We start from the raw sequence: 72089 nt of genomic DNA on the forward strand, positions 1-72089 counted from the left end.
ATAAAAATAAATTAATAAAGCTTAGGGCTGTCAAAAAACAGCAGCCCTGTGACCATGGTCCAGCTCCTACCGCACCAAACAAAAAACTGATTTGACTGAGTCGGTGGGCGGGATTATATGGATGAGCCCGTTGCATCCTGGGAGGCCAGAAAGCTTGTGATCGTTTGGTGCCAATCCGCTGTCGCTCCATCATATCCCAATGTTATCGTGTGTTTAGTGTGACACAAGTTTAAAAAGGTTGAAGATAACTGATATAGACTATGTAGCCTCTTTCCATGTATATTTATGTTATGTTCCTCTCTCATTTTAACTTGTATTATACGGATCCAAGATGTTTGCCAAGGTCAAGTCGAATATATGCTTTACCTACTCTATTGTCCCACCCCCCTCCCTTCACCTTCTGTCATCAGTTATTCGTGTATTGCATATTTTGTTTAGATCTACCGATTAACGTATCATATGCTTAAGCTATACCAGTATGTATGAATATATGCACATATACTGACAATGTTGAATGCATTTTTATGTGCAATGCACATTTTGTTGCTTAATGTAAGAATTACACAACTGTTGCTCTTTACTGTGTAATATATACCTAACTTGTATTATTGTGAAACTTCAATAAAATTTATAACGGAAAGTAGCATGTTGAAATGCCATGATATCTGGAAAGCTGATGCCCCCCCCCCCCTTCCCACTTCCCTATGGCTGACCCGGCCTCAATCTGTGGAAGTGAATTCAGGGTTTCTTCCCCTGCCATAAGAATGTTTACGAACAATGGGGGTAATTCAGAACTGATTGCTGGGCTACGTTTTCTGCTGTCCTGCATTAAGATAGTCACCGCCTACAGGTGCAGTGTATTTTCACCGTGCAAGTGTGCGATCGCATGTGTATGCTGAGCTGCTAAAATTCTGTGTGCAGTCTCTGCGCAGCCCAGGACTTACTCTTCCAGTGTGATAGAATCAGGCTGATCGGGGACGGAGCTGACGTCAAACACCCTCCCCGAAAACGCTTGTGCACGCCTGCGTTTTCCCGAACATTCCCAGTAAACGGTCAGTTACCACCCACAAACTGCCTCTTCTTGTCAATCACCTTACAAATGCCCGTGTGATTGGATTTTTCACACCATTCTGTCGCTGACCGGCAATGACCGTTGTTGTTGTCCAACGTGCGAAAACGCACAGCAGCGATCAGATCTGAATTACCCCCAATGTCATGCATTTACGTGCATAGTATTAGTGCTTCTAAGTTGTCATAATTTATTTTATAGTCTGCAAACTGATTAATTATCCTAAGAATAGCTGGTATGAATGTCCATTTCTGGATGAATGACTGTTTTCGTCCATTTTCCAGTGTTTTGGAGCAAATGGTCGATTGTCATTTGTTTCCATCCATTACCAGATTTTGATTCCAATCAGCCACATCTAGCAGATGATCCAACAGATAATTGTATAGTGTATGCCCAGCTTTAGATGTGAGAGGGGTGTCCAAACGCAAATCTAAATTGCAGTGTAAAAATTAATCTGCTGTGTGCAGCCGCTGTTTGAAAATATGCTGATGCCAGCAGAAGGAAAACGATGCCTCCTGCCAGCATCTCAGATCCAAGTGCTACGTCTAAAGATGCTGTATCGGATCACCATCGCAACCATAGGCACAGTGGCAGCAGCACCGACCATCTGAGTAAGCCTAAGCTTATGGAATAGACACAGACACTGCCCTCGCCAGAAAACAGCCGTGTTCTGGAAATACAGTACAGGCAGCGCTGTCCCGTCCAAAACTTCCGCAGCATGTCAATCATGGTGGGTCTTGGGGGCACTGAGAGCGATCTCGCAGAAGACCCACACATGCTCAGATCCGTAAACATCGGAGATGTATGTAAACTGTCAGACTTATGGACATCTCTGAATCGGATGGGGGTCATTAGTTCGACATGAGTTAGGTCGACATACATTGGGTCGACCACGTTTGGTCGACATGATCACTAGGTTGACATGTACTAGGTCAACATGGAAAAAGGTCGACATGAGTTTTTTACAATTTTTTTTATTTTTTGACCTTTTTCATACTTAACAATCCACGTGGACTACGATTGGGAACGGCAACCTGTGGCACCGTGCCCAAAGCTTGCGAGCCATGTGAGGGGACACGGTGCACTAATTGGGGTTCCATCACTTTTTCAAAGAAAACAACACCAAAAAAAGTGAAAAAAACTAATGTCGACCTTTTTTCATGTCGCCCTAGCACATACCGACCTAATCACCATGTGGACCTAGTGATCGACCTAATGTATGTCGACCTAACTCATGTCGACCTAATGAACCACACATCCCCTCTGAATCAGACCCGTAAATTTATACTGTTTGGGGTTCAATGTTTTGAATGGTGAAAATGTCCAAATCTAACCATTGCTTTTATTTATTTTTAATAATATTTTTATTGGAGTATCGATAAATGATACAATATGGTAACAAACAGGAGTGAGAATACAATGTAAGTGCGAGCATAAATCCGTCGAAGAAAGGAAATATATCAAAATGTATCATAGAAACCATTCCTTTTTAAAAGATTCCCTTACTTTAGTTTCAGATTGTTCCTCAATATCTGTTTCATGTTCTCAAACATTGTGTTCCATGGCTGTGAGGATGGCAGAGGAGCCCGCAATGTCAGACACAGCTTCCATGTACATGAGTGGTGGATGTGAATCGCCGGCAGTGGGCGTCTCTGTGCACAGGCTGAGTCATTAGCATATTTTTACAAGCACACTGCAAATGAAATCATAGCTGTACATGTAACTGCCTGCACCTCTGATCAAGCCCTCGTCTGAAATGTATCTAATAGTATAGAAATTGTTGTTAATATTCTTCTGATTAAATCTGGTCATGAACTGTTGGTATGTGAGGTTTAGGGTGCAAGTCAATTGTGGGTGAAGAGTGCAAATTGCTGTTGCATTTAAAGGCTGGCACGGCAGCCCAACTCGCACCCTTTGTCTGGCCGATTCACTAGAAAGTGCTCGCTACCCTACAGGGCAGCGGAAACGTTTGAGTGAGATCCCACCGCCATAAAGTGCGGCTGATGTCATGCGGATTTGGCTAGGCAAATCGCCCCCGGTATACTGTAGTTGATTGTCTATTGGATTAGATATATGTTGTTTAAATAAGGTGCCTTCCATGTGGCAGTGCTTTTTCAGATTCTCTTCTGTGGTTGTGAGTTGAGAATTGAGATTGGTATGTTTTATATCAAATATAAGATCTTGCTTTTTTGTGGTTATTATGCTTTCTTGTATACCATAGTTTTGTTTTTGTTTTTTTTTATTATTATTATTTGCCAAACTGATATTCTGAGTTTGCATTTTATAGGACTCCAGTGTTGTCCAGGGATATGTTCTCCTGGTCTGAATGATACAGGAAGGAATGTATCAAACCTTCTAACACGTCGGTCTGGCCATCTGGCACTTCTGACAAGTGGAGAAGTTTCCCATAGTAACCAATAAGCTACTAGCTAGCATTTAGGAAGTACATTCAGTAAAATGATAGGTAGAAGTTGATTGGTTACTATAGGCAACTTCTCCACTCTTAAGATGGTTTGATACATCTCACCCTAAGCCCGGTCTTTCTGATATGATTAGGATCAGGCCAAATTACCAAAACTCTAGTATGTTCTGTAATTTCCCAATAAATGTGTAATTATCTATGATGTCTTCTCTTAATTGAGGACAGCTGGATGGATGATGTGGTATCTAAACTGGAGATTACAGTACATATTTGACTTTACCTAAGATTGATAATAGTCCCATATTACTTGCTGTGTAATAGTCACATATGCGGTGTGGGTGTACTGGGTGCACTGAGCACAAATTGGAAGTACCTGGTTCTTGGCCAGCTTCTCACCTGTGATACTCTCTTGCTGTACCACACCCTGGCAGAGATGTAAGGAAAGTATCCAGAAAAGACACAAAGAGATGTGATTTAGGTGGTACTCAGAGGCAGAACTCTGGGAGGCAACGTTGATAGCTGCTACTCTCTTATCAGTAGCCAATTGCCTTACTGGTCCCTGTAACTTACAAATCTCACCCTTTTTATAATACTTTAGATACACATTTCACAAGTGTCATACCCGGGATTAGAAACCATGACCTATTACACTGGAAGCAGACACCTTACTGATGAAGCTGTTTGCTCCTGTATAGGAAATATGAGAATTCTAACTACATAAAGTTACTTCTCTGACAATTACACATAACTTCGTATAGAAAGAATTCTCCAGCTTCCGATACAGGAGCAAATATCTCCATTAGTAAAGTGCCTGCTGTCAGTGTAACAGGTCATGGGTTCTAATCCTGGGTATGACTGCTAAGAAATGTGTGATTTAAAATAAAAGACCATGAAATGTATATATACAGTATATACGGTTATTTTTTTCAGAACACCACACACACACACAGACACACACACACACTTATCTAAATATAGGGGGGGCACCAATATTTATCTTGCCTCCGGGCTACTGGGACGAACTTACGCCACTGGTGGTACTGTGATACCCTTTTTACACCACCAGCTTCTAACACGAGTTATTGCACATGAGTGTGCATAACTTGTGTTGCTGTGCGGGGTAAAAGGGCCCAGTTGGAATAATCAGGGTGGAGTGACCCGGTATTCCAACTTGGGTAGCTTGTAGAGTTGATTTCCGGTGGAGGACTGCGCTCACTAGTCTAATTGGGGAAGGTATCGGTGCAGCTGTACCCGGAAGTGTCCAACCCCCTGTATAAATGTAGACTCTGAGGTGGTAAACGCAACTCAGGGTAGGGTCAACTTGAGGGTGGGGGGAAGGGAAAGAGGGGGGAGGGTCAGTCTACGAAAGGGATAAGTGAGTTTGCGTATATGTTGGTAAGTGTCTTGATATCTAGTGTAGTGTCTTGTATGTCTATGTGTAATGTGTTATACAGATTATGATGAGTCATTGGTTAAAGGTTTGTGGGTGTTTATTAAATCAGAATGCTCAAAAGAAGTCAAAATAGGAAAAATCAATTGGTCAGAAGAATTAAGTTCAAAATTATCATTCAAAAGTTCAATGAAGGAATATGGGAAAAATTTTGAAAAAACATCAGGTTTGTCATGCAGACGGGTGGTCTTCAGTTTGCTGGCTGTCGGGGTCCCAGCGCACAGTATACCAGCACCGGAATTCCAACACCTTTTCTCCCTCTTGGGGGTCCACGACCCCCCTGGAGGGAGAATAGATAGAGTGGCGAGCGCAGCGAACCCACCAGGGGCTCATTTGCGCTCACCCAGCTGTCGGTATGTCGGCGCCGGTATGCTATGCGCCGGGACTCCAACAGCCGGCATACCATAATACACCCATGCAGACTACCCTTTTGCTGTATACTATCCTTATTCGTATACCATTGTTTAAAGGTTTTCCATTTATGTTGGGTTACGCCAGGTGTACTTTTAGGGCACACCTTTACCATAGGATCTGATCTCAGAACCTATGTCCCCTTTGTATGTTTCCTTGTAAATAATATGGGGTCTGTTTGTGACTTACAGCGGCGTCCCGCTGTGTCAGTTCCCCACAAAGAAAAGATGTGACTTGATGTGATATGCAGTGACAGGGTTGCGGTCTTGTATGTTACTTACCATCAGTGGCACACCCAGGGCACCTGTCCCAGCTCAACTTCCGCTCCTGTGACTGGTGGGCTCCCTTCTCTCAGGACACGGTGGCCGGCTTAAAGGCAGTCTATGGTGTATAGAGGCTGCTCGCTCCGTTCAGCTTAGATATTTATTTAAGGCTTCCGTGTACCGGTCACGTGACCCGCAGCTCCATGTCAGTGGTGTCTATGTGATTTGGTTCCTCTCCGGCCGGAGAGGGAGAGAGCTTAAGTCCGCTGTATGTTGGTGGGTGAATATCTCTGTTAGGTAGCGGCCTCCAACGCGTTTCAGCACTCGGTGCCTTTGTCAAGGATCATGAAAATATATACAAATGTCAGCCAATGTAAATAGTGATTTCCAATTTTTGGGGAATAAATTTGTCCTGTTAATCACGTATTGCATATGGCTATATTTTTGAACATAACATCAAAGTAGTGCTAGTAATTGTAGGTGAAAATATAGACTTAGGACAATAGTAAATCAATATAAATACATATAGGCAAAAATAAGAAAGAAATTGGAAATCACTATTTACATTGGCTGACATTTGTATATATGTTGTCTATGAATATACATCCACATGTGCTACTTACTGTATGTGCCTTACTAAACATAGCACACTTACCTGTACTGCTGTATGCTCACCAATCTTTGGACAGATCATTATTTCTTAAATACAGCCCTTTGGCTACTTGAAATGACTGATTGGGATTCCATTTTCTATGTCTAATTATTGTTAACTGTTTGTATTGTCTGTGAACTCAAAACGGACACCTAAATCCCCTTTTTTAATGCATATCAATAAAATGTAATATTTTTAATAAATCATAAATAGAGAGTGCCCCTAAAAAAGAGTCTTCTGTTCTGTCCTCTATTACCACTCGTGGGAGTACCACCACCTGAGCATCAGCATCAGCAGGCACCTTCATCCTGATCTGACAGGACTGCTGCTGTCTTTGCCATGGCTACACTTAGGGGATCCAGTCAGACATTACGGGTCACTGTGTATGTGCTGCGCAGAAGGGGAGGTCACTGTGTATGTGTGGGGGAGAGGAGCGGTGACAATGTGATTTGGGGGGGGTGAGCAGGTCACTGTATGTGCTGCCCGGGAGGGGAGGGAAGGGGAGCGGGTCACTGTGCATGTACGGGGGAGGGGAGCAGTGACTATGTGCTGCGGGGGGTGAGTACTGGTGATATTGGGGGCATATTATACATATGACACTGACTGCTATAATGTACATTGGGGGTATATCATCCAAATGGTACTGGCTGCTGTTATATACCATATCACACTAACTGCTATTGAAATGTGAATGGATACTATTCTGTGGTCACGCCCCTTCCCCATGAAGCCACTCCCCACTAAGGGGCACCAAAATATATATTCGCACACCAAAAAAAAATAGGCTCAGGCCAGCCCTGTCGGGACATATACATCATACTATACCTGTGTGACCCCTGAAAGCAGATCTGTGCGGAATCAACACCGTTCTCTTTGAGATTTATATGATTGACACCAGGTGACTCATTGTGAGTTTGGTACGCTTCTTTCACCAATTAGAAAAGGACTGATAGAGGGATATGCACAGTTATGAACTGTAATTTGTGAAATAACAATACTACACATTGCATCTTTGTTTATCTTTTATTCCATATTAACATGACGGAAATCGAGCAAAGCAAAGATTCTCATTGACCATCCACACTTTAGAAGAAAAGGAAATCATTGTATATCCAATTTATGTTGTATTATATATATTGTACTCATAACCTTTAAGCGCCCTGCCTTGTGCGATCCAGTCCAAATTTTTCTTGTTAGAAATAAAAAAATATCTAAAAAAAAGTTCTTAAACTGCAAGCATCATTTGATGTTACGTTGGAAACTTCACACATGTGCAATGGTGGTTTTCAAAAGTGACACCTGGGGGACAAACATGAGTATTGCACTTGCCGGATACTCAATTCTTCATACTGCTACTGCATATGCCACCCTGCGGCCACGCGCAGGCATACGTACAGTAATGTGACAGTAGGTTTTTCCCACTACATGCCATATGGAGGTAAGATGAGCGTGGCTACATCTGTATTTAACAGCTGGAACCCTCTCAATCAAATGCTTTGCTTCTCAGGGTCAGACTTGTACTTCAAATGCAGGCACAGCAGTGACGATGGGTGGAAGTGCTGATCTTCGAACTTGGTTTATTTTTAATCTCTGTCTTCATGCAGCCCTGACATCTCCACCTCACAAAATGGCTGCCACAGCTGTTCTTCTCCTCACACTTTCCTCAGACCAACTCCCCCTCCTCTTCCACCAACTGTTTCCAGCCATCCAGTTGACCTATTATGGGGCACCTGTCTTCTTGTGCATAGGTAGAGAAGCATATTGCTGTGAGTCAGCAGTAATACTTCATTTATTCGGGGATTTGCACATATTGCTTGCTGTCTAATAATCCCATATTGCTTGGTGTCTGATAGTTCTAATTGTACAGTTTACTCGCGCTGTCACTGGAAGATGGTGCAGAAGACTGAAATAACAAACAGATTAGACAGTAGGCTAAATATCAAGCTCTTATTCTGAGGTAGAGTCACACATATACTGACACCTGCAAAGGACTTGAGGTGTATAGAGCCTCAGGTAAGATGGGAAACTATTGGGTAATACCCAGAAGTCGTGACATGTTCTGTGTGTGATTGCTGTGTACGTGAATAGACATAAAGGGGAAGAAAAAGAGAAGCAAAGGAAAAGAAAATGAAATTGTATATTATAATCTGTGAGAGGCTGTTATTGTGTAGATATTCTGGGCTCACCACAATATTCAGAAAGGAATGTTGCTTAACTGGTAGGCATTGCCTGTTGATTAATGATAAAACAGAAGCACTGTATGATGAAATTACTATTACTAAATCTTTCACATACACTGAAGAGTTAGACAGACAGCACTATAATATCAGGGCAGTGGAACCCAAGTAGTCAGCAACCAGATAATGATGATAATTTTGATGCTTATTACCACTATGCTTAACATTGTTTATGTATTTGTACTTATTTAAACAGACTTGAGCTGGATAAAGACCCCACTTGACCCTAGGAAACATAGTGGTTTTGGCCTCCTACCCACCTCCGTAAAAAACAAAACAAAGAAAAAACTTGGGCCCTAGTCAGAAGTTTAGGTTGTCTAATTGATGATCCAGCTGTAAATCATACTAAACTTGCAATATTAAAAAAGGTGAGTGCTATTATATACCAGCATTTTCTCATTTAGCAATAATATTGTTAATTACAATCTGTGGGAGAAGGCATTTATTAAATAGCTCACAGTGGCCAATCATGTCAGTCTACTGTATGCCCTTTACTCTTCAAAGGCCCAAAATCTGTTTGTACTTTATAGGCCCTTCTGTACCGATTTTCTTGCATTTGAGTATCGGTGGGCCTGATTCAGAGATGGACTCAGTTTCTATAGCTGCTGTGCCGCTGTACACAGCAGCTGTGAGATAATATGCTAATGAGGCAGGAGGCATCCTGCCGGCTTCTTTGGTTACTCTGGATGGCCGGGAAATTCACGCAGTCACTGGCTTCAGCACACCCTCAAAACGGGACTGATGTGCCCATTTTCTGCTGCCTGATGCCACCCCCAAACACCAGAATGTCATTCATACTGTGGTGCTTGGAGCACTGCAAGTGACCCCACAGCCCCGAATCTGGATATTTAGGACCTGTGAAAGTTGTTATAAAATGCTATCACAATTTACATATTGCACGCACTTACCGCTCTAAATGTGGATTGGACCAACTATGTATACTGGACATTGAGGCTTATTCAGTAAGGTTAGCTGCTAATCAGCAGAATTTGCTATCCTTTTGGTCGCAGGCTGGGGGCCGCCCATCGTGCTGACCGGTGCCTTCCCCCCTTCAACAAGCAGAAATTGCGATTGCTTCGCAATTTCTGCTTGTCAGCAGAAACTAAGGATGGCTCCTGCTGGCACAGCTTAGCTGCGCCCGCAGTAGTCCTGGCGCCATCTTACCCATCACGGCGGCTGCGTGTGATGTCATGCAGCAACCGCAATTACGCCCCAGACATGCCCCCATTCACGGTTCACCACCCACCATATGCGTCGCCCCGCAATGCTCCATCTCCTTCCTGGAAATGGAGGACAGGCAGAGGTGATCGCTTTTTCTGCGGCCCCCCTGCAGAAGGTGCGGGTGCATGCGCAGGATGGGCGCTGCATATGTGCCCGTGGGGCCATCGTGAAAAAAAATTCTGGTTGGATCGTGATTTGCGATCCAACCTGAATTAGCCTCATTGTCCAATTCCCATGCTTGTAAAAACGGAAGGTGAACAATACACCTGCAAATATATCCATACACCAATCCTCAAATCGTGCACAATTTGTTAGCTAATGGGTAAACCACGTGCACCGCAAAGGGGGGCAGATATAACATGTGCAGAGAGTTAGATTTGGGTGGGTTATATTGTTTCTGTGCAGGGTAAATACTGGCTGCTTTATTTTTACACTGCAATTTAGATTTCAGTTTGAACACACCCCACCCAAATCTAACTCTCTCTGCACATGTTATATCTGCCCCACCTGCAGTGCGCATACCTTTGCCCGTTAGCTAACAAATTTGCTGCTGCGATCAGATCTGAATTAGGCCCTGTGAACTCTCTGCGATGTGCCCATCACCTTGAACTTGTGAGACAAATGCTCTGCCTGCCAAGCTGGTGTTGACATTGGCTTCGGATGATCACGTTGCCAGGGATTTCCCCACCAGCTTGTCTAAGGGGGTGTGACATGAAAAGCTGACACTCAGGATGCCAGCGATCACATGACCGTTTTTTAAAATGCCGACAGGGGACAGGGTAATTATTTTATCCCTCCCCTGCACCCTACCCTTACCGGCCTGGGTGGCAGCTATGGAGTGCTTATCACAGGGGTGGCAACTAGGGCTAAGACTCGGGAGGGTGGATTGGGTGGCTACAGCTAACCTCCCCGGCCCATAGTAGTAACATAGTAATTGAGGTTGAAAAGAGGCAAAATGCCCATCGCGTTCAACCTGTATTTTGTATTAAGTTGAGTTGATTTTACTGTACCTGCTGAAGAATGTTTTATGACTAGTTAACAACTACAAATTATGTTACACCCGGATTAACGACGTCAACATTTTAAATGTTGTAACCTTAATCCTAACCCTCACCCAAATACTTACCTTCGGGGTTCCGGCATCAGGTTTCCAAGTGGAGTCGGGATTCCGGCATCGGTCACCTGACCGCAAGCATCTACCCCATTAAGATGCTGACCGCATCCCATTTAAGGTGATACAGTAGTTTTGTATGCCTTTGTGTGCTCTATTCATTGCTGTCAAGGTACTTACTTGCCTTTTACGGTGTTATTCATAAGATGTAATGACCCCAGGTCACATTCAATCCAGTTCTCATTCTAGCTGCCCCTTAGTAGCACAGTGATATTTGTGTGGACGGGACATCTCTATCACCTGCCCACTCTCCTATACTTTTAAACATAGGATGCCCTTTGGAATCTATTGAACTATTAAGCATTATGCCATACACATTAGTAACAGTGGCATGCCCACCTTTCCTGACGTTGCTCAGTTTCTAGCTGGTGGATGCTGCTGTATTCTGGGGCCGAGGACTTCGGACAGTATTTGCTGCTCCATCCCTGGAGGAATGGGAACCATGGCTCCTACAAAGAGTTGGGTGGGAGGTGTGTGTAGATTCTGATGGTTGTTTCCCAGGCCTTGGCTCCCATTTCCCAATCTCTCACCATGGACTTGCCCTGTGCGTCGAGCAGGTGAACGTGGTGCATTATTCCCCTACAAAGACAGCACAAAAAATTTACAATTTAATTCCAAAAGTTGTACAGATTCACCAAAAAAATATCCATCATATGGCAAATCATTGGCACATTGTTATAACCATTCTTTTTACAGAGCAATGCAACATATGAAGCAGCAGTATAAAGACGGTATGCATAATTACACAATCTATAGTATAATACTAAAGAATAGTGCACATCAACATTACACAAGACCAATGAAGAGTAGATTTTGTTCATGGATGAAGGTGCTATGACCTAGGGATCATAGCAACAATGTTATTTTAAATGTTGGTAGTCTATTTATAGATTTATTTTGTGGCTGAAAGGCCATAATACGCCCAATAAAAAGTTCCAATAATGTATCTATAACTGTAAATATCTCAGTAAGTGGTGGTATTTTGTGTGTGAGCGTTTCATCTTAAACGAGCGATGGTGCAGCACCGCTGATGCATCATCGATGGCAGTGCACAGATGCTGAAGAATTTCAAAGGCACTGGTTCGATATTTGCGCGGAAATCACCCATATATGGCTAAAGTATTGATGGTTTCTCTGTCAATGGTTCAAGACCATAGACAATCGATGGTAGAACCATCATTGGCCATAATTAGCCTGTACTCACTGCATTGCTGTTGAGTTTGGATGTGGAGAGGATTGGAGGGCGGTCTAGCCCTTCAAAAACACTAGGCAGTGACACTTTCATTTACACCCACCCCCTCACTGAGCCACCTGTCCACTACATGAGATTTTATGGAATTTTCCCTCACCATGAAAATCGATGGTGGACACCATTGGACAGACAAGAACTACGTGGAGTATAAAAAAAACATTTAGGCAATAACAAATTAATGTAAATACAGATTGCATATAACATTTATACCAACTGGACAAAATGCCTCTTATTTGCTTTTCATGTGGAATGTGCTGGATAAGATTACAATACTGGCCACTACTGTTTCTCCTCTGCAATGTCAGCAGCCCGACCAGCAGATTTTACATATAATCTGCCACACAGTGCTTTCATGTGAATGTGTAGCAAGGGCCAGTATGCTAGTGTGGTCACTGGCCCTGCTACTATGCACCATCCTCCCCCTTGTCTGGGTCGGGCTCGGGTCAGGAGGGACCCTGGCACCGCCCTGTGCGGTGGGATACGGCTATGGGATCCGGAAGCCCCGGGGACCTGGACCTTGTCTGGTCAAGTCCCCACCTGCTCTCATAGCAGCAGAGTTTGGCAGCGGCCGTGGAGTGTAGTGATGGTGGACCTGCATCCGCAAGGATTCAGGTCCTGCCAATCACAGCGCCACATTTAAAATTTAGCGCCAACAGTGAGCCAACCATGGCTCACGAGCTGGTGGCCAATTAGTAGTGGTGGCAGCGAGCCAATCCTGGCTTTCCACGTCATAGCCCCGCCCCCTGGAACTGGCTCATATTAGCCTAGCCAGCGCCGGGAGCGGGAGCTCAGTTCATTGGCCAGGAAGGAACAGTAAAGAGCTTCTGGAGATAGAAGACGCCAAGGAAGGCTCCGGAAGTCCCGGAGGGCAGCGGCCATTGTAAAAGAGCTGAAAAAACTGACCGCCGCCTGGTGGGTGCAGAACCGACGCCTGTCAGTGAAGACAATGGAAGTCCTGGGGTGGCGGGGCTGGACAAGGCTTGGTTCAGTCACAGCCCTTAGGATAGGTAAGTCCAGCTGGTACCACCCTAGACCACCAGGGTTCAGGCACTAGGCCCGAGGGTATATCAGGCACTAGGCCTGTGGCACAGTAGGCGGGCACTAGGCCCGGGTGATATAAGGGGGCAGTAGGCCCAGGGAACAGGATGGGTGTTAGGACCTATAGAATTGTACAGTAGGCGGGCTCTAGGCCCGGAGAGCAGGACGGGCGTTAGGCCCTATAGGAAGGCGAGGGGGGGGGGGGAGTAAGCCCCAACATCAGTAGTAGATTGGGGTACAGTGGCATTGCATAGGAAGTCTGCGCTACGCCGCAGGTGTGGTTAGTCGGCGCTAAGCCGTGGTATCTCTTATTCCAGTGCTAGGCCGCAGGTTGGATAAGCCGGCACTATGCTGCAGGTCTGGTAAGTCGGCTTTAGGCTGTGGTGTCTCTTGATCCGGTACTAGGCCCCTACTTTAGGGTGTACTGTCAGAAGGTGTGCGCTGGTGAGTACCATAAAGTTTGAGCGGTATAATCACATTATGTCGTAACCTCTGCATGCTATTTCACCATTGTTTCACAATGGTGGGCTGCCTCTTTGTGCTCTATTACAGGAGTTTTAGAAGGGAGGGCCAGTCGTCTGGCAGGAAAGCCGAAGTTACATCCGGTGAGCATATTCGTGTTTCGTGTGTAATCTGTGTAAGTTGTCCCTTTTCCCATTTTCCCTTTGGGCGTTTTCGTTCAGGTTCGAACCTGGTGCTCTGCACCAAAACGGGGGCACCCTGTCTGATGCCAAAAGTGCCAATGATGACCATTCACTGATCCCAGTGGAGGTCGTCCCTGTGTAGCGTCCTTTCCAGGTTACCACAGGTGGTTCCTATCCGTGTCCAAGCCACATTCCAGTGCCGTCCGAGTCACCTTGACTGAACTTTGACTGAAAGTGGGAACGAGGGATTTGAGGTAAACACCTAACCTACACCCAAGGACTGTGGGTCAAGCAAATCCCCCACTGCCCCTCCCACAAATGTACGCTCCATTAGGTGCTGATCTTTTTACCTAATCAGTTACGTGGGTGGTATTCAGCATGCCGGCTGTTGGGATCCCGGCGCTCAGTATACCGGCGCCGGAATCCCAACACCTGGCATACCGACACCTATTCTCCCTCTTGGGGGTCCACGACCCCCTGGAGGGAGAATAAAAGCACCACCGTGCCCGCAGCGAGCCCACAAGGGGCTCATTTGTGCTCGCCCAGCTGTCGGTATGCCCGCGGTCAGTATTCCGGCGGCGGTATGCTGGCCGCTGGGATCCCGGCCACCGGCATACCATACTACACCCCAGTTACGTCAATAAGCAGGCTTACCTTGAATTAGACATTATGTGGCAGATTAAAACCAGGAGAAATTCATGCTTTTCTTTAAGTATGTATTCACCTTTTCTTTTTACTAAATATTCTAGACTAAAAACACAAGTACAGAAGAGGGAAGAAGACTATGGATAAGAGATACATTATTAAATCGTACCAGAGAACCAGAACAAGAAGCGTGGCAGTGGAAACACAGTAACTTACAGTATGCATTACATTTCAAAACATTGCAGCGTTTTTGAGTAACGTACGTTACATAAGGTTGTAGCCTGATGTGTGTATTTTGAGTTTTAACACAACTATAAGATTCCCCTTCTGTCTTGTAACGTGAGTGCGACGAGGCACTGATAAGGCATTTTGTGCACAGTATCATGGCACTGACCTACAACTGTATGGTGACTCGAATCACCCCCCCCCCCCACACACACGCACACACACACACACACACACACACACACAAAAGGAGAGTTATCGTAGACTTACCATTGTTAACTCTTTTTCTGCGAGGTACATTGGGTTCAACAGGGAAACATCGGGGTGTAGTGTGGATCTTGATCCAGAGGCACCAACAGGCTAAAGCTTTAGGCTGTCCCAGGATGCACTGGGGCCTCCTCTATAACCTTGCCTCCAGGCACTGTGAGCTCAGTTTTGTTAACCAGTCCAATGTAGGAGCAGGCAAGAGAGAGGGTAGATGTTAGTCACATAGAACTACATTCTCACGACAGGACCAGGGACCAGCGGCTAATGCCATACAAACCCATAGAAGCTAAGTGGGCCAGGGTGGGTGCCCTGTGGAAGCCAATGTACCTCGCAGAAAGAGAATTAACAATGGTAAGTCTACCATAACTCTCCTTTCTGCAGCAGGTAACATTGGTTTCCACAGGGAAACATCGGGGGTGTCCTAAAGCAGTTCCTCAAGGGAGGGGATGCACCTTAGTGGATATGAGAATCTGGCGACCAAAGGAAGCATCCTGGGAGGCGGAAGTATCAAAGGCATAGAACCTAATAAACGTGTTCACAGAGGACCACATAGCTGCCTTGTACAATTGTTCTGTTGAGCGCCACGGCGAGCCGCCCAAGAAGGTCCAACAGACCGAGTAGAATGGGCATTAATAGCAGCAGGAGCTGGGAGTCCAGTCTGCGCATAAGCTTGTGCAATCACTATTCTAATCCATCTGGCCAAGGTTTGCTTATTCGCAGGCCAGCCAAAGGCAAAAATGGTATCTGACCTCCTGATAGAGGCAGTCCTCTCCACATATATACGGAGACCCTAACCACATCCAAAGAACGTTCTTTGGGAGACAAATTCGAAGAGATAAAGGTCGAAACCACAATCTCTTGATTAAGGTGAAACGATGACACCACCTTACGTAACCAGATCGTGTTGATAGAACTGCCCGGTCACAATAAAATATCAGAAAGGGTGGATGACAGGACAATGCGCCTAACTTCGACACCCGTCTTGCAGAGGCAATAGCCAGCAAGAACCTACACCCAAGGACTGTGGGTAAAGCAAATCCCCCACTGCCCCTCCCACAAATGTACGCTCCATTAGGTGCTGATCTTTTTACCTAATCAGTTACGTGGGTGGTACTCAGCATGCCAGCTGTTGGGATCCCGGTGCTTAGTATACCGGCGCCGGAATCCCAAAACCTGGCATACCGATAGCTATTCTCCCTCTTGGGGGTCCACGACCCCCCTGGAGGGAGAATAAATAGCGTAGCGCGCGTAGTACGCCACCGTGCTTGCAGCGAGCCCGTAAGGGGCTCATTTGCGCTCGCCCAGCTGTCGGTATGCCGGCGGTAGGGATTCCGGCGCCGGTATGCTGGCCGTCAGGATCCTGGCAGCCGGCATACCATATTACACCCCAGTTACGTCTATAAGTAGACTTACCTTGAATTAGACATTATGTGGCAGATTAAAACCAGGAGAAATTCATGCTTGCAGGCAGCCAGCCACAAAACCTGTATAATTCAAGAGTGTCCCGGTTTAAAGGGATAGTATGGTAAGTCTATAAGTAATCATCATATATCCGTTGCCTAGCAAAGATAATTGGACAAACAGTAATAGAAATTAAGTAATGTAATGTGGATGCAGACTTAGGGCTTGATTCTGAGTCGGGCGCAGATGCTCCAGTTAGTGGTCGCCTGTCTGCGACTTTATGCCAATGCTGCTACAAATCATTGCTGCTCTTGTGTAGATACCTGCATCCGAATATGCAAGGACTGAGGCGCCCACTGTCAGCCTCCAAACACGCAATAATAGGGAATGGTGTGTCATTATACACCACCATTGCTCGCACCATTGAAACTTTCACCAGCCAGTTTCTCCATCCGACTATGGCCTCCAGTGCGTCTGTGTATGCAGCCCCTATCACTGACACGCCTCCCACCACTCCCATACCACGCCCATTAAATGGACCATTACTCCTTGCATTTCTAGCCAACTCCCCACATGAACGCCCGTTATTCTTCATATTTCTGATACCGTCACTCAACTACGTGAACACAGCCATTGCGTGAGGTATGTACTGCGCTACTCTAGGATATCAAATAAGATATATCAGAAATTATACAGGTATGCATCTGAGTATTCCATGGCAGCTCACGGTATTACTCACTGGTTCGTTCCAGTATTCAATGGCTTTATTCACAAGTGAAGGCTTTGTTCTTTCCTGGGGCAAGGCACCATTCTCTTCTAGGTACTTGAAGATGGAGGCACAATTAACCTTTCTCCGCTCCAACAAACCTTTGGCACTGTTGCTGTGCTTCACTATGCCGTTAATGAGTCCTGAAAATAAATAAAATATAATTTAAAGTTACTATGGGTATAATTCTCTATGATTTATATATATGCATAGTGATCTAACAGTCATTTTATTTACATGTTTTCTTTAAGTACGTATTCACCTTTTCTTTTTATGAAATATTCTAGACTAAAAAAACACAAGTACAGAAGAGGGAATAAGACTATGGATAAGAGATACATTATTACATCGTACCAGAGAACCAGAACAAGAAGCGTGGCAGTGGAAACACAGTAACTTACAGTATGCATTACATTTCAAAACATTGCAGCGTTGTTGAGTAACGTACGTTACATAAGATTGTAGCCTGATGTGTGTATTTTGAGTTTTAACACAACTATAATTTTCCCCTTCTGTCTTGTAACGTGAGTGCGACGAGGCACTGATGAGGCACTTTGTGTCACAGTATCATGGCACCGCCCTACAACTGTATGGAGACTCAAATCACGCCCCCTCCCACACACACACGCACACACACACACACACACACACACACACACAAAAGGAGAGTTATCGTAGACTTAACATTGTTAACTCTCTTTCTGCGAGGTACATTGGGTTCCATAGGGAAACATCAGGGTGTCGTGCGGATCTTGATCCAGAGGCACCAACAGGCTAAAGCTTTAGGCTATCCCAGAATGTATTGGGGCCTTCTCTTTAACTCCGCCTCCAGGCACTGTGAGCTCAGTTTTGTTAACCAGTCCAATGTAGGAGCAGGCAAGAGAGAGGGTAGATGTTAGTCACATAGAACTACATTCTCACGACAGGAGAAGGGACCAGCGGCTAATGCCATACAAACCCATAGAAGCTAAAAGCGTCAGGGTGGGCACCCTGTGGAAGCCAACGTAGTTTGCAGAAAGAGAGTTAACAATGGTAAGTCTACCATAACTCTCCTTTCTGCAGCAGATAACATTGGTTTCCACAGGGAAACATCGGGGATATCCTAAAGCAGTTCCTCATAGGAGGGGATGCTCCTTAGCGGGTATGAGAACCCGGCGTCCAAAGGAAGCATCCTGGGAGGCGGAAGTATCAAAGGCATAGAACCTAATAAACGTGTTCACAGAGGACCACATAGCTACCTTGCACAATTGTTCTGTGGAGCGCCACGGTGAGCCGCCCAAGAAGGTCCAACAGACCGAATAGAATGGGCTTTAATTGCAGCAGGAGCTGGGAGACTAGCCTGCGTATAAGCTTGTGCAATCACCATTCTAATCCATCTGGCCAAGGTTTGCTTATTCACAGGCCAGCCACGTTTGTGAAAACCAAACAAGACAAAAAGGGAGTCTGATCTCCTGATAGAGGCAGTCTTCTCCACATATATACGGAGAGCCCGTACCACATCCAAAGACAGCTCTTTGGAGGACAAATCAGAAGAGATAAAGGCCGGAACCACAATCTCTTAGGTAAATAACCAGGGTGAGTTCTAAGAACTGCCCGATCATGATGAAAAATTAGGCGCATTGTCCTGTCGTACACCCTTTCTAAGTCCTACTCCCTTCTAGCAGAAGCAATAGCCAGTAAAAACAAGACCTTGGCCGTGAACCATTTAAGGTCCACCGTCTGAAGAGGTTCAAATGAAGATTCTTGCAGTACATTCAGGACAACAGACAGATCCCATGGAGCCACATGAGGGACATAGGGAGGCTGAATCCATAAGACACCATGAGTGAATGTATGAACATCAGGTATAGATGCAATTTTTCTCTGAAACCACACCGACAAGCCAGATATGTGAACCTTGAGCGAGGCCAGGCGAAGGTCTAAGTCCAGGCCTCTTTGCAGAAAAGCCAGGATTCTGGAAGTTCTGAATCTGTATGCATCATAATTTTTATCAGCACACCAGGTGAAGTAAGAATTCCAGACCCTGTAGTAAATTCGAGCTGAAGCTGGTTTACGGACTTTTAACATAGTTTGGATGACAGCCTTAGAGAATCCTTTGGCTCTCAGGATTGATGCTTGAAGAGCCATGCAATCAAAGCCAGCCTGGTTAAAGACAAGTGACATGTATAAGGAGGTCTGGGCACTGAAAAAGTAGAATAGGATGCTCTGTCGATAGACCATGCAGGTCTAAGGACCAATGCCGTCTGGGCCACGCTGGAGCAACTTCTTGTTTGAACTTCCGCAGGACCCTGGGCAGGAGTGACACTGGAGGGAACACGTAGGGCAGCCGAAAGTTCCATGGAATTGACAGTGCATCGACAAACGCTGCTTGAGGATCCCTGGTTCTTGATCCGAAGACCGGAACCTTGTGATTGTGTCGAGACGCCATCAGCGCTTCGTCTGGTAGGCCCCACTTGTCCACTAGGAGTTGAAAGACTTCTGAATGAAGACTCCACTCTCCGGCATGTACGTCCTGGCAACTGAGGAAGTCCGCTTCCCAGTTTAGGATGCACGGAATGAACACTGCCGATATTGCTGGCAGATGGCGCTCCATCCAACAAAGGATTTTTGACACTTCTATCATAGCCATGCGGCTTCGAGTGCCGCCGTGATGGTTTATGTATGCCACCATAGTGGCATTGTCCGACCGTACTTGAACAGGCCTGTTCTGTACCAGAGGCAGGGCGAGAGTCAATGCATTGAACACTGCCCCCAACTCCAGAATGTTTATTGGAAGGAGTGACTCCTCCCTGGTCCAGTGACCCTGAAAAGAGTGTTGCTCCAACACCGCACCCCATCCCCTCAGACTGGCGTCCATTGCCAGCAGGACCTAGTCGGGGATCCAGAAGGGACAGCCCCTGCTGAATTGCTGGTCCTGTAGCCACCAGGTCAGTGACAGATGAACCTCCAGAGTCAAAGGGATCATGAGAGATCTGATCCGATGAGGTAGGCCGTCCCACTTGGAAAGGTTTAACCTCTGCAGAGGCGAGAATGAAACTCAGCGCACTCTGCCATGTTGAATGCCGACACCATCAGGCCAAGTACTTCATCGCCGAGTGTATCGACACTCTGGGGCAACAAAGGAAGCATCTTATCCTGTCTTAAAATCTCAGAACTTTTTCTGGAGACAGAAACAGTCGTTGTCTGTGTGTGTCAAGGAGTGCCCCCAGGTGCACCATGCTATGATCTGGGACCAGCGAGGATTTCTTCCAATTGATGAGCCACCCATGGGCTTGTAGGAAGCTTACCATCTGTTGCAGATGACTGAGGAGGACATTGTGGGAGTTTGCCAGAATCAGAAAGTCATCCAAATATGGCAGGATCCTGACTCCCGTATATGGACCGTCATTACGGCCATGACCTTGGTGAAGATCCGAGGAGCCGTAGCCAGGGGTGGTATTCAGTATGCCGGCTGTTGGGATGCCGGCGCTCAGTATACTGGCACCGGAATCCCGACACCCGGCATGCCGACAACTATTCTCCCTCTTGGGGGTCCACGACCCCCCTGGAGGGAGAATAAATAGCGTGGCACACGTAACGCGCCGCCATGCCCGCAAGGGGCTCACTTGCACTTGCCCAGCTGTCAGTATGCCGGCGGTCGGGATTCCGGCACCAGCATAGCATACTACACCCGTAGCCAGTCCAAATGGTGGAGCCTGGAACTGATAGTGGAGGTTGCCAAAAGCAAACCGCAGATACTGCTGATGCGACATGGCAATAGGTATATGCTGGTACGCATCCTGTGTTTCCATACGGAACTTGGACAATCTCACAAACTTGTTCAGTGATTTGAGGTTGAGTATAGGCCGGAAAGACCCATTGGGTTTCGGAACTAGAAACAGGGTCGAGTAGTAACCTCTGCCTCTCTGGGCCAGAAAAACCGGCACTACCACTCCTATATTCAGGAGGTAACCCACAACCTTTTGTAGAGCTTGCGCCTTTAACGGATCCAAAGGGATAACCGCGGTGCAAAACTGGCGAGGAGGATGTCTCTTGAAGGAGACTGCGTATCCGTGAGAGACAACTTTCCGCACCCATGCATCTGAAGTGGTCTTTATCCAGACCTGGGTGAACTCCAGAAGTCGGCCTTCCACTGTGGGGTCCCCCAGGGGGAGGCCCGCCCCGTCATGCGGCAGGCTTGTCTTGTTTAGAAGCAGGCTGATGGGCCGCCCAGGACTGCTTTGCTTTGGGTTTAGTGGTTTTGGGAGCACGAGATTATCTCGGGTATGCCTGACCTTTTGCTTACCCTTGAGGCTGAAAGGAACGAAAAGTGGTACCTTTAGCCTTCTGTGCAGAAGGATTAGTTTTTGGGAGAAAGGCAGTTTTAGCAGCCGCCAATTCAGACACAATTTTATTTAGGTCTTCCCCAAACAAAATGTCCCCCTTATAGGGGAGTACCTCCAAGGTCTTTTTGGAGTCTTGGTCCACCTTCTATGACCTCAACCACAGAACACGGCGAGCCATGACAGACGTAGTCGACACCTTGGCTTCCAACACACCTGCCTCAGAGGACGCCTCCTGAATGTAATAGGTGGCGGTGGTAATATGCGACAGGTATAGTCTGGCATTGTCAGATATATCCTCGGGCAGCTCTTCTTCTAATGCCTGAACCCATGCTTCAATTCCTTTTGCAGCCCAAGAGGCTGCAATAGTGGGTCTATGTACCGTACCTGTAAGGGAGTAAATAGACTTCAGGCATCCCTCTACGCGCTTATCTGTCGGTTCCTTCAGTGAAGTGATAGTGGTGGCAGGCAGAGTGGATGATACCACTAGGCTGGTGACCATGAGAATCCACTGGCGGTGAATTTTCCCACTTGTTACATAAATCTGCAGGGAGAGGATAGCAAGCCAAGGCTCGTTTAGACAGAGGGAATTTCTTCCCTGGATTAGACCTCCTGGATTAGGGCTCCTGACTGATGTCCACCAAATGGTCAGAATGGGGTAATAGATTTTTATCCACCTTCTGCCGTTTAAACATATCAGTTTTCATAGACACAGTAGTGGAATCCTCATCATCAGTGATTTGTAGGATTTGCTTAATAGCAACCACAAGGGCAGAGACATCAATTTGCAATGGAGAATCCTCGTCAGAAACACCTGATTCAGTGTCTGACAGGACAGTGTGCTCCCCTTCCTCTTCAGATCAAACATCTGAGAGATTAGTGGATTGTGAGGAGTAAGCAGCCCACTTAGATGACCCAGAGACACGAGAGTGACCTGGAGTACATTTTTGCCTGACCAAGGAATGATTTAATTGCTGCAACTGGTTAGATAAATTTTTCGCCCAAGGCGGATTAACCATAGGGATAATTTGTGGCTGTAGTGGCACAGGTGGTCCCATAGGGGGCGTAAAGCGTTCCACCAGAGTACTCAGTAGGTTTGTGTACGCAGCCCCGGGTGGCTCCTGGTTACAGGAGCTGCAGACTGACTGGGAGATGTATGACACATAGTACACCGCGCGGTCCTAGACCGGAGGTATATATCAGAATACTCAGACAATATATCCTGTAATAAGTACACTTTTTCTTAACTAACGCTGTCTGCATAAAGACATGTAGAATACTCAAGTGTTTGTAAAGTCACAGTGATGTATACAGGTGGCTTTACAAGGGAGACTTTGCCCTGCACTTCCAGAGACTAGCTGCAACTATGCTTATAAGATGTCGCCCAGCGTCTCAGTCAGGAAGTGAGGGAGTATGTGAGGCAGCTCCAGGGCAGGAAAAACTGCAGTAGATGTCGCCCTGGGCCAGGGAGAGGCTACAGGTCAAGCGCCAGCTCCCCTATGCTGGACTTCCACCCCAGGTACTAGCGAGCCTTATTAAATAAGGGCATTAGTACACCCGACCTGTGCTCTATTGCCCTGGTGGGTCCCTGCTTGGTGGCAGTGTCCATGCCAGCGCCGTGACCCGTCTCCCTAGGCTGCGAACAGAACACAATTTAATGGCGGGTCCCACCTAGGGAACCCTCTTACCTCCTCCCCGTAGCAGTAACGTGAACCAGGAGAGTGACTGCAACCGTGTGCCTAAAGCCGGAGCGTCTCCGCCGCAAGTACCCAGGAACAGGCCACGGGAGTATGCGACGCCTCTTGGGAGGTGATGGAGCTGCAGCGCTGAAGTGTCCCCATAACATACAGCGCTGACAGCCAAGTTTATAATAAATTTTCTGTCAGAAAAAGCTTTTTCAGGGCTGCGCAGTGCAGCCCACCTGTTAAGTGACCTGCTGCTGCAGACACCAACTGAAGCTGAGCTCACAGTGTCTGGAGGCGGGGTTATAGAGGCAGTAGTGGATCTTGCCACGGGCAAGCAGGACTTTTGCCCGGGGCGCCGCACCATGGCAAGATCCGCTACTGTGCCCCCCGCTGCTGCTGTGTCCCCCGCTGGTCCCCCCGCAGTGAAGGGAACTAGACGCTACCCGTCTAGTTTCCCTTCATGGAGAGGACCTTTGCTCTGCGGTGCGCGATTACGTCATTGCGCACCGCACAGCAATGTGGGACTGGCACAGACGGTAGGGGTCATGATTGACCTCTAGTGTCTATGCTGTGCTATGGGAGAGACGTCATGACGTCTCTCCCATAGATCCGAGGAGAGGAGCGGCGCCGGCAGAGGTCTGCAACGGTCGGGACTCAGGAGCGGGGATTGTAAGTATTCATTATTTTATTTTTTTTAAAGCGGCGCTACTGGGGGCACAAATGCGGGTGCTACTGGGGGCACAACTCTACAGGGGGCGTAACTGACCATGCCCCTGTATGAAGCCACGCCCCTATTTTTCACCCGGGGCGCCACAAGGGCTAGACCCGGCCCTGTATAGAGTAGGCCCCAATGCATCCTGGGACAGCCTAAAGCTTTAGCCTGTTGGCGCCTCTGGATCAAGATCCACTCTACACCCCGATGTTTCCCTGTGGAAACCAATGTAACCTGCAGCAGAAACCTATCTCTTGGACCTCCCTGCTACTCAAGAGGACCAAAATATGGACATGGCTATCTAAATTAGCGATGAACAATTTGAGGGCCCCCATATAGACGCGGGGTTGGTATATTTGAATTAAATAAGGTTTAGAATTGTAAAAATAATATCGATCTTTTCCAGGACATACATTATGTTCACTCGTGGAGTTTCAAAAAGAAAAAGTTCCCACACATGCAGAACAATTCACACATGTGCAATTGCAAACAGAAACAGTAAACAGTAGGGAAAGAAAATCCTTGGCATATTGTGATGCCAGGATCGATCCTATCGATACATCATACTCCAGAGTATCAATCCAAAAATTGATCAGCTCCGAACACGTTGATCGATCCTTCCAAAAGGATCAATCTGCAAAATCCATCCATACGAAACATAATATAAGTATTTGCATCAAGATACTAACTAAGCGTTTGAAAGAGATACTGTAAATATATAGTCTAATGGGCCCTACACACTTGTCGACCTGCCGCAGAGCTGCCCGATGGCCGATACGGCTGGCGTGCGACCGGGCGGCGGGGTGGAGGTGACGGGGGAATGAAGTTTCTTCACTTCCCCCGTCACCCTGCTCCATAGCAGTGCATGCTAATATGGACGAGATTGTCCATATTGGCCTGCATGCATAAGCGACGGGGCACCAACGATGATGAGCACGGGGCCGCGCATCATTCATCGTTGGTGCTTTCACACTGAACGATATGAATGAGTTCTCGTTCATTAATGAACGAGAACGTTCATATCGTTCAGTGTTATCTTCTAGTGCAGGGGTGTCAAAGACAAGGCCCGCGGGCCAAATCCGGCCCGCCAGACCTCGTCTGATGGCCCGCGGTGCCGCCGCCATGAAACCCCTTCTCCCGAGTGCCCAGCTCGGGGGGGGCGGGGTTTCGCGGAATGACGCGATTGCGTCGTGACGTCACGGCGCAAACGCGTCATTCAACGAAACCCCGTCGGAGGAGGGAGAAGGGAGCCGCGCAGACGAGGAGGGAGAGGCGGCTGAAGAGCGGCGAGAACCGCTTCAAATGTAAGTCAGCCCCTCTCCCTTCCTCTCTTTCTCTCTCTCTCCCTCCTTCCACCACCTGCCACAATGTGTAAAATGGGGACCTGTACCTGCCGCTATGTGTAAAATGGGGACCTGTACCTGCCGCTATGTGTAAAATGGGGACCTGTGCCTGCCACAATGTGTAAAATGGGGACCTGTGCCTGCCACAATGTGTAAAATGGGGACCTGTACCTGCCGCTATGTGTAAAATGGGGACCTGTACCTGCCGCTATGTGTAAAATGGGGACCTGTACCTGCCGCTATGTGTAAAATGGGGACCTGTGCCTGCCACAATGTGTAAAATGGGGACCTGTGCCTGCCACAATGTGTAAAATGGGGACCTGTACCTGCGCTATGTGTAAAATGGGGACCTGTACCTGCCGCTATGTGTAAAATGGGGACCTGTGCCTGCCACAATGTGTAAAATGGGGACCTGTGCCTGCCACAATGTGTAAAATGGGGACCTGTACCTGCCGCTATGTGTAAAATGGGGACCTGTGCCTGCCGCAATGTGTAAAATGGGGACCTGTGCCTGCCGCAATGTGTAAAATGGGGACCTGTGCCTGCCACAATGTGTAAAATGGGGACCTGTGCCTGCCACAATGTGTAAAATGGGGACCTGTACCTGCCGCTATGTGTAAAATGGGGACCTGTGCCTGCCACAATGTGTAAAATGGGGACCTGTGCCTGCCACAATGTGTAAAATGGGGACCTGTACCTGCCGCTATGTGTAAAATGGGGACCTGTGCCTGCCGCAATGTGTAAAATGGGGACCTGTGCCTGCCGCAATGTGTAAAATGGGGACCTGTGCACTATAAAAGGGGGCACATGGCTGGGCACTATAAAAGGGGGCACATGGCTGGGCACTTTAAAAGGGGGCAGATGGCTGGGCACATATAAGGCAGGTGGAGCGGTAAATTTTGGATAGACCTACAGATACAACCAACCGGCCCTTTGATGGGGACCAAACTGCTGATGCGGCCCCCGATGAATTTGAGTTTGACACCCCTGTTCTAGTGTGTAGGGCCCATAAGTTAAATAGATAGATAGATAGTGTCAAAGTCGAAAAATATCCTGATACATATGCCTTGTACTAACCCCTCATGCACATGCCCGCTGCATGTGCACACCCTCTGCCGTGCGTGCACATATCCGCAATTTGCGTAAGATCGCTCCGGCGATCACGCGCGGCATATGCGCATTTACGGTAGAGTTTGTAAGCGTCTAGCGGGCGACTCGATCATAACATACTTAACTCATATAGCGTATATTATAGTGAACATTCCCCTTAACAATGTTAGAAAGTAAGTTTAGTGTAAATGGTTCTTGGACAGAGAAATTCCTCTTTGCATGATAGGAAGGGTCAGATAAAGGTAGAACGGTGGTGTCTAGTATCCAGCTCTGTAGAGTATTTTATTAGTAATATTTCGGTGTTGGTTAGGAAGAGATTGCTCGCTCCTGTGCATAGTTATGTACAAAAGTAGTTTATAGATATTTACTGTATTTGCTGTTCATTACCCATGCGGCGGGAATCCTAAGGATACCTCCCACCTGAGCAGTTGGAGAAAGGCACAGCCCACCTGTTCGAACCCACCTATGACCTTTTGTTATAATGCAGAGACACATTCCTGTGTCCAATGAACCATGAGATTATAGGGACCATTGTATTGTTACTGTATGTTGTGTATATAAAGACCACCATTGCCTGTCAGTCACTCACTCTCTCTGCAACGTTTTCACATTGAAGGCTGAGGGCTGGATTCAGGACGCGCCTGCGAATCATTCCCACGTGTGTAAGTTCTCTGTAGCCATTTTGTTATCCTTTCTGTTTGCCATTTGTTCTCATTGTGTACACATTCTGTTTTCTTGTGTTTGCAATCGTTCGCTATTGTTCATATTATTCCTCGTTATTCTGTTTAGATTTTATGTTAGTTTTGTAGTGTATAAGCTGTACTGTTTTTCCCCTTTTTACTCAAATAGAATCATCCACTGGGTGTTAGAGCCTAAGTGGTTTTTGTATCCTAACCAGGTCTTGTGTTTTCACTAGTTACTGTAAAGGGTTTTCTGAGCGTCTCAAAAGCTCAAACAGCTTCTCATATAATCAAGGTTAATAAGCATTACATCGTTATGGTATTTCATTGCCAAGGTTTAAAGTGTAAAGCGTACCCTTAAGGTGTGTTATTACTAAGGGATACTGTGTAACATTCTGTAAGCGTGCGTGTCGCTCGTGCGTCGCGCCCACGGCCTAGCATCTGCTACGCTAGGTGCGTACCCTTACGGTACTCAGTGCGCCAATAGCGTACTTAGTCCATAATAGAATATAGCTTAATGTTTTTAGGTAATAACTGACTTTATCAATTGGGGGCATCGTCCGGGCCTCCTCATATCCGCAGCCAAGCGGAACCAGGCATACTTTATCCATCAGCAAAGGGCGGGAAGGTAGTATCCCCTGTTAGCCGTTTGGTGGTTGGGGATACGGTAAGTGCTGATTAGATAAGCGTCTGCTCCGCTTGGTTTGTAGGGATGCTGGTGGGATCCGGAACCGAAAGGTAAGAACGTTAAGCTATTGTCTGTTAAATCTGTTTAAATTTCTGTATTGGTGAAAATTGCGCACGCAACACACGCACACACCTGTATTTCCATTTGCGTATTTTCACATATATGCCTTTCTGTCTGCCATTCGCATTGATCACGTGCTGAGAAAATTTGTTGCTATTTAGTTAAAAGTAAAAGTAATACTCAAGGGAGTAATTGTAAAACACACACGCAGCCTGACCCAGTTATAAAGGTTATACAGGAGATACTGTGTGGTGTTTGGTAAACGATTATAGTTAAATATCGTTTGCATTGATAGAAGCGTGTTATTTGTGTTACAGCGGACGTATCCGGCCTGTGTACACGTGTCTCTGACCGAGTGCGAGACAGCGTACGCAACGCAAAGGCCTACACACATGGCGTACATTACGCAACGTGCGTACGGATATGCCCACTAAATACAAATCACATGATAGCATTGTTTTAGTAGTAGATATGGAAGCCACGAGATAATAGCACAAATTTGTTTCAGTTTCCAAAATTTAGTTTAAAAAGATCCTCCTCTCGTTGCATTACCTCTGGGATTAGCCTGTGTTACCTGAATGAAAGAAATTTTCTGTACAGAAAAATCAAAGTATATATGAAGTGAGAGAGCGTGTGTATGCAAGTAAAGTTTTTTTTTGGTGTGAACCCCGGAATTCGAGATCTCGTAGAAGGATATCCGTGAAGTGAACACGTGGTGGCGTGGGAGAAGGCCATCTCACGTTTAAAGTCAATAAGGTAAGAGGAGCAATTAGTGTTACAGCAGACCAGGAGGTCCGCGAAAGTCAGAAATCCGTTAAAAGTACATATATGAAGTTCTGAAAACCCTGACTTAAGAAAGGTCAGAGGTAGAGAGCGCAGCCCTGGGGGTTGGCGCAATACCCATATAGGCCCGTTTTGAGAATACGCTCCGGCTGAAGGTCTCGCAGCCTAAACAATCGATTCCGCTGGTCGTTCTGCGGATAAGTAATAGTTACTTATACGCATTGCGACTGTACCGCATGTAATTGTGTGCATTAGTTGGTTACCTTGATACCCATAACGCAATTTGCGTACGCTTTGCGGGATCATAAACACTATTTGTACATTCTAACGTGATTTGTGTAGGTTTTTTTTATTTTAAGGGAGGTTCGCTGTTCACTCAGGAATTCTCCAGCAACTGATACTTACTGGGGAGGGTAGCATACTCCCACACGCCCCAGTAAGTAGAGGTCACATAGGGGCCTTGGGTTGAGTACGCCAGCGCTGAAGCAGTGTGTGGGCATATTGGTCGACGTGGGCGAGAGTGGGTGAAGGCACTCGATGGACTTTCACCGTCGCCTTACCTCTGGGAACGTGGTTTTTGTAGGAATTTGCTGAGAAGGCAATACCTGCAAAGAATGGGGGCCAGTTGCTCAAGTAAGGGACGATCAACCAAGGTTCAGGTTGATATTATTCCGCGGCCAGTCGGGTCGGCGAGGTACGTAATGTGTGAGAAATATGGATCACACACAGAGGTATTATGCAATGAGTGGGAACGTATGACTGTGAACGATGGGGAGAAGTTTCCCAGGGTAGGCAGTTTTAATCCTGAGGTTTTGCAAAATTTAAGGAGAAGGATATGTCTGATAAAATCTCAGAAACAGAGGATCAGACACACAATCTGTTTACATTTATGGCAACAGGAAGGGGAGATACAAAGGGAATTAGCTCAAGCAGCTGGTTCCCATCTTAGCAGGAAACTGATGGCAACTGGAGAAACAATGGCTGCAGAGAATGGCATACTGGGATATGATGATAATAGGGCACTTAATAAATGTATTAATGATGTTAATAGTAAGCATAATAAATGTATTAATGATGTTAATAGTAAGCATAATAAATGTAATAATGATAGAAGTAAAACTGATAAATGTACAAATTCTAACCCGTGCAAGTTGCACCCCATGTTAAACTTCCCTCAGGATCACAAGCAAGAAAGTGAGCCCAGCACGATGTCGGCACTTTTTCCAGCAGCCATCATACGAGACACCCAGGTGGGCACGGCCCAATCGGTAAAGGCAGTAGTCAAGCCCTCTTACGGAGGGTCAGGTGAGGTCGTGTCCACAGGTAAGTACGGTATTGTATGTTATGAACAGACAATTGCACCTCACATTGTAGAGTATAGAGAAGTAGGAGTTTCTGTATTAATGGATGGTTTAAAGGAAGTGTTGAGGACAAGGGTACAGACCACTCAACCCAACTGGAGAGGTATGTCGGTGGCTGCTTTGAGAGGGACCGCTATTGAGCATGATCGGAACATCGTAAGACACAGGGAGTCACAGGGCGGTAAGCAAATGACAATAAGTAGACAGGCCCTGACAACGAAGCCACATCAGCTTAAGCCCCAGACCCCTGTGGGTAAGTCAAATGTGATAAAATGTTATAACTGCCAGAGGGAAGGGCATTATGCACGGAATTGTATGTTTAACGACCCACATAAGGTATATAAACCCCCTAGACAACGACATAACGCACGTAATTGTAATCAGGGATCATATAGGAAAGATTTTGGGCCGCACTTGTAATTTGTAGCCAGTGAAGTTGATTATTAGCCTTGATAGTAAGCCTGAGGTTACAGTCGATGTAATTGGTAGGTCATTCCTTGTAGACACAAGGGCGGCCAGGTAAACTCTGTGATTTATCTTTAAATATTTCCTTTTCATCTCTGACGTTCACCAGACAGCTCAAACGTCACATGTCTACTTGGTCCTTTCAGAGGTCTACCCAAACCCAGTGTATCTTACCAGCATCGTTGTGTCTGGCCAAACACAAAGGGTGGAGAGTGGAGATACTGGTGGGGGGAGACTGTGCAGAGATACCGATGGACATGTTGGTGTGACAGCCTGATGGTGAACGGAAATCTGATAATGTTTCTTTTCTATTGTTCTCTCTCTTTGTTCTTTCATGTTACGGATGGTATGTCACACAACAGTTAGACAAATGGTAATGCAAGATTTATGCTCCTTACAGAAAAATCGCTGAGTCGGAAAGAATATCGTATCACTGGAGTGTTCGTTTTGGGAAGACTGAGAGACACCACTGTTGAGACGACATCTGAGCAAGAAGAACAACAAGACTATAGGACAATTATCGTAACATTTTTCTTTCCCTTCAATTATTTTCGGTACCCCCATTACAACTTTTTCTTTCTCCTCCTAAGATGGACTCGCCCCAAGAGACTGCAGTCCGTGTTTTCCTGTTGACCCTGTTGTTGACCAGAGCAGTCTGTTTCGGTGAGAGTTCCAGTGAGGTCGAGAAATGATCTGGAATGGGTTCTGATGATCAGGATGGATTCGTAGAATTCCAAGAGCAACACAATCACCGAGCAAAGGCGAGTATCAGAAAACGCTCTGGTAGCCATGACACTAACAGACATTGTGAAGGATTGTTAGCTGAAGAGAATTGCATATGTAGGAATTGTGACAACATAGTTGAGGACGGGTGCATTCAGAGATGTCAGTCCAGCATTAATATCAATATGGACCGTCATCCATTGAGTGACTATCACTCATTAGTGGGTAAGGTTATAAACCAAACGGAATGCTGGGTGTGCTCACAAGTACCTCAAGGTCATAGAAAGTCAGGACTAGTGCCATACTCTATAACGATAGATGAGGTACTTGAATTAAGGCATGGGAGACCGGTGGACAAGAAATTTTATATTTCTAGTAGTGATGAGCACCGGAAATTTTTCGGGTTTTGTGTTTGGGTTCGGTTCCGCGGCCGTGTTTTGGGTTCGAACGCGTTTTGGCAAAACCTCACCGAATTTTTTTTGTCGGATTCGGGTGTGTTTTGGATTCGTTTTTTTTTTTCCAAAAAACCCTAAAAAACAGCTTAAATCATAGAATTTGGGGGTCATTTTGATCCCAAAGTATTATTAACCTCAATAACCATTATTTCCACTCATTTTCAGTCTATTCTGAACACCTCACACCTCACAATATTATTTTTAGTCCTAAAATTTGCACCGAGGTCGCTGGATGACTAAGCTCAGCGACCCAAGTGGCCGACACAAACACCTGGCCCATCTAGGAGTGGCACTGCAGTGTCACGCAGGATGGCCCTTCCAAAAAACACTCCCCAAACAGCACATGATGCAAAGAAAAAAAGAGGCGCAATGAGGTAGCTGTGTGAGTAAGATAAGCGACCCAAGTGGCCAACACAAACACCTGGCCCATCTAGGAGTGGCACTGCAGTGTCACGCAGGATGGCCCTTCCAAAAAACACTCCCCAAACAGCACATGACGCAAAGAAAAAAAGAGGCGCAATTAGGTAGCTGTGTGAGTAAGATAAGCGACCCAAGTGGCCGACACAAACACCTGGCCCATCTAGGAGTGGCACTGCAGTGTCACGCAGGATGGCCCTTCCAAAAAACACTCCCCAAACAGCACATGACGCAAAGAAGAAAAAAAAGAGGCGCAATGAGGTAGCTGTGTGAGTAAGATAAGCGACCCAAGTGGCCGACACAAACACCTGGCCCATCTAGGAGTGGCACTGCAGTGTCACGCAGGATGGCCCTTCCAAAAAACACTCCCCAAACAGCACATGACGCAAAGAAGAAAAAAAAGAGGCGCAATGAGGTAGCTGTGTGACTAAGATTAGCGACCCAAGTGGCCGACACAAACACCTGGCCCATCTAGGAGTGGCACTGCAGTGTCACGCAGGATGGCCCTTCCAAAAAACACTCCCCAAACAGCACATGACGCAAAGAAAAAAAGAGGCGCAATTAGGTAGCTGTGTGAGTAAGATAAGCGACCCAAGTGGCCGACACAAACACCTGGCCCATCTAGGAGTGGCACTGCAGTGTCACGCAGGATGGCCCTTCCAAAAAACACTCCCCAAACAGCACATGACGCAAAGAAGAAAAAAAAGAGGCGCAATGAGGTAGCTGTGTGACTAAGATAAGCGACCCAAGTGGCCGACACAAACACCTGGCCCATCTAGGAGTGGCACTGCAGTGTCACGCAGGATGGCCCTTCAAAAAACTAGTCCCCAAACAGCACATGACGCAAAGAAGAAAAAAAAGAGGCGCAATGAGGTAGCTGTGTGACTAAGCTAAGCGACCCTAGTGGCCGACACAAACACCTGGCCCATCTAGGAGTGGCACTGCAGTGTCACGCAGGATGGCCCTTCCAAAAAACACCCCCCAAACAGCACATGACGCAAAGAAAAATGAAAGAAAAAAGAGGTGCAAGATGGAATTGTCCTTGGGCCCTCCCACCCACCCTTATGTTGTATAAACAGGACATGCACACTTTAACCAACCCATCATTTCAGTGACAGGGTCTGCCACACGACTGTGACTGAAATGACGGGTTGGTTTGGACCCCCACCAAAAAAGAAGCAATTAATCTCTCCTTGCACAAACTGGCTCTACAGAGGCAAGATGTCCACCTCATCATCATCCTCCGATATATCACCGTGTACATCCCCCTCCTCACAGATTATCAATTCGTCCCCACTGGAATCCACCATCTCAGCTCCCTGTGTACTTTGTGGAGGCAATTGCTGCTGGTGAATGTCTCCACAGAGGAATTGATTATAATTAATTTTAATGAACATCATCTTCTCCACATTTTCTGGATGTAACCTCGTACGCCGATTGCTGACAAGGTGAGCGGCGGCACTAAACACTCTTTCGGAGTACACACTTGTGGGAGGGCAACTTAGGTAGAATAAAGCCAGTTTGTGCAAGGGCCTCCAAATTGCCTCTTTTTCCTGCCAGTATAAGTACGGACTGTCTGACGTGCCTACTTGGATGCGGTCACTCATATAATCCTCCACCATTCTTTCAATGGGGAGAGAATCATATGCAGTGACAGTAGACGACATGTCCGTAATCGTTGTCAGGTCCTTCAGTCCGGACCAGATGTCAGCATCAGCAGTCGCTCCAGACTGCCCTGCATCACCGCCAGCGGGTGGGCTCGGAATTCTGAGCCTTTTCCTCGCACCCCCAGTTGCGGGAGAATGTGAAGGAGGAGATGTTGACAGGTCGCGTTCCGCTTGACTTGACAATTTTGTCACCAGCAGTTCTTTGAACCCCAGCAGACTTGTGTCTGCCGGAAAGAGAGATCCAAAGTAGGTTTTAAATCTAGGATCGAGCACGGTGGCCAAAATGTAGTGCTCTGATTTCAACAGATTGACCACCCGTGAATCCTTGTTAAGCGAATTAAGGGCTCCATCCACAAGTCCCACATGCCTAGCGGAATCGCTCTTTGTTAGCTCCTCCTTCAATGTCTCCAGCTTCTTCTGCAAAAGCCTGATGAGGGGAATGACCTGACTCAGGCTGGCAGTGTCTGAACTGACTTCACGTGTGGCAAGTTCAAAAGGTTGCAGAACCTTGCACAACGTTGAAATCATTCTCCACTGCGCTTGAGACAGGTGCATTCCACCTCCTATATCGTGCTCAGTTGCATAGGCTTGAATGGCCTTTTGCTGCTCCTACAACCTCTGAAGCATATAGAGGGTTGAATTCCACCTCGTTACCACTTCTTGCTTCAGATGATGGCAGGGCAGGTTCAGGCGTTTTTGGTGGTGCTCCAGTCTTCTGTACGTGGTGCCTGTACGCCGAAAGTGTCCCGCAATTCTTCTGGCCACTGACAGCATCTCTTGCACGCCCCTCTCGTTTTTTAAATAATTCTGCACCACCAAATTCAAGGTATGTGCAAAACATGGGACGTGCTGGAATTTGCCCAGATTTAATTCACACACAATATTGCTGGCGTTGTCCGATGCCACAAATCCACAGGAGAGTCCAATTGGGGTATGCCATTCTGCGATGATCTTCCTCAGTTGCCGTAAGAGGTTTTTAGCTGTGTGCGTATTCTGGAAAGCGGTGATACAAAGCGTAGCCTGCCTAGGAAAGAGTTGGCGTTTGCGAGATGCTGCTACTGGTGCCGCCGCTGCTGTTCTTGCGGCGGGAGTCCATACATCTACCCAGTGGGCTGTCACAGTCATATAGTCCTGAGTCTGCCCTGCTCCACTTGACCACATGTCCGTGGTTAAGTGGACATTGGGAACAACTGCATTTTTTAGGACACTGGTGAGTCTTTTTCTGAGGTCTGTGTTCATTTTCGGTATCGCCTGCCTAGAGAAATGGAACCTAGATGGTATTTGGTACCGGGGACACAGTACCTCCAACAAGTCTCTAGTTGGCTCTGCAGTAATGATGGATACCGGAACCACGTTTCTCACCGCCCAGGATGCCAAGGCCTCAGTTATCCGCTTTGCAGCAGGATGACTGCTGTGATATTTCATCTTCCTCGCAAAGGACTGTTGGACAGTCAATTGCTTACTGGAAGTAGTACAAGTGGGCTTACGACTTCCCCTCTGGGATGACCATCGACTCCCAGCAGCAACAACAGCAGCGCCAGCAGCAGTAGGCGTTACACGCAAGGATGCATCGGAGGAATCCCAGGCAGGAGAGGACTCGTCAGAATTGCCAGTGATATGGCCTGCAGGACTATTGGCATTCCTGGGTAAGGAGGAAATTGACACTGAGGGAGTTGGTGGGGTGGTTTGCGTGAGCTTGGTTACAAGAGGAAGGGATTTACTGGTCAGTGGACTGCTTCCGCTGTCGCCCAAAGTTTTTGAACTTGTCACTGACTTATGATGAATGCGCTGCAGGTGACGTATAAGGGAGGATGTTCCGAGGTGGTTAACGTCCTTACCCCTACTTATTACAGCTTGACAAAGGCAACACACGGCTTGACAAATGTTGTCCGCATTTCTGTTGAAATACTTCCACACCGAAGAGCTGATTTTTTTTGGTATTTTCACCAGGCATGTCAATGGCCCTATTCCTCCCACGGACAACAGGTGTCTCCCCGGGTGCCTGACTTAAACAAACCACCTCACCATCAGAATCCTCCTGGTCAATTTCCTCCCCAGCGCCAGCAACACCCATATCCTCCTCATCCTGGTGTACTTCAACACTGACATCTTCAATCTGACTATCAGGAACTGGACTGCGGGTGCTCCTTCCAGCACTTGCAGGGGGCGTGCAAATGGTGGGAGGCGCATGCTCTTCACGTCCAGTGTTGGGAAGGTCAGGCATCGCAAACGACACAATTGGACTCTCCTTGTGGATTTGTGATTTCGAAGAACGCACAGTTCTTTGCTGTGCTTTTGCCAGCTTGAGTCTTTTCATTTTTCTAGCGAGAGGCTGAGTGCTTCCATCCTCATGTGAAGCTGAACCACTAGCCATGAACATAGGCCAGGGCCTCAGCCGTTCCTTGCCACTCCGTGTGGTAAATGGCATATTGGCAAGTTTACGCTTCTCCTCTGACAATTTTATTTTAGATTTTTGAGTCCTTTTTTTACTGATATTTGGTGTTTTGGATTGTACATGCTCTGTACTATGACATTGGGCATCGGCCTTGGCAGACGACGTTGCTGGCATTTCATCGTCTCGGCCATGACTAGTGGCAGCAGCTTCAGCACGAGGTGGAAGTCGATCTTGATCTTTCCCTATTTTTGGAACCTCAACATTTTTGTTCTCCATATTTTAATAGGCACAACTAAAAGGCACCTCAGGTAAACAATGGAGATGGATGGATACTAGTATACTTATGGATGGACGAGCGACTGCCGATACAGAGGTAGCTACAGCCGTGGACTACCGTACTGCGTCTGCTGCTAATATAGACTGGATGATAATGATATAAAAAATATATATATATCACTACTGCAGCCGGGCAGGTATATATTATAAAATGACGGACCTGCTGGACACTGTCAGCAGCACTGCAGACTCCTAAAGTAAGCTACTAGTATCAAGAAGATAGAAAAAAAAAAAAAACACCACAGGTAGGTGGTATACAATTATGGATGGACGAGCGACTGCCGACACAGAGGTAGCTACAGCCGTGGACTACCGTACTGCGTCTGCTGCTAATATAGACTGGATGATAATGATATAAAATATATATATATATCACTACTGCAGCCGGACAGGTATATATTATATAATGACAGACCTGCTGGACACTGTCAGCAGCACTGCAGACTCCTAAAGTTAGCTACTAGTAGTATCAAGAAGATAGAAAAAAAAAAAACACCACAGGTAGGTGGTATACAATTATGGATGGACGAGCGACTGCCGACACAGAGGTAGCTACAGCCGTGGACTACCGTACTGCGTCTGCTGCTAATATAGACTGGATGATAATGATATAAAAAATATATATATATCACTACTGCAGCCGGACAGGTATATATTATATAATGACGGACCTGCTGGACACTGTCAGCAGCACTGCAGACTCCTAAAGTAAGCTACTAGTATCAAGAAGATAGAAAAAAAAAAAACACCACAGGTAGGTGGTATACAATTATGGATGGACGAGCGACTGCCTACACAGAGGTAGCTACAGCCGTGGACTACCGTACTGCGTCTGCTGCTAATATAGACTGGATGATAATGATATAAAAAATATATATATATCACTACTGCAGCCGGACAGGTATATATTATATAATGACGGACCTGCTGGACACTGTCAGCAGAATGCGTTTATAGAATAAAAACACCACACGACGAGTGTTTAACTTTTTCAGGCAGACAATCACAATATACTGGTGATCAGACAGTGGTCACTGGTCAGTCACACTGGCAGTGGCACTCTGGCAGCAAAAGTGTGCACTGTTAAATAATATGTACTCCTGCTACTGCTCCCCAGTCTCCAAGCTGTGTGAGCACTGAGCACTCAGCACAGTCAGATAAACATAGATGATGCAGCACACTGAGGCTGAGCACAGATATGGTATACTGTTACTGTGTCAGTGTATCGTTTTTTTTCAGGCAGAGAACGGATTATATTAAATAATAATATAATAAAACTGCACTGGTGGTCACTGGTCAGTCACTAGTAAACTCTGCACTCTCTGAGTACTCCTAAGCTCCAGTAAATCAAGTGTCTCACTCTCACTCTCTCTCTTCTAATCTAAATGGAGAGGACGCCAGCCACGTCCTCTCCCTATGAATCTCAATGCACGTGTGAAAATGGCGGCGACGCGCGGCTCCTTATATAGAATCCGAGTCTCGCGATAGAATCCGAGCCTCGCGAGAATCCGACAGCGGGATGATGACGTTCGGGCGCGCTCGGGTTAGCCGAGCAAGGCGGGAAGATCCGAGTCTGCCTCGGATCCGTGTAAAAAGGCTGAAGTTCGGGGGGGTTCGGATTCCGAGGAACCGAACCCGCTCATCACTAATTTCTAGGCCTCCTAGTTTGAAGCTCCACCAATATCATGTGGATAGGTCCTTAATATGTTTTAACATTTCCAACCCCCGAAAGCCGGGAAATTGGGAAGTGACATGGAACAACCGAACCATGACATTCTCACACAGAGCCGATAGAATGGCCATAGACTCAGAGCTTATACGCCAAATAGCCAACAGTGGAAAATATTCCCAATATAGGTACACTCTAGGAAGTAGGCCCATGCGAGTTGGAGAAGTATCACCAGGATACTGTGCGCATATCATACAACCTGATACGTGTACTAGACAGATGAGCGAATTAGGGATAGGATTTTTCACTTGGAAGGTTTGTAATATGATGATGTCATATTCTGTCCCATATGTCCTCCCCGATGATGCATATTTCATATGTGGGAGGAAGGCGTATAAGTGGCTTGCCCCAAACTCAGAGGGATTGTGTTACATTGGAAGAGTGTTACCGGAAGTAATGACCATTACCCATGATAGAATGAAAGACGTTCACCGCAATGCTCAAGCTCCTTACACTCACACCCATTATGAACACATTGTAAAGAGACACCTTATAGATAGGACAGAGCATGCAGCCTCTGATTTGATCCACGAATCCACCGGGATTCAACTCCTGCTTGCGCTAGATATCACCCGTACCGCCAGAGGAGTTATAAATTTTAGGTATATTACCGCGCTAGCGAACCTGATAGACAATATCACCGAGATGTATGATGACACCTTTAGATATACTGGGAGAGAATTGCAAGCTTACAAAACGGAACTGATCCAGCACAGGATGGTTCTCAATTACATCACAGCAGTGACAGGAGGGTATTGTGTCACCCTAGCAACTCAGTATGGAGTGAAGTGTTGTACGTATATCACAAACAGCAATGAGTACCCAACCGAGGTCATAGATCAAAAGATGGACGATATCTTGCAATTGAAGTGGGAGTTCCGAAGGAGACACAACCTTACCCTTGCTTCTGTGGGTAATGAACTGACCGGCTGGGTATCATGGTTGAACCCACGCAATTGGTTCTCAGGTTTAGGAGAATGGGCCCAAAATGTTATCGTTGCTGTAGGGAAATTCCTCTAATGTATCCTAGGAGTTGTCATAATGATTGGTTTGATATTCAGATGTGTTCGAATTTTAATGAATTGCAAGCGTAGTACCAAATTGATGAGTTTGAGGAGCGAGGGCATTGTAACAACAACTAGTTTAATTTATGACCCAGCAATCGAGACAATGTTGTGATAAGACGTGATTCCACGGTCCGTTTCTTTCACCCGTTTCTCCTTTGTTTTTCTCCAAGGTAAAAAGACACCGACTCGGAAGAAGATTTTGATGACCCATTATACAGACCATTGATGAACTTTGTCACAGCTATTTGATGAACTGTTACAGACTTTAATTTTATGGACACTTGAAGAGCTTTGCTTGTCACACAGCAAAGATACAGCAATCCGGACAAGACTTCAACAAGACATCAACAAGACTCCAACAGACGCCCAAGGACGACCACACATATATATTCATACGAATGCATTTATAACGCATGTTTCTTATCTTCATCTCTTCTATCTTCAGGTAGTGGCACACATAGTCGACAGGTGATATAGACACATGTATTAGCACTCACATATTTTTCCCCCTTCATGTATCATCAACTAATGTGCACCCCATTTGTTGGAACTAAAAGCCGAAAAGAGCTCGGTAGAGTTTGTTAGCCCACTTACAGACCCTTAATACAGGATAAGAAGGATTCAATGTATACTTCGCAATACCTCGAAGCTTATTTTTAGAACATGTACGGCACGATGATACATGACCCCTCAGACATGGATTTCATACATACATGCTTTTTACTATCTCACTAGGTCATACATTTCCCACCTTCTCCTCTCCTCCCTACTCCCAATCATAATAAGGTATTTCATGGTAATATATTTTTCTGCATAATTGTTTAGATAATGGCAGTTATTGTTGACTGCCAAAGGGTGGACTGTCAAAGTTGAAAAATATCCTGATACATATGCCTTGTACTAACCCCTCATGCACATGCCCGCTGCATGTGCACACCCTCTGCCATGCATGCACATATCCGCAATTTGCGTAAGATCGCTCCGGCGATCACGCGCGGCGTATGCGCATTTACGGTAGAGTTTGTAAGCGTCTAGCGGGCGACTCGATCATAACATATTTAACTCATATAGCGTATATTATAGTGAACATTCCCCTTAACAATGTTAGAAAGTATGTTTAGTGTAAATGGTTCTTGGACCGAGAAATTCCTCTTTGCATGATAGGAAGGGTCAGATAAAGGTAGAACGGTGGTGTCTAGTATCCAGCTGTAGAGTATTTTATTAGTAATATTTCGGTGTTGGTTAGGAAGAGATTGCTCGCTCCTGCGCATAGTTATGTACAAAAGTCGTTTATAGATATTTACTGTATTTGCTGTTCATTACCCATGCGGCGGGAATCCTAAGGATACCTCCCACCTGAGCAGTTGGAGAAAGGCACAGCCCACCTGTTCGAACCCACCTATGACCTTTTGTTATAATGCAGAGACACATTCCTGTGTCCAATGAACCATGAGATTATAGGGACCATTGTATTGTTACTGTATGTTGTGTATATAAAGACCACCATTGCCTGTCCAGTCACTCACTCTCTCTGCAACGTTTTCACATTGAAGGCTGAGGGCTGGATTCAGGACGCGCCTGCGAATCATTCCCACGTGTGTAAGTTCTCTGTAGTCAATTTTTTATCCTTTCTGTTTGCCATTTGTTCTCATTGTGTACACATTCTGTTTTCTTGTGTTTGCGATCGTTCGCTATTGTTCATATTATTCCTCGTTATTCTGTTTAGATTTTGTTAGTTTTGTAGTGTATAAGCTGTACTGTTTTTCCCCTTTTTACTCAAATAGAATCATCCACTGGGTGTTAGAGCCTAAGTGGTTTTTGTATCCTAACCAGGTCTTGTGTTTTCACTAGTTACTGTAAAGGGTTTTCTGAGCGTCTCAATCGCTCAAACAGCTTCTCATATAATCAAGGTTAATAAGCATTACATCGTTATGGTATTTCATTGCCAAGGTTTAAAGTGTAAAGCGTAACCTTAAGGTGTGTTGTTACTAAGGGATACTGTGTAACATTCTGTGAGCGTGCGTGTCGCTCGTGCGTCGCGCCCACGGCCTAGCGTCTGCTACGCTAGGTGCGTACCCTTACGATACTCAGTGCGCCAATAGCGTACTTAGTCCATAATAGAATATAGCTTCATGTTTTTAGGTAATAACTGACTTTATCAATAGATAGATAGATAGATAGATAGATAGATAGATAGTATCTGCATCAAAATTTGCTCTAAGGATATGAAAGCTATAGATAGATAAAGGACAAATGCAGTGGGGTACCAATAATGGGTGCATTAAGGGGGCTACTCTGCTCATCCTACACCTGGCACATGTGCAGAAGATATTACCATCAGAAGACAATCACTTCGATACCTTCGATGGTGACAAACAATGGAACACGGGCATCAAATGGTAAAAATACTGCCATTGAAAGAAAAAACATTGATGGCATGCAAAAAACTAAAAAACAAACATCACTACACAGCTGTCTGTACCATATCTCCGGAGGGAGGGAGCCCACATAAAAAAAACCAACCCTGCCACACAGGCCCCCTCACGTCTAAAAATAGTTACCCGTGCATAGAAAAAGATCAATCCATCTACAGTATCCCTCTCTATATCTACCTCTATCTAAAGATGTGTACACACGGTGAGATAAATCCTTTCGGTTTTGACTATATAGTAAAAATCGGAAGGAAAGTTAGTGCAAATCGGAAGTTGTTATGACGCTTGCAATACCGTTTCGATCCCAATGCGCGGTCCTGCGGGGTCGGTTTCGCAAGGCTAGATAGACTGTGCAGGCAAGTCAATCTTGACTATCTAGTGTACTATCCAGTACAAAGTATAGTAAAAATTGGCACTTAGTCAAAATCGTACATAGACAAAATCGAAAGTACAGATAGTCAAAATCTGTGCTATCGGGGCTCTGGGGGAGTTCAAGGGAAATCGCATAGTCCAAATCAGGCATAGCAATGATCTCACCGTGTGTATGCACCTTCAGTATAAGCAATTATTCTAATGGATATTTGTCTGTTGTGCAGCATAATGTACACGTGCTTTGAGTTCAGCCTCTCACCTTCCTTATTGCTCCTCGTCCTCTTCTTCCCTGTTACGGTCTTTGCCAAGAGCTTTAATACTTGGTAGTCCAATTTCTCCAGTACCTGGGTGCAGCCCGTCTCCTCCCGGACACTTAAAGTCATACTGCCACCTACACTGTGCTGATAGGGGTCCTTGTGTCACTGACACTATGAGGAGCAGAGAGAAACGAAACTGAGAAGCAGATACCAAGTACCAACCCAGGAAGCACAGGAGCAACTTCTGCAGCCGCACCCACAGAGCCTGGAGCTGTCCTCTGCTGCAATGAGAAGAGGAACTGTGTGTACATTAGGCCAATCAGCTCCTAACTGATATGTGTTTGAAAAATGACATTTGGAGCTTATTGGCTGGAGCACCATTTATCATACGCGACGAGTTTTAAAACTTGTTTCATATGATAAAACTTGTTGATAAATGGGCCCCATTATATAATAATGCTGCGAAGCAGCCCCGTGCTTCTATATCATCTCACAGCAGCACAGCCCATCTGTGGGGAAAGGACAGTGTCAGTATGAAGAAGGGGAAGGAAAAGAATGGTCATATGTGGTGCACAAATAATAAAGTAAAATGTAACTGTTACTGATCGTATTTAATATTAGTGGGTAATAGTAAAATCAGTGCAATAAAATACAGGCATGTATAGTGTGTGAACGTTAACAAAAAAGGGATTAAAACAGGCTGTACTCGGTCTGCCTCCTCAACTGTCTCTATGTCCTGTGTGTTCATTGTACATATGTAACTTCTAATTGGTATCCGGTTGATAGTTAGACAGTCAATAGATAGACACCATATGTTAGATAGACATTAGGTCGACAGGGTCAAAAGGTCGACATGAAAAAGGTAGACAGTACAAAATGTTGACAGGGTCAAAAGGACAACATGAAAATGGTCAACATAAAAAAAAAGATAGACAAATGTTTTTCTTAAATTTGACATGTTTTTGGACTATTTCATACCTTCTCTATCCATGTCGGCATAGAGTTGGTTATAAACGTTGTGGCCAGCGCAGCGAGCCACCGAGACTGAAGTGTGGCGAGCGAAGCGGGCCCCAAAGGGTATGCCTTTCTACAATTGGGGTCCCAGATGACAAAACTATCCACACAAACTACAAAAATGGATAAAAACATGGTGTCTACCTTTTTCTGTCAACCTTTTTCATGTCGACCTTATGACCCTTATGTGACACCACATTAGCCACTAACAGTCTTTCCTTATAATAGGGGGTAATTTAGACCTGATCGTAGCAACAAATTTGTTAGCAAATGGGAAAAACTATGTGCACCGCAAAGGGAGGGGGGGGGGGGGATATAACGTGCAGAGAGAGTTAGATTTGGGTGGGTTATATTGTTTCTGTGCAGGGTAAATACTGGCTGCTTTACTTTTACACTGCAATTTAGATTTCAGTTTGAACACACCCCACCCAAATCTAACTCTCTTTGCACATGTTATATCTGCCCCCGCCCCCTCCCCCCCCTGCAGTGCACATGGTTTTGCCCATCTGTTAATAATTTTGCTGCTACGATCAGGTCTGAATTAGGCCCAGGGGCAGATTGGGATGCTGGGTCCCCGGATCAGATCCCGGGGAGCTGGGTCCCCTGCTGCCCCCATTAGCCGTTCTCCCTCAACGCATGGCTGCTGCAATCAGAGCTTCTGCACATGAGCACTAGCTCATTAAAGCCGGAGCCGCGGTAGGGTCCTGTGTTCGCTGGCCGCACAAAGCGCTCGTCATTTATTGCAGTCCTCTTAGCTCCACCTCCTGCACCCCAGCTCCCGTGCTGTCCTTCTCCTCACCGCGCTGCTGCTGAGTGCCAGGCTTCCTTCGAGTGAAGACAGCGTTTGGCTGCTGAGTTTACTGTGGTGGTGGGGGGAGGGGGGGGGGGGGTGGTGGCAGCTTCTGGGTGAACACTTGGGATGTGGGACAACGGGCGTGTGTTTGTGGGGGGTTTGGTTAAAGAAACTGCTGGGTGGGTGCTTGGGGGGCGGTGGGCATTATAAAAGTGACATTATCCTTATAATAACAAAGGATACTATTAATGTAGCAGGAGATGAACAACAAAGTATTTTTGTTTTCCATCACCTTACTTAAATGAAGACACGAGATGAATAAATAATTGTAATATATTGTATTGATATGTTTATTGGTTATCTCCTACTACATTAATAGTACCTTGTTCTAGAGTTATATGCTGCGGCGGATTGGCATGCTGGGACGCCAGACAAGATTCCGTTTGGCTGGTCCAGATGTTCACTCCATGGCTGCCGTCATCCCCCACGCTGACCAGCTGCAGCGATCGGAGCTTAGCTCTGATAGCGGCAGCCAGGCCCGGCACTACCCGCTCAGCAAGGGTTTACAAAGCATGGAGGTGCCTGCCTGGAGAGGCGCTCTCCCTGCTCTGCTACCCTGCTGCTGTCTGCGACTCTGCAGTGACATGCAGTGTTACGGCCGCTGATGCATCTGTCAAACTCTGAGAGGCACTGGTGCCGGCAGCGTCAGCTGGGAAGTGCGGTTCTCCTCTACAGTCCCTCCCTCTCCTCAGTGGCGGATCCTGATCGCCGCAGCCCGGCAAGCTGGAGAGGAGACAGACAGAAGCCGGACATTAGGACTCGGCGGCTTGCCAGAGCCCTGACGTCATGTTCTGCGCATGTGCGGCAACCGTGATCACCTGCTTCTTGTACAGCAGGAAATGCCAGCCGCATAGCAAAGGACAGGACCCCGCGCTGCCAGTGACATAAGAGCAGTGGCCGCCCACCTGCATTTCCACAGGATAACATCTACATTCTGCATCCGCTTCATTCCTGCACAGAGCCCTGGGAGTGGCAGGATAGGATGCCAGTGATGGAGAAAACAGCTACTTCTACATGAGTCCATCCAGGTCAGTGGCTAATGGTGGGGGAGCAGACATGGAATGTACATTGTCACCCTGTGCATGACCCACTGTCCTGCCGTCCTGTGTATATGTCCCTTCTGTCACCACCTTCACCCCGTACGTACGTCCCCTCTGTCACCCCTATATGTATGAACCCTCCATCACCCCCGTACGTACGTCCCCTCCGTCACCTTGAGTGCATGACCCACTGTCACTGTGTATGTCCCCTTTGTCACTCCCGTGTACATACCCTCAAGTGCATGACCCACTGTCACTCCCGTGTATGTCCCCTCCGTCACCCCGTGTATGTCCCCTGTGTCACTGTCACCCTGCATGACAAAAAAAGAGGGATGTGGTTCATGGGGATGGCATATCATGAGAGACCACACCCCTTGGAGTGAAACCACACTGCTCTTCTGTCAGCACATGCACCTATGGCACGTGCATATATACCTAGAATTGGTCAACTCGCCCTTGCCCTGTCATGGTGCTCCTCCTATCATTTTCTTCTGGATCCGACCCTGCTCCCAACCCCCACTTCTCCCTTTCTGCTCCTCCTGGCTGCACCTGTATATTTCCTCAGCCCCGCAGGAGGGAAGTCAGCGGCCACTGGGCACTAGGACACAGCGGCATGCTGGAGTCCCAACAGGCGCTGCCTGCTTCCAATGGCCGTTAACTTCAGCCAGCCAGTACACACAACATAAGACCCCGCACAGACAGGAAACACACTACAGTGGTGGCCAGCCAGGTCAGTGGCTAATGGGGTGAGGGGAAAATAATATGGGGGCTGTCCATACTAGATTTATAGGGGAATGCATTGTCTCCATGTGTATTGTTTGTCCCTCTGTCATCCCACATATATGCACCTGTGTGACCCTGCATATGTCCCTGTCATCCCACATAAATGCCCCTGTATCACCCTGCATATGTCTCTGTCACCCCACATATATGCCCCTCTGTCACTCTGTGTATGTCCCTCTATCACCCCACTCATATGTCCCTCTGTCACTCTGTGTTTGTGTGTCACAGTCACCCTGTGTATGCCCCTATGTCACCCTGTGTATCTCCCCGTCTGTGTCACCCGATGCGTGTGTGTGTGTGTGTGTGTGTGTGTGTGTGTGTGTGTGTATGTATATATATATTATATATACATATTTCTCTTACGTCCTAGGGGATGCTGGGGTCCACATTAGTACCATGGGGGTATAGAGATGGGTCCTCTAGGAGACATTGGCACTTTAAGAGTTTGAGAGTGTGGGCTGGCTCCTCCCTCTATGCCCCTCCTACCAGACTCAGTTTAGAAAATGTGCCCGGAGGAGCTGGTCATTTCTAGGGGAGCTCCTAGAGCTTCTTTAGTTTTAAAAAAGTGGAGAGCGGAGCGGAGCTTCTCCTCAGAGCGGACCCAGCAGCGTTCAGCGCCATTTTCCTGCCTGCAGATCCTATACAGAGACGCTGACAGGGGAAGTTGTCCCTCCAAGCAACTCCAGCTATCCTGTGTGGTACAAGGGGGTTGTAGAAGGGGGGGAGGCTGTGTAAATGCTGTGTAGTCTAGTAAGGTACACAGTAAGCGCCAGGTAGTTGTATTATATCTACCTTGGGAAGCGCTGTGTATGGGTTGGCTCCAATCTCTGTGTCTCTCTGTGGCATTCTTGGGGGGGGGGGGGGAACTGTGTCTGATATTTCCCTGTGTGTGTGTGGGTGTTGTTGTCTCACATTGCCATGTCTAGAGACTCTGTTTCTTATGCTGCAGAGGACATTAACTCTCAGGAGGAATCCATTCCATGTACACAGGAATGTAGTACATTGTCTCAGATGCCTATTGCTGAGCCTAAGTGGTTAACCTCTATTAAGGGAACGATCTCTCAAATCTCTACTAGGGTAGCTCATACTGAGACTAAAACTCAAGTTTTAAAGAAGTCTATGGCAGTTTGGTCAGGTTCTGTTCCTATTCCTTCAAAATCACCTAGCATATACCCACAGAAACGTGCACTTGTCCAGATTATGCAAGATGACACAGATACCAACTCTGACAAAGCAGACGGTGATGGGGATGTGCTGAGGGGTGCGGCATCCCTTGCAAAGGGGGTGCAGCTCATGATTGAGGCCATTAGAGATGTGTTAAATATTACTGACACAACACCTGAGCAGGCTGAGGAGGCTTACTTCACAGATAATAAGAGAGCCTCGCTAACCTTCCCTGTGTCTAAAGAATTAAACACTTTATTTGAAAAATCCTGGGAAAACCCGGAGAACAAAATTCCAGATTCCTAAAAGGATTCTGGTTGCTTTCCCCTTCTATGAGGAAGGTAGAAAAAAAAAAAAAAAAGATTTTAATTACCTACCGGTAAATCCTTTTCTCGTAGTCCGTAGAGGATGCTGGGGTCCATATTAGTACCATGGGGTATAGATGGATCCACCAGGAGATATTGGCACTTTAAGAGTTTAACAGTGTGGGCTGGCTCCTCCCTTTATGCCGCTCCTACCAGACTCAGTCTAGAAACTGTCCCCGAAGAGACGACATACTTCGAGAGAAGGAAATACACAGATAGTGGCGAGATTCATACCAGCTCACACAACAGGCAAATCCGGCAAACATGCCGGAAAACTCAGCAACAGCTGAACAGTACTGAAACAGTAAAAAAACGCAGAACTTACCTAGGAACCAGGCAGTACTGAACTAAATAACTAATGCAGGAAAACGACGCGATGGGCATCCTCTATGGACTACGAGAAAAGGATTTACCGGTAGGTAATTAAAATCCTATTTTCTCTTACATCTTATAGGCCCTACACACTGGCCGATTTGTTTGAAAGATATGAACGATCTCCTTCATAAATGAACGAGAACTCGTTCATATCTTTCAGTGTGGAGGCTCCAGTGATGAACGATGCGCGGCCCCGCGCTCGTTCATCGCTGGTCCCCCGTTGGCTGTGCATGCAGGCCAATATGGACGATCTCGTCCATATTTGCCTGCACTTCAATGGAGCCGCGTGACGGGGGGAGTGAAGAAACTTCACTCCCCCCGTCACTGCCCCCCCGCAGCTGGGTTGCTCGTCGGCCGTATCAGCTCGGCGGCGGATCGGCCAGTGTGTAGGGCCCTTTAGAGGATGCTGGGGTCCATATTAGTACCATAGGGATGTACCAAAGCTCCCAGAATGGGAGGGAGAGTGCGGAGGCTCCTGCAAAACTGCTTGACCAAACTTGAGGTCATCAGAGGCCAGAGTATCGAACCTGTAAAATTGGTGAACCTGATCCAGCGTGAAATCAACTGCTTAGAAGCCGGACACCCAATTTTCTTGGGAATCATAGACGACAAACAGAGAGTCAGATTTCCTATGACGAGCCGTCCTCTTCACATAAATCTTCAAAGCACTCACAACATCCAAGGCCTTTGAAGCAAGTGAGGAGTCAGTAGCCACTGGCACCACAATAGGTTGGTTGATATGAAAAGCTGACACAACCTTAGGAAGGAACTGCGGACGAGTCCTGGGTTCCGCCCTATCTTCATGGAAGACCGGATAGGGACTTTTACATGACAAAGCCCCCAATTCCGACACGCGTCAAGCAGAAGCTAAGGCCAACAAAGTAATCGCCTTCCACGTGAGAAATTTGATTTCAGCCTCCTGTTAGAGACCCAAACCAATCCGATTGCAGGAACTGTAATACCACATCAAGATCCCAGGGTGCCGTTTGTGCAACAAAGGGAGACTGGATGTGCAGAACCCCTTTCAAAAAGGTCTGAATGTCAGGGAGGACAGCCAATTGTTTTTGGAAGAAAATGGACAAAGCTGAGATCTGGACCTTGATGAAGCCCAATCTCAGGTGCATATCCACACCTGCTTGCAGGAAAAGGAGAAAACGTCCAAGTTGAAACTCCACCGCAGGAAATTTCTTGGATGCACACCAAGACACATACTTTTTCCAAATTCGATGGTAATGTTTAGACGTTACCCCCTTCCTAGCCTGTATCAGGGTAGGAATAACCTCGCTCAGAATACCCTTTTGAGCTAAGATCTGGCGCTCAACCGCAATGCTGTCATACGTAGCCGTGGTAAGTCTTGATAAGCGAACGGCCCCTGCAGTAGCAGATCCTCTCGAAGAGGTAGAGGCCTTGGATCTTCCAGTAGAAGATCCAGCAGATTCACGTACCAAGCCCTCCTTGGCCAGTCCAGAGCAATGAGGATTGCCAGAACCTTTGTTCATTTTACAAGTTGAAAAACTTTTGGAATCAGAGGAAGTGGAGGGAACACAAACACTGACGTGAACACCCACGGTGTTACCAGTGCGTCCACTGCCACTGTCTGCGGGTCTCTCGACCTGGAACAGTACCTCCGCAGCTTTTTGTTGAGGCGGGAGGCCATCATGTCTATGTGAGGAACCCCCCACCAACCGGTTACCTCCTCGAACACCTCTGGGTGGAGGCCCCACTCTCCTGGATGGAGATCGTGTCTGCTGAGGAAGTCTGCTTCCCAGTTGTCTACTCCCGGAATAAAGAATGCTGACATCGCCATCGCGTGTCTTTCCACCCAGAGGAGGATTTTTGACACCTCTGACATTGCAGCCCTGCTCTACGTTCTGCCCTGTCGGTTTATGTAGGCCACTGTGGTCACGTTGTCTGACTGCACCTGAACAGCCCGATCCTGCAGGTGTACTGCTTGAAGAAGGCAGTTGTATATGGCTCTTAGCTCCAGGATGTTTATTGGGAGAAGGGATTCTTGATTTGACCACCTTCCTTGGAAGGGTTCCCCCTGAGCGACTGCTCCCCAACCTCTTAGACTTGCATCCATGGTTAGAAGGATCCAGTCCTGAACTCCAAACCTTCAGCCTTCCAGAAGGTGTGGTAGTTGTAGCCACCAGAGGAGCGAAATCCTGGCTTTCGGTGACAGACGTATCCTCTGCTGCATGTGTAGGTGAGATCCCGATCCCTGGTCCAAGAGATCCAGCTGAAAGGATCGAACATCAAACCTTCCATACTGCAGAGTCTCGTAGGAGGCAACCATCTTTCCCAGAAGGCGGATGCACTGATGAACCGATACCCGGGTAGGCTTCAAGACATCCCGGACCATTGTTTGAATCACCAACGCTTTCTCCACCGGTAGAAACACCCTCTGCACCTCTGTGTCGAGGATCATCCCCAGGAAAGACAGTCTCCTTGTCGGCTCCAGATGAGACTTTGTAAGGTTTAGAATCCAACCATGCTCCTTGAGCAGAGTCATGAGAGCAATGGATCTTAACAACTTCTCCCTGGACGACGCCTTGATCAGTAGATCGTCCAGATACGGAATTATGTTCACCCCCTGCTTGCTGAGGAGAACCATCATCTCTGCCATCACCTTGGTGAAGACCCTCGGTGCCGTGGAGAGACCGTACGGCAGTGCCTGAAACTGATAGTGATCGTCTAACAGTGCAAACCTGAGATAGGCCTGATGCGGCGACCAAATGGGAATGTGGAGGTACGCATCCTTGATGTCCAGGGACACCAGGAACTCCCCCTCCGTCAGTTGAGATGACAGCTCTCAGAGACTCCATCTTAACTTTGAAGTCCCTGAGATAAGGATTCAAAGATTTCAAGTACAGGATTGGCCTTACCGAACCATCCGGTTTCGGTACCACAAAAAGGTTCGAATAGTAACCTTTGTTCCACTGATGAGGCGGAACTGGAACAATGACCTCGGACACTACCAATTTACGGATAGCGTCCAGAAGAATCGTTCTGTCTGCTAGCAAAGCTGCTAAGCCTGATTTGAAGAAACGGTGAGGCAGGAGAGTTTGAAATGCCAGCCTGTACCCCCTGGACACAATATCTTGTATCCAAGGGTCCAGGCCAGACGACACCCAGACGTGGCTGAAATGCCGGAGTTTTGCTCCCACCTGACCTTCCTCCAGGCTGTGCGGTCCACCGTCATGCGGAGGACTTTGAGGCGCCAAAAGCAGGCTTCTGGTCTTGGGAACCTGCGGGAGCAGGCTTTTTTCCTTTAGCACGACCACCTCTGAAGAAGGTGTGAGATGGCTTGTTCTTTCTAGGCCTCGAGGGCCGAAAGGATTGTGACGTGGCTGGTGTAAAAGGGCTTCTTCGTAGCCGGTGCAGCCGAGGGGAGAAAAGGAGTATTACCCATGGTAGCCGTGGCAATCCACGCATCCAGTGCCTCCCCAACCAGAGCCTGACTTGTATAGGGTAGGCCCTCCACACTTTTCCTGGATTCCGCGTCCGCAGACCATTGGCGCAGCCAAAGACCCCTGCGAGCCGAGACTGACATGGAGGAGATCCCTGCAGCCATGGAACCCAGGTCCTTCATGGAATCTACCAGGAACCCTGCAGAATTTTGAATGTTACGTAAAAATAAATCAACGTCACCTCTATCCATCGTAGTCAAGTCCTACTGCAGAGTGATTGACTACCTGGCTATAGCTTTAGAAATCCATGTACAGGCAATAGTGGGCCGCAGTATGGCCCCTGAAGCCGTGTAAATGGATTTGAGCGTAGCATCCACCTTGCGATCTGCCGGGTCCTTCAATGCTGTAGATCACAGGATGGGTAAAACCACCTGTTTTGACAGCCTGGAGACATAGGCGTCAACTATAGGCGGAGACTTCTTCTGGGAAGGGAAAAGCAACCAGGACCCTTTTAGGGATCTGGAATTTTTTCTCCCGGTTTTCGCAGGCTTTTTCAAATATAGCATTTAATTCCTTTGATGCTGCGAAGGTGAGAGGGGCCTTCTTACTGTCTGTGAAAAAGGCCTCCTCAACCTGCTCAGGAGGTGTGTCAGAAATATGCAACACATCCCGTACGGCCTCAATCATCAACTGCACCCCCTTAGCAAGTGATGCCGTCCCCCTCGACACGTCCCCACCACCGTCTGCAGTGTCAGAATTGGTATCCGTGTCATCCTGCATAATTTTGGCAAGTGCACGTTTGTGAGAATGTACCGCAGGGGACCCCGAGGGAGCAGTATCAGACCATACAGCCATAGAGGATTGCAATACCTGAGTTGCATGCTCAGTCCTTGTAACCCTTTCAGAAATCTGAGAAATAGTCCCCTTAAGAGAGGCTAACCACTCCGGTTCTCTAGCTGGGATCTGCGCTACAACAGTGCAATCCTGCTTACATGGGATGGGATTTTCCTGAGAAGATATATCCTCTGCAGCATATGAGACAGAGTCTCTAGACATGTTTGCTTGTACACCCCACACAGAGATTGGAGCCAACCCACACACAGCGCTATTACAGGTATAGGGAGACCCTAAACCAGCGCTGACTGTGTCCCTTAATAGGTGACACAGTCTTCTACAGCCTCCCTTCCCTTCTACAACCCCCTGGTACCATACATATAGCTGGAGTTGCTCTGGAGGGGGTGTTCATCCACTTGCATCCGTCTGCAAGCAGGGAAATGGTGCTGAACGCTGATGGGTCCGCTCTGAGAAGCTCCGCCTCCTTAATGGCACTATCTTGCCTTTTCTGAGATTATACTGGCCTGAGGATTTTTGTGCTGGCTGAGATCAGCAGACCCCGACAGGCTTTTTGGTCAGTGTAGGGTTCAGGCGCCGGCTCAGGGCGCCCCTCACAGCGCTGCATCCAGGTACCGCTGAGCCATCCCGGAGCGCAGTTAATACTGCGCTCCTACCCTGATGCCGCCATCTTCACACCGACCCCCCGCTTGTTACGGGGGGTCGTGACTCACTCGGCACAACTTCAGCTCTGCAAGGGGTTGGCGGCATGCTGCTGGGGTGAGCGTTCCCCTGCGGCGGGGAGCGATCTATCCCCTCTGAAGCTCAGCGTCCAGTCAGCGGAGACAGTAGCTCAGACCCCGCAGGGCGGACACTGCTTCCCCCCTCAATCCCTCGATGCAGGGAGGTTGTTGCCAGCAGCCTCCCTGTAAAATTAAAAACTCTAAAATAAACTTTCACTAAGAAAGCTCTGTAGAGCTCCCCTAGCTGTGACCAGCTCCTCCGGGCACATTTTCTAAAACGGAGTCTAGGAGGGGCATAGAGGGAGGAGCCAGCCCACACTGTTAAACTCTTAAAGTGCCAATGGCTCCTGGTGGAGCCGTCTATACCCCATGGTACTAATATGGACCCCAGCATCCTCTAGGATGTAAGAGAAAAATGGGAAAACCCACCCATAGTTGACGCACCTGTTTCCAGACTGTCGAAAAAGGTGGTTTTACCTGTCCCTGGGTCTACCGCGTTAAAAGAACCGGCTGATCGTAAGATTGACACTACGCTCAAATCCATATACACTGCTTTAGGGGTAGCGCTGAGGCCTACTATTGCCTGCGCATGGATCTCTAAAGCTATAGTAAAGTGGTCAGGCACGTTACTAGAGGATTTGGATTAAATGGATAGAAGTGACATTTAATTATTTTTACGTAACAAACAGGATTCTGCGGGGTTCATGCTGGAATCCATGAAGGACCTGGGTACGCTGACGGCAAGGATATCTTCCATGTCTGTCTCAGCTTGCAGGGGACTCTGGCTACGCCAATGGTCTGCAGACACGGAATCCAGGAGAAGTGTGGAGAACCTACCCTACACAGGCTCTATTTGGGGAAGCGTTGGATGCGTGGATTTCCACAGCAAACGTGGGTAAGTCACATTTTCTTTCCTCAGCTACGCCTTCTACGAAGAAACCCTTTTCTTCATCTGCATCACAGTCCTTTCGGGCCGCTAAGACAAAAAAGTCCAAGCCTCCTACCACCTTCTTTAGGGGTGGGTGGGCAAAATCCAAAAAGCCTGCACCCGCAGGACTTCCGGTTCCGGCACCGCATGGAGTGACACGCTGCTTAGAAGCTCCGGTGCCTGCAGCCACTGACCTCTAACATATCACCCGCTTTGGGCGTCCATTGAGCGGTCACTCACACCGGCCCGCTCCCCGTACATCCGGCCCCCCTCTATGGACCGATTCTTAGCTCCCACGATGCAGGGAAAGCCTCCACGGGCCAAATCTGAAAGCCGCGGCTCGGCTTCCAAGATGGCCGCCGCGGCTTCTCTGGAGGCCGGAGCTCGAACGGCGGTTACCTCAGCTCCTCCCTTGGCCCCTGTGCCCAGCGTCTCTCCATCCCTTGCTGGATCCGCTGCCCTAGGCTCGTTACTGCCCTCCTCTACCCCGGGGCATTCCTTGTCCTATGAGGACATTGTTAGAGCGGTGAAAGAGACCGTCCAGCCATTATTTCAAGAACAAGCACAGCTGCATGCTGCTGCACTACAGCAAGCTGTCTTGGATATTAAAAGCCAGTATAAACAACTATCCAAGCGTGTTTTACAAGTGGAACATACTGCTGGTGAAAATTTTCAGCAAATCGCTGAACTCTCCGACATCTCCGCTAAACTGCAGAAATCAGAATACATGGTATGGTCTAAGATCGACGATCTAGAAAATAGATCGCGCAGAAACAATCTCAGGCTCATTGGGCTCCCAGAGACGATTAAGGGCCAAGCTCTTTATCACTTCCTTCGACACACACTTCCCGATCTCCTTGGAATTCAAGATATTTGCTCGGATCTCGTGGTAGAACGTGCACACAGAACAGGCCCCGGTCGCTCCGCTGCATCCAACCGACCACGTGCTGTGCTATTTCGGTGTCTTAACTACCTCCATAAAGAGGCCCTGTGGTCTGCTTCCCGCCGTATAAGAGACCTTGTTTGGGAAGATGCCAAATTATTAATCTTCCAGGACTTCTCCCCGGAGCTTACCGGGCTACGAAAGGCGTTCTCTCCCACATGCTCAAAATTAGCCCACGAGGGCCGTAAGTTTGCTCTACTCTACCCTGCACGCCTGAGGATTTTCGATGGCACGTCTTTTAAGGACTTCCACACCCCGGAGGATGCTGCCGCTTATCGTTCGGAGACCGAAGCCTCCGACCAAGTGCCGAAATAGCCGTCTTCTACAGACACTGCCCTGTAACTATCCTGCATCATTGTTGCCTGGACTTAGTCACCCTCGACATACATTTATTTCTCATCCCCACCCCGTGGACTATAAGTTCCCCTGTTAGTCTTATTTGGACCTTCTCGCTAATCCCTCAGTGGTCTTCTGGGTGATGTATATATAATCTTAAAGTGACATAAGTTTCCTCTAAGCAATGTATACCTATATGCCTGTTTCCAGTTTTATATAGTTTTATATGCTTGGATGTCTGTTTTGCCCATCCATTTAGGGGTAGGCTGATGTCATTCTGACCGCTCACTCATATCCCTTACCCCTCTCCCCCCCTCCCCCCTTCCACTCCCTATCTCCCCCTCCCTTACACCCCCCTCCCCCTACCCTCCTCCCCCCCCCCCCATCCCCTATGCTGCTCATTATAGTGGTTGCTGGCTAGGAGCACTGCCCTCCTTGCTGCCCTTGGTTATTACTTTAATTATAATACCGTGAAGTTGTTACACGAATATTGCTGTGGGACCCCCCGGTGGGTCTAATATTTTCTTCTCATCTCTATGTCTCTACTATCCTTGTGTCTTCCCCATCCCCTCCTTCCTCTTGTGTCTTTTCCCACCCTACACTGCTTATGGGTTTGTAAGATGTCTTCCTGTATGATTACTTATTACTTAACGCCCCATGTCTTCTATTAAGGTGGGCACATGGAATGTTGGGGGTATCCATTCCCCTATCAAGAGGAAGAAGATCCTGCTCTATTTAAATAGATTACATATGGATTTGGTGTTTATACAGGAGACGCACCTTCTCACCCCAGAGGCCCAAAAATTGGGTGTTTTGGGCTGGCAGGTACTCTCAGACACTCCCTATTCTTCTAAGGCTAGGGGTGTGTTGATCCTCGCTAAACGTAGCTTGCATATTGAAGTCATTACTTCCCTGTGCGATCCTGCTGGTAGATTCCTAATACTTGAAATTTTACTTCATAATACCAAATATGTTTTATGTTCTGTGTATGCTCCAAACTCATATTCAAAAGATTTTTTTAAGAGTCTCATAACAACACTGTGCCCGTTTATGCCCTGTCCAATGATTGTGGGCGGAGACTTCAATATTGTGGCCTCCGCTTATATGGATTCGAACTCCTCCGCTCGTGCACGCTCCCCTCCTACCTTAGGTGTCACCTTTTTTGCACAACAACTGCATCTGACTGATGCTTGGAGATTTCTTCATCCCACTGACAGGGAGTACTCGTGTCTCTCGGCTGCTCACGGCACTCTGTCCAGAATAGACTTTTTATTGCTCTCAGATTCCCTGATTCCCCAAAATACTGAAGCACAGATGGAAACAATTTCTCTTTCTGATCACGCCCTAGTTTGGGTTTCCCTTACCACCTCATTAGACTATGGCTCCTTTAAATGCTGGCGTTTCCCCACTTCCTTTACCTCTTCCCTACAATTTCGGAACAGGTTGGAGGCATTTTGGGAGGAGTTCAGACTGGATAATGCAAGTATTGCTGAAACTGATCCCTTATTGTTCTGGCAGACCTCAAAGGCGGTTATACGCGGTAGGCTTGTGGAATATACTTCCACAAGAAAGAAACAATTTCTTTCTGAGTTTAAAACCTCCCAACGCTGCCTAACTGATGCCTACCAACACTTCAAACAGTGCCCGTCTCCTGCCTCAAAGAAGGTATATTTAGATTGCAAGTCTCAGTTTGGTGCTGTACTGGCATTAATGGGCGACCGCCATACATTTAGCAGAAATCATTGCTTTCATAGGTATGGCAATAAAACGGGCCGTCTCCTTTCAAATCTTCTGCGGGGTTCAGTGCCGTCCTCGGTGATCCAGACATTGAAACGAGACGATGGCTCGTTGGCTACCAGATCTGTGGACATGGCGCAGATCCTCTCAGAATTTTATACTGACATTTACTCCCCCCCTCCCCTCGATCTAGCAGCTAAAACTTCTTTCTGGGACTCTGTTTCCTTGCCTCAAATATCAGCATCGGTGAAGGGGGATCTTTGCTTGCCGATTACTACCCAGGAGGTGGAAGCGGCAATTAAACATCTTAAGCCCATGAAAGCACCTGGACCCGATGGTTTCTCTGGGGAATTCTACAAAATGCTCATACTTAAATTGCTGGATCCTCTGACCCTGGTATTTAATAACATTTTATCTTCCCATTCCCTCCCTCTGTACTTTAACGAAGCCCTGATACGTCTCCTTCCCAAACCTGGAAGGGATCCCCATCTCCCCGGTTCATACCGCCCCATCTCCTTGCTCAACGTTGACTATAAACTATTTACGAAAATTATTGCAGATAGGTTAAAGGGATTACTCCCCTCCATTATCCACCCTGACCAAACTGGTTTCATCTCAGGCCGACACTCCACTAACAATATCCGTAAAGTTCTTGCCGCGGCCACCTGGTTACACTCCAGCGGAGACCCTGACCCCCAATACATCCTCTCCCTGGACGCGGAGAAAGCGTTTGATCTTGTCAGTTGGGATCACTTATACACGACGCTGGATAAGTTTGGGTTTCCGCTGGACCTGATCAACATGATACGTAATCTGTATTCCCCCTCCTCATCTCGCATCATGTGTAATGGCTACTTGTCGGCTCCTATTCCTCTTCACCGAGGCACAAGGCAGGGCTGCCCCCTTTCCCCACTTTTATTTGCTATCGCCATAGAGCCCCTGGCTATTAAACTGCGTCATCTCCCAGAATACTCCGGAGTATTGGTTCATGACCATGAGCTCCGTGTGAGTTTATTTGCAGATGACATGCTCCTCTTTATTTCACGACCTGAGACCTCTGTCCCGCCGATCATGCTGGCTATTTCTGAGTTTGGTGCCTTTGCGGGATATCGTGTTAATGCCTCGAAGTCTGAACTCTTCCCACTCAACTCGATTGCCTGTCAGCGCCCCCCGGTGCCAGTTCTCACTCAATTTAAGAGAAACACCTTAGGCCTTAAATATTTGGGTATATATATCCCTGTGAATATCTTAGACCTATACTCAGTCAACTATACCGCTGTTTTTAACAAAGTTTCCCAATTGCTATCCACTTAGTCATCTCTTCCTGTGTCCCTACTAGGAAGAGTAGCTATTTTGAAGAGTATTGTATTCCCCAAGATCTCTTATCTACTCCAGATGATTCCTATCCAGCCCCCTACTAAAGACTTAAAAGAATGTGATAGAATGTTCTCCAAATTCCTGTGGAATCGCAAGAGGTCTCGGATTTCTTTACCTAAACTTAAACTCCCCCGCGCCCAGGGTGGCTTGGCTGTCCCAGACCTCTTGGCTTTCTTCCAGGCTGCGAACTTTAGGTATATCTCGGATTGGTTAAGGGGCACCTCCTCATATGTTAATTATGACATGGAACAGGGCCTTGTACACCCTTACGACCTAAGGGCTTTGCTACATACCCCGAAAGCTTTGCTCCCACCAATGGTACGCCCTAATATTCTTTTCTGGGACGCCTATCGCTCCTGGTGGGCCATTAACAAGGCCCTACATCGCAACCCAGAATACTCTCCTTTTATCCCATTGTGCGGAAACCCCTGCTTCACTCCTCCCCTTGATAATACCAAATTCCTCACATGGAAATCTAGGGGCATAGCCCTCATTCGTGATGTGTTTGACCCGGGTGGCCATGTACTGTCATTCGCGGATTTAGCCGAGAGACACGGTGTGCCCTCATCTGATTTCTTCATGTTCCTACAAGTACGCCATTTTGTACAAACTCTCCCCATCCCTCCTGTGCACGAGCGGAGAAAGGATCCTCTGTCCGCCCTGCTGGTCACGTTACCTACCTTTTCATACAAGATATGCTGGTTATACCGGGACTTGTTGCCCGGCAAGCCGGAGGTTTTCTGGCCCCCCATGTTGTCAAAATGGTCGAGTGAGTGGTCCTGGGACCCATCGGTGGAGTGCTTCCTCTCCCCCCTTCCCGCTATACTGAAAGCCCTGCATTCTGCCCAGCTTCAGGAAATCCACTTTAAATTTTTACATCGGGCATATATTGCCCCGGGACAACGCAAATATATGGTCTCCACAGACTCTGGTCGTTGCCCCAAATGTAAAGCACCAAATGCTCTCTTTATGCATAACTTTTGGCATTGTCCGAAAATTAAACGATTCTGGAATAAAGTAGTGTGGTATATAAAATCCACTTTCCGGATCTCTCTCCCTATGGATCCAGCGGCACTCCTCGGCCTTAATACTACAACCTGGCGTTTACATCCATCCCAGGCATACTGCATTCCGTTTCTATATGTACTATTGACCCTGGGGAAAAAGTTAATTCTGAATCATTGGATATATCGAACCTCTCCCTCCCTAGGTAACCTCAAGTCTTTACTTACTAATACACTATACTTTGAACGCCAATCCACTCTCCCAGACCTTGACCGTAACGCTTTGCGCTTTTATAAGAAATGGGGACTATACATTGACTCTCTTCTACCCCCACAACGAACTCATATACTGAAATTGTTTGATTCCCTTAGTTGGGATTCTTACCGCAGACTAGGTATCCCTATTGGTGATGATCCACCTTCGGCACCGGGGTGATGCTCGCTTCCATACCTTGATACTGAGCGATTTGATCCCCACAGTCCCTAGGAATGTGCCTTATCATGTATGATGAATATTCTTTAGGCATCTGCAACCCCCCTCCCCCCTCCTCCCTCACACTTCTTATCCATGTCTTTGTTGTCTTTCTTTCTTCTTTCTTTTTCTCTATGATTGTCTAGTTGATTTTGGTTTGTTACATATGTGATAATGTGCAGTTTTTCTTTCATAATATATTATAGGCCTAAATTGCTGTTTATATTCATCACTGCTGATGCTTTGATATGGTCCTCTGCACTGCTCGCTCCTACACACAGCACCAGTGGTAGTGGTGATGTTTGATACTATGCCATACCTTTGTTGCCTATTATGTAATCCATAAGTATAAGCATTTTACATGCACTTTGTACTGCATTGTTTCTCTGCCTTTTTCTCTCTTTATGTCTCTATGTGGAAAAACTAATAAACATATTTAAAAATAAAATAAAAAAAAAAAGCCTGCACTTGCAGGCTCTCAGGACCAGAAACCTGCCTCTGGTTCTTCAAAATCCTCAGCATGACAGTGGACCACACATGCTGGAGGATGGGCTGGTGGGGGCGAGACTCAGGCGTTTCAGTCATGTCTGGGTGTCATCCGCCCTGGATCCCTGGGTACAGGATATTGTGTCCCAGGGATACAGACTGGAGTTTCAAGACACCCCACCTCACCGATTCTTCAAATCAGGCTTGCAAACTTTATTGTCAGACAGAACTGTCCTACAGGAAGCTATTCAAAAATTGGAAAAGCCAGAGGGCATTGTTCCAATTCCACCTCATATGCACAGAGTGGGTTACTATTCAAACTTTTTGTGGTACCAAAACCGGATGGTTGGGTCAGACCAATTTTTAACTTGAAATCGCTAAACCCTTATCTAAGGGAATTCAAATTCAAAATGGAGTCTCTGAGAGCGGTGATCTCAGGTCTAGAGGAGGGGGAGTTTCTGGTATCCCTAGATATCAAGGATGCGTATCTCCACATTCCGATTTGGCCTCTGCACCAGGCTTATCTCAGATTTGCACTGTTAGACAGTCACTATCAGTTTCAGTCACTGCCATTCGGTCTCTCCACGGCACCGAGGGTGTTCACCAAGGTAATGGCAGAAATGATTGTTCTCCGCAGGCAGGAAGTGAACATAATTCCATACCTGGATGATCTGCTGATAAAGGCGTTGTCTAGATAAAAGCTGTTGCAGTCCATTGCTCTCACGACTCATCTGCTCAGGGTCCATGGTTGGAGCCTAAACCTTGCAAAGTCACATTTAGAGCCGACAAGGAGATTGTCTTTCCTGGGGATGATCCTCGACACGGAAGTGCAGAGGGTGTTTCTACCGGAGGAGAAAGCGTTGGCGATACAAACAATGGTCCGGGATGTCCTGCAGCCAGCCTGGGTCTCCGTTCATCAGTGCATTTGCCTTCTGGAGAAGATGGTTGCCTCCTACGAGGCTCTACAGTACGGAAGATTTCATGCTCGATCCGTCCAATTGGATCTCCTAGACAAATGGTCAGGTTCTCATCTACATATGCACATGAGGATACATCTGTCGCCGAAAGCGAGGATTTCACTCCTCTGGTGGCTACAAATGCCTCACCTTCTGGAGGGCCGCAGGTTCGGGATTCAGGACTGGATCCTTCTAAACACGGATGCAAGTCTCCAAGGCTGCGGTGTTGTCACTCAATGTAAAACCTTCAAGGGAAGGTTGTCAAGTCTGGAATCCTGTCTTCCAATAAACATTCTTGAACTAAGAGCCGTATACAACGGACTTCTCCAAGCGACTCACCTTCTGCGAGATCGACCCATTCAAGTTCAGTCGAACAATGTAATGATGGTGGCCTACATAAACCGACAAGGGGGAACAAAGAGCAGAGCTGCAATGTCAGAGGTGACAAGAATCATCCTCTGGGCGGAAAAGCACGCGTTAGCACTGTCGGCAATTTTCATTCCGGGAGTGGACAACTGGGAAGCGGACTTCCTCAGCAGACACGATCTCCATCCAGGAGAGTGGGGCCTCCATCCAAAGGTGTTCACGGAGGTGACAAACCTTTGGGGGATTCCTCAAATAGACATGATGGCCTCCCGCCTCAACAAAAAACTTTGGAGGTATTGCTCAAAGTCAAGAGACCCACAAGCAGTAGCAGTGGACACCCTGGTTACTCCGTGGGTGTTCCAGTCGGTGTACATGTTTCCTCCACTTCCACTAATTCCAAGGATTCTAAAGCTCATAAGGAGAACAAGAGTTCAGGCAATCCTCATTGCTCCAAACTGGCCAAGAAGGACTTGGTATGCGGATCTTCTGGATCTACTTCTGGAAGACCCGGGGACTCTCCCTCTTCGGGAGGACCTGCTGCAGCAGGAGCCGTTCGCTTATCAAGACTTACCACGGCTATGTTTGACGGCATGGAGGTTGAACGCCAGATATTATCTCGGAAGGGCATTCTGAACAAGGTTATTTCTACCCTGATACAGGCTAGGAAAGGAGTAACGTCTAAACATTACCATCGCATTTGGAAAAAATATGCATCTTGGTGTGAGTCCAAGAAGTTTCCTACAGTGGAGTTTCAACTGGGATGGTTTCTCCTCTTCCTGCAAGCAGGTGTGGATATGGGCCTGAGGTATGGATCCGTAAAGGTCCAAATTTCGGCCCTATCCATTTTCTTCCAGAAACAATTGGCTTCCCTCCCAGAGGTTCAGACTTTCTTGAAAGGGGTTTTGCACATCCAGCCTCCCTTTGTGCCGACTATGGCACCCTGGGATCTTAACGTGGTGTTACAGTTCCTCCAATCGGATTGGTTCGAACCTCTACCGGAGGTTGAGGTCAAGTTTCTCACGTGGAAGGCTGACACTTTGTTGGCCTTAGTTTCTGCTAGACGTGCGTCAGAGTTGGGGGCTTTGTCTTGTAAGAGCCCCTGTCACAACTGAGGGCTGGTGCTGACCAGGGGAAGCTTCAGTTGTAGGGGCTGAGGTGTACGTGAACCTTTAGCACAAATGCCCGAAGGCGTGACCAAGACAACTTTGTAAAAGTTTAAAATGTTTTATTGAACACAGTTCACTTTGCACATTGACAGTTCACGGAAGACAGTGGTACTCAGTATTATGGAGTTGTAGCACAACAGGAGAAAACACAGTTCCTTAAGTATAGGTATAGTATGATGCTGTTGGGAGTAATGTAACTCAGTAAAGTCTTGGAAGACCTGGAAATGGAATAGTCCAGAAAACCAACAGCCATCCACTGTATAGATGGTATGAGTAGGAACTGACCAGCAGATGACACACTGGAAGCTGGAGATGCTGGTGGAATGCTGAATGAGGTGTGTACTTGTGAACTGCCAGGGATGCCGGGTGAAACCGGCCCAGGTGGTGAGGGTGCTATGGAACTCACGGATGAAGTGAGGTTTAGCTGATAGGAGCACCGATGGTGAACTGTGAGATGATGTTGGAACACCAATGTAGTAGGAGATCAACTGAGGAAACACTGGAGATGCTGGAGAGCGATGATGGAACACCGATGATGATTGGAGAGCGATGGCGGAACACCGATAGGGACTGGAGATCGATGACGGAACACAGATGGTGACTGGAGATCGATGGCGGAACACAGATGGTGACTGGAGATCGATGGCGGAACACCGATGGTTACTGGCAGGGCAGAGCACCGCTGGAAGCTGGACGCTGGAAGCTGGTGTCGGGTAACTGCCAGTCACAGGATGCAATGCTGGGACACTGCAGAGTCAGGCTGCACCGCAAGATGGTAGCTGGTGCAGGTCTCTAGTGGAGCTGGACACAGGAGCTGGAATACCTGGAACAATAGCTAAAATATAACAGGCAGGAGAGACTTGTATCACTGGGTTTGACAACTGAAGCACTGACACCTAAGCATTAATGCAGGATATTTATTCCAGCTGGGAAGCAGGTATTGGCTGGGCAATTAAGCAGAGTCCAGAGTGCAGCTGCTGGATAATTAGGCAGAGACCAGAGTACAGCTGATAGGCTGAAAAGTAACATGTGATGTAAACAAACTGCTAGCGAGCGATCAACTCGGAATGACCACCAATGTCTTGCTGCCAGTCCACCTGCCCCCTCCGGCATCAACAATCCCCACTCCCTAGCCGCGCCGCAGGTGGAACAAAAGCTGCTGCGGCCACCGGCATAGATGTGTATGAAAGTGGCGCAGCGGAAGACTTTCATAGCCCTCCCTGCGCCGCATACTCTCTGAGCCCCGGAGCCTGCTCTGCGTGTGATGTCACAGAAGTGCCTCCCCACCACAGCCGCACCCAGATCCCCAGAGGCCCCGACTCCGCAACACAGCACCTGGCCTGCCGGCCTGGAAGCCCCGAGATGGTTAATGTAGCGTATAGAGAGGGTGATATCATGGAGGGTAATGTATGGACGCTGAATCAATGTAAAAGGTGACAGTGCTGTGCACTGCAGTAGGTGTGCAGTCTGGGCCGGTGCTAGAGTGTACCTGCCACAAGGGCAAATTATCGCATAAACCACATATTTGGTGGTACAGGTCAGGGGCCATCTGATGGAAAACTTCTTGCCTGAACATGGGTGCATATGTGGTTTATGCGATCATTTGCCCTTGTGGCAGGTATTATATCGGAAAAACCGAGTGCCAGTTCAAAATAAGGATGGCACAGCACGGTTGGCCATAAGAAATGCCCTTGCTTCAGGCAAAGGAGATCAACCTGTTGCTAAACATTTTCTTGAGTACAGGCATACTATGGCAACTTTTAAACACAGAATCATTGACCATGTGCCAGAATCTTTGAGGGGGGGTGATAGGGGTAGAAAACTCCTACAGTTAGAATCGATGTGGATTCACAGGCTAAACACTCTTAGACCTGCAGGCCTGAATGATAATCTTGGTTTAATTAATTTTATTTAACAAGACAGACGGTTGAGGATTCAATCAGTGATAAAAAAATTTATACGACCAGTCCCCACTAGTACGCGATAGTGACAACAGCATATGTGTGTCAGGATGGGTGAGACTGGCACTAAAGATTTAAATATAAAGATAAGGGAAGGGAAGACCAGTGTTATTTCATTATTATAGTCCAGGCTGCCACAGTGAGGTTTAAGAGTGGGGTCACCTTGGCATCTTACAGGGATGTTAGCTTTTAACATGGGTATTTTATCTTGAATGAAGTTTCAATATGTTTTGCACAGATTAAGTTATGTCTATTTGGTGGAAACCTTTTTAATACTGTTGATGCAACAGTTAATACATGGCAGCTCACAAAAGTGGTTTTGTCACAAAGCCGTGTCTTATTTTATGCTTTTCACGGCACTGTTTCACAATGATTCTCATGTATTTATGTTTTGTTGTTAGGCTGGGTTGCCATGGACGCGCCTCCCGGCGCCGGCATGTCACTTCCTGTGAGACGCTGGTGACGTCAGTCTGAAGACCGGGACGGCGCGGCCAGCGGCATCGGCCAGAGGGGATGTTCTGAAGAGGGGGTAAGTGGTATTTAAACACCCTGTTTGTTACATTGCACTAATCCTGATGAAGGGGGTAACCCCGAAACGTTGATGTGCACTATTACATGGTTTGCTGTTTTTCAAGACTCCGAGTGCCGCCTCGTTATTTCCTGCTGATTGTGTATATATATATATATATATATATATATATATATATAATAGGCAATTTGTTAGTGGCGGTACTCACCGGACTTATACTACAAATAAAGACACTGCACTACCACCAGCACAGTATTCTGATAAAGGATTAAACTCAGAAATGTTAGTACTGTGCTGGTGGTAGTATCTTTATTTGTATGTATAAGTCCAGTGAGTGCCGCTTCTAACAAATTGCCTGTCTAACTTCTTTACAATGGCACCAGGGCCGTTGTAACGTCTATCAGGAGTGCCGGGCTCTGCTGCAGTTATATACATATGTATACCTGGTGCAATGTGTATAATGTGCTTTACCTGGTGCAATGTGTATAATGTGCTCTACCTGGTGCAATGTGTATAATGTGCTCTACCTAGTGCAATGTCTATAACGTGCTCTACCTGGTGCAATGTGTATAATGTGCTTTACCTGGTGCAATGTGTATAATGTGCTTTACCTGGTGCAATGTGTATAATGTGCTTTACCTGGTGCCTTGTGTATAATGTGCTCTGCCTGGCACAAAGTGTAGACGTGCTCTATCTGGCGCAATATGTATAACATGCTCTACCTGGCACAGTGTGTATAGGAGGTTCTACCTGGTCCAATGTGTATAAGCGGCACTACTGTGTGGTGTAATGTGAATTGGCACAATATGTGGCCATGCCCCTTCCCCCATGAAGCCACACCCATAAAATTTTGCTGCGAGCCTGAGGTGCGCACTTTTGCATACCTCCATATAATCAGGCCTTCTGAACAGTAATCCCGCCCACTTGAGAGACCCCTGATTAGGCCCAAGTAGTAAGTTACATGGGGGGGGGAGATATTAATATATATACTAACATAGTAACTAAGGTTGAAAAAAGACAATTGTCCATCGTTTTCAACCTATTTGTGGTCTCCTATGCAGTCCTATTATAGGACTAGTTATTTTTATGTTAGGACTAGTTATATTAACTATAATGCGTGACTACGCACCATAACCCTGAATATCTTTATCCAATAGGAATTTATCTAACCCATTCTTAAAGGTGTTGACTGAGTCCGCTGTTACGACTCTCTAAGGCAGGGAATTCCAAACACGCATTGTTCTTACTGTGAAAAAAACGGTTCGCCTCAATGTGCGGAAACTCCTCTCCTCTAACCTAAGCGAGTGACTGCGTGTCCTCTGTGCTGATCTTATAGAAAACAGGTCCCTCCCAAGCTCTGTGTATTGACCCCTTATATATTTGTAGAGGTTGATCATGTCCCCTCTTAGTCTCCTCTTTTCCAGTGTAAACATGCCTAGCCTTGCAATCCTTTCCTCGTATTCCAGCGTCTCCATGCCCTTGATTAGTTTGGTCGCCCGCCTCTGGACCTTTTCTAGCTCCAGGATCTTTTTTGTAATATGGTGCCCAAAATTGCATACAGTATTGAAGATGTGGCCTCACTAGTGATTTATATAATGGGAGTATTATACTCTCGTCCCTTGCATCAATTCCCCGTCTTATGCATGCTAATATCTTATTTGCTTTCTTTGCTGCACTCCTACTTTGGGTACTGCTACTTAATTTGTTATCTATGTGAACCCAAAAGTCTTTTTCCAGTACAGAATCCCCTAATATTACCCCATTTAGTATGTAGGTGTTATTTTTGGTCTTGCCCCCATAGTGCATTACCTTACACTTGTCTGTGTTGAATTCATTCTCCATTTTGCCGCCCATGCTTCCAGTTTAGTTAAGTCGTTCTGAAGAGACTCAGCATCCCCCTCCGTATTTATGACCTTACACAATTTGGTGTCGTCTGCGAAAATTTCCATCATGCTCTCTAGACCTACTGTTAGGTCATTGATAAAAATGTTGAACAAAAGTGGTCCAAGTACAGACTCTTGTGGCACACCACTTAGTACTTTAGTCTAATTTGAAAATGATCCATTGACCACAACGCGCTGCTCCCTATTATCTAACCAATTACTAACCCAAGTGCATATTGTGCTCCCTAGCCCTATTTCTTGTAGCTTACAGATAAGACGCATGTGTGGTACAGTATCGAAAGCTTTGGCAAAGTCTAAAAAGATTACATCCACCTCCTTACACTGATCAAGGTTCGAACTTACTGTTTCATAAAAGCCAAGTAAGTTGGTTTGACATGATCTGTCCTTCACATATCCCTGTTGGTTCCTTTTAATGACCTTATTTGCTTCAAGGAACTTTTGAATACTTTCCCCACTATAGATGTAAGACTAACTAGTCTATAATTACCTGGTTCAGCTTTGCTCCCCTTTTTGAATATCGGCACTACCTCTGCTATACCCCAGTCTTTGGGAACCATACCCGATTTAACCGAATCCATGAAGATCAAAAATAGAGGTCTTGCTAGTTCAGCGTGCAGCTCCATAAGAACTCTCGGGTGAATTCCATCTGGACCAGGTGACTTATTAATCTTTAACTTTTTTAATCAGTCACAGACTAACTCCTTACATAAATAAGCATTTAGCAGTGGGACATTATCTTTGTTGAGATTTTGTGTTAGACCCAGCATTTGGTCCTCTCTGGTAAATACCGTTGAAAAAAACTTGTTTAGTTTGTTTGCCATGTCATTATCATTTTTGATTAAGACTTCCCTCTTGTCCTTTAAAGAGCCTATGCTCTCCTTCTTTAGTCTCTTGCTGTTGATGTACTTAAAAAAAAATGTGGGATTTGCTTTGCTTTCCTTTGCTACTATTTTTTTAGTTTCTACTTTAGCAGCTCTTATTCCTTTTTTGCATATTTTGTTACAGTCTTTATAGTGCTGGAATGACTCCGCATCTCCCTCAGATTTGTATTTCCATTAATTCCATTTTTGTTTTTGTTAATCCACATTGGTTAGGGATTTTTATTCCTTTTTTTGCTGCTGGTGGGAATAAATTTACGAGTATTATTAATTAGCAGTGATTTTAATACATCCCATTTCTCTGTAGTATTTTTTCCTTGAAACAGAATTTCCCAATGTCCCTTAACGCTTCCTTCATCATGTCAAAGTTGGCTTTGCTAAAATTTAGAGTCCTAGTTGAGCCAGTATAGGACTGCTTACGAAAACTGATATCGAATGTGACCATATTGTGTCCTATGGGCTCTACTACTTCAATATTTGATACCAATTCCCCATTGTTAGTTAATACCAGGTCTAAGATTGCAATGTACCTAGTTGGTTCCTCGATTAATTGAACTAAGTAATTATCATTTAGCTTGTTTAAAAACATATTGCCCCTAGCAGTATCACATGAATTGATTTTCCAGTTTATCTCAGGATAGTTAGTCTCCCATCACTACTATGTCTCCTACTCCTGCTGCTCTTTCTTAGAGATGAGCGGATTCGGTTTTACTCGATTTTACTCGGTTCTCAAAACCGAATCTTATTGGCTATCCAAAACACGTGACATCCGTGAGCCAATAAGATTCGGTTTTGAGAACCGAGTAGAACCGAGTAAAACCGAATCCGCTCATCTCTACTTTCAATTTGATTCAGTAACAATTTCTCGTCAGACACATTAATACCAGGAGGCCTGTAACATAACCCCAATAATAACTACTTTATTCCTTTACCCCCGCATACAATTTCTACCCATAACTAGAGATGTGCACTTGAAATTTTTCGGGTTTTGTGTTTTGGTTTTGGGTTCGGTTCCGCGGCCGTGTTTTGGGTTCGACTGCGTTTTGGCAAAACCTCACCGAATTTTTTTTGTCGGATTCGGGTGTGTTTTGGATTCGGGTGTTTTTTTCAAAAAACACTAAAAAACAGCTTAAATCATATAATTTGGGGGTCATTTTGATCCCAAAGTATTATTAACCTCAAAAACCATAATTTCCACTCATTTTCAGTCTATTCTGAATACCTCACACCACACAATATTATTTTTAGTCCTAAAATTTGCACCGAGGTAGCTGTGTGAGTAAGATAAGCGAACCCTAGTGGCCGACACAAACACCGGGCCCATCTAGGAGTGGCACTGCAGTGTCACGCAGGATGGCCCTTCCAAAAAACACTCCCCAAACAGCACATGACGCAAAGAAAAAAAGAGGCGCAATGAGGTAGCTGTGTGAGTAAGATAAGCGACCCTAGTGGCCGACACAAACACCTGGCCCATCTAGGAGTGGCACTGCAGTGTCACGCAGGATGGCCCTTCCAAAAAACACTCCCCAAACAGCACATGATGCAAAGAAAAAAAGAGGCGCAATGAGGTAGCTGTGTGAGTAAGATAAGCGACCCTAGTGGCCGACACAAACACCGGGCCCATCTAGGAGTGGCACTGCAGTGTCACGCAGGATGGCCCTTCCAAAAAACACTCCCCAAACAGCACATGACGCAAAGAAAAAAAGAGGCGCAATGAGGTAGCTGTGTGAGTAAGATAAGCGACCCTAGTGGCCGACACAAACACCTGGCCCATCTAGGAGTGGCACTGCAGTGTCACGCAGGATGGCCCTTCCAAAAAACACTCCCCAAACAGCACATGACGCAAAGAAAAATTAAAGAAAAAAGAGGTGCAAGATGGAATTGTCCTTGGGCCCTCCCACCCACTCTTATGTTGTATAAACAGGACATGCACACTTTAACCAACCCATCATTTCAGTGACAGGGTCTGCCACACGACTGTGACTGAAATGACGGGTTGGTTTGGACCCCCACCGAAAAAGAAGCAATTAATCTCTCCTTGCACAAACTGGCTCTACAGAGGCAAGATGTCCACCTCATCATCATCCTCCGATATATCACCGTGTACATCCCCCTCCTCACAGATTATCAATTCGTCCCCACTGGAATCCACCATCTCAGCTCCCTGTGTACTTTGTGGAGGCAATTGCTGCTCGTCAATGTCTCCACAGAGGAATTGATTATAATTCATTTTAATGAACATCATCTTCTCCACATTTTCTGGAAGTAACCTCGTACGCCAATTGCTGACAAGGTGAGCGGCGGCACTAAACACTCTTTCGGAGTATACACTTGTGGGAGGGCAACTTAGGTAGAATAAAGCCAGTTTGTGCAAGGGCCTCCAAATTGCCTCTTTTTCCTGCCAGTATAAGTACGGACTGTGTGACGTGCCTACTTGGATGCGGTCACTCATATAATCCTCCACCATTCTTTCAATGGGGAGAGAATCATATGCAGTGACAGTAGACGACATGTCCGTAATCGTTGACAGGTCCTTCAGTCCGGACCAGATGTCAGCATCAGCAGTCGCTCCAGACTGCCCTGCATCACCGCCAGCGGGTGGGCTCGGAATTCTGAGCCTTTTCCTCGCACCCCCAGTTGCGGGAGAATGTGAAGGAGGAGATGTTGACAGGTCGCGTTCCGCTTGACTTGACAATTTTCTCACCAGCAGGTCTTTGAACCCCAGCAGACTTGTGTCTGCCGGAAAGAGAGATCCAAGGTAGGTTTTAAATCTAGGATCGAGCACGGTGGCCAAAATGTAGTGCTCTGATTTCAACAGATTGACCACCCGTGAATCCTTGTTAAGCGAATTAAGGGCTCCATCCACAAGTCCCACATGCCTAGCGGAATCGCTCCGTGTTAGCTCCTCCTTCAATGTCTCCAGCTTCTTCTGCAAAAGCCTGATGAGGGGAATGACCTGACTCAGGCTGGCAGTGTCTGAACTGACTTCACGTGTGGCAAGTTCAAAGGGCAGCAGAACCTTGCACAACGTTGAAATCATTCTCCACTGCGCTTGAGACAGGTGCATTCCACCTCCTATATCGTGCTGAATTGTATAGGCTTGAATGGCCTTTTGCTGCTCCTCCAACCTCTGAAGCATATATAGGGTTGAATTCCACCTCGTTACCACTTCTTGCTTCAGATGATGGCAGGGCAGGTTCAGGCGTTTTTGGTGGTGCTCCAGTCTTCTGTACGTGGTGCCTGTACGCCGAAAGTGTCCCGCAATTCTTCTGGCCACCGACAGCATCTCTTGCACGCCCCTGTCGTTTTTTAAAAAATTCTGCACCACCAAATTCAAGGTATGTGCAAAACATGGGACGTGCTGGAATTTGCCCAGATTTAATGCACACACAATATTGCTGGCGTTGTCCAATGCCACAAATCCACAGGAGAGTCCAATTGGGGTAAGCCATTCCGCGATGATCTTCCTCAGTTGCCGTAAGAGGTTTTCAGCTGTGTGCGTATTCTGGAAACCGGTGATACAAAGCGTAGCCTGCCTAGGAAAGAGTTGGCGTTTGCGAGATGCTGCTACTGGTGCCGCCGCTGCTGTTCTTGCGGCGGGAGTCCATACATCTACCCAGTGGGCTGTCACAGTCATATAGTCCTGACCCTGCCCTGCTCCACTTGTCCACATGTCCGTGGTTAAGTGGACATTGGGTACAGCTGCATTTTTTAGGACACTGGTGACTCTTTTTCTGAGGTCTATGTACATTTTCGGTATCGCCTGCCTAGAGAAATGGAACCTAGATGGTATTTGGTACCGGGGACACAGTACCTCCAACAAGTCTCTAGTTGGCTCTGCAGTAATGATGGATACCGGAACCACGTTTCTCACCACCCAGGATGCCAAGGCCTCAGTTATCCGCTGTGCAGCAGGATGACTGCTGTGATATTTCATCTTCCTCGCAAAGGACTGTTGGACAGTCAATTGCTTGGTGGAAGTAGTAAAAGTGGTCTTACGATTTCCCCTCTGGGATGACCATCGACTCCCAGCAGCAACAACAGCAGCGCCAGCAGCAGTAGGCGTTACACGCAAGGATGCATCGGAGGAATCCCAGGCAGGAGAGGAATCGTCAGAATTGCCAGTGACATGGCCTGCAGGACTATTGGCATTCCTGGGGAAGGAGGAAATTGACACTGAGGGAGTTGGTGGGGTGGTTTGCGTGAGCTTGGTTACAAGAGGAAGGGATTTACTGGTCAGTGGACTGCTTCCGCTGTCGCCCAAAGTTTTTGAAC

The 72089-nt window shown here is 46.9% G+C and overlaps 1 protein-coding gene across 1 annotated transcript; it reads right to left on the reverse strand.

Moving 5' to 3' along the window:
• Positions 1 to 7276: 7276 nt before the first annotated feature.
• Positions 7277 to 42411, reverse strand: LOC135050124 (uncharacterized protein C3orf38-like). The gene is made up of 4 exons (XM_063956301.1): positions 42196 to 42411; positions 17108 to 17277; positions 11236 to 11475; positions 7277 to 8170 (listed from the first exon to the last, which is right to left on the reverse strand). Exons 1-3 carry the CDS (start codon positions 42317 to 42319, stop codon positions 11251 to 11253), a joined length of 519 nt encoding a protein of 172 aa, XP_063812371.1. The 5' UTR covers positions 42320 to 42411; the 3' UTR covers positions 7277 to 8170; positions 11236 to 11250.
• Between the last annotated feature and the right edge of the window lie 29678 nt (positions 42412 to 72089).

The sequence above is a fragment of the Pseudophryne corroboree genome, chromosome 2 (genome assembly GCF_028390025.1).
Source record: "Pseudophryne corroboree isolate aPseCor3 chromosome 2, aPseCor3.hap2, whole genome shotgun sequence".
NCBI classification, from domain to species: Eukaryota; Metazoa; Chordata; class Amphibia; order Anura; family Myobatrachidae; genus Pseudophryne; species Pseudophryne corroboree.

Bases quoted from the DNA above. Each gene is read 5' to 3' on its own strand.
- LOC135050124 (XM_063956301.1), bottom strand. From the start codon at position 42,319: ATGACTTTAAGTGTCCGGGAGGAGACGGGCTGCACCCAGGTACTGGAG. The intron at 17,278-42,195 runs GTGAGAGGCTGA...ATTTATTTTCAG, and splicing joins GACGAGGAGCAATAAGGAAG to GACTCATTAACGGCATAGTG. The intron at 11,476-17,107 runs GTGAGTAATACC...CTGTCTTTGTAG, and splicing joins TTGAATACTGGAACGAACCA to GGGAATAATGCACCACGTTC.